This window comes from Anabrus simplex, chromosome 8 (assembly GCF_040414725.1).
Source record: "Anabrus simplex isolate iqAnaSimp1 chromosome 8, ASM4041472v1, whole genome shotgun sequence".
In the NCBI taxonomy this organism is placed as follows: domain Eukaryota; kingdom Metazoa; phylum Arthropoda; class Insecta; order Orthoptera; family Tettigoniidae; genus Anabrus; species Anabrus simplex.
The window spans coordinates 63904433-63976521 of NC_090272.1; positions in this window are offsets into that span (position 1 = coordinate 63904433).

The following is a 72089-nucleotide window of genomic DNA, read 5'->3' on the forward strand; positions in this document are numbered from 1 at the left end:
AAGTATTTTTTGCTCCAATGGAGAAAATGCTTGATTCGAGAAATCCAGAAATTCGTGTAACCGAAATAAATGCACGTGCAGAATAGGAAATTTAAGCTATTTCTAGATACTGAAAATTCGCGTAATGAAGGTTCGGGATATCGAAGGTCGACTGTAATTATTGCATTGTAATTATTTGATCCAACATATCTGTTTCTCATTCTTCCTATTGCCTTTTCCTCTTTCAGTTTCTGACGTCTGCTCAGTGTTTCCTGTATAAGAACCTAGTCAATTATAAATATAGAATTTGTCGTATTTTATCCACACTTTGTTTCCAAGTTCTTCAATACTTATCCTGGTTGTTGTTACACCATAATTTGTGTAACAGATTGCTGTGTCTAGAACATCCATCTTGAAAATATTAGGACAAACAAGAACAGTTTTGGGGATTCTTTCCCGAGTGTGGTAATTAAAACTCTAAAAGGGATTTTTAGTACCCCCATGCAAGCACTTGACTACAAATTTTCATCAATCATCAGTGCCCCAAACCATGAAATCTTCTGCATTGTGAATAAGTGTACCCAGCAGAGCACAGGTGTCTCTCATGAGGTTTAATTTTTAATAGACGATTTAAAGGTACTTACTGACATCGGAATCCAAATATGATGTAAATCTTTGGACTCGAAAACAAGAATTTTATAGGGCCAAAATAAAAAATGTAATATTTTATCATGCAAGAGAATCCAGTGACTGAAGGAGGTTCACCATACTTCTTAAAGTTTTCAAAAGTTCATATGAACTCGTTGGAACCAATAACATTCACCGCTGCATCAAAATAAGTTTCTTGTCCGAATTGGCATTTCTATAAATGACATTAGGTTAATGAATATTTGGTGATAAATTACATGAACTGCGTTAGAATTATCAAATGTCGTTTGCCGGGAAAGAAGGGTTGATTAAGTATTTTAATTGCCTGTTAAGGTCAGTAGGTGAAATGCATAATAATTTGAAGAAACTTTGCTGCCAAATCCTGTCGTACAAAATTTTGTTGTCTAGCTATTGAAGAGCTTCACTTAATATAACGTAAAATATAATATTATATTTTAGCAACCAATAATAATAATAATAATAATAATAATAATAATAATAATAATAATAATAATAATAATAATAATAATAGGGGAAAAGCAGGGTTACAAATTTTTTCAGTGAATGATTTTTTCTCTTCTTTACAGTTGCTTTACGTCGCACCGACACAGATAGGTCTTATGGCGGCGAGGGTATAGGAGTGGAAAGGAAGTGGCCGTGGCCTTAATTAAGGTACAGCCCCACTATTTGCCTGGTGTAAAAATGGGAAACCGGGAAAATGAGCTACCGACAGTGGGGTTCGAGCCCACTATCTCCCGGATGCAGCTCACAGTCGCGCGCTCCTAACCGCAGGGCTAACTCGCCCGGTGGTGAACGATATGATGTTAGAAGAAGAAGAAGAAGAAATAGGTCGTACTACGAGCTCATCTCATGGAAATATTTTGAGCATCCTCTTTAGATCTTCCATATCCCTCTAACTTCCTACAGTTCCATCTACGGCTGGTGTGTTATATAGCCGCCCTGCTTACTAATGACGACGTTCCCGTTGCCCTGAGTAGGGATCGGACCCCACATAATGAGGTAAGAGATAGACATTCTTCCACTAATCCATCCAGGTTTCAACTGGCAATACTCAAATAAACGATACTTAAATGAAAAAGTGTCCATGTGTAATGCTAATATGATACCGTATTCCGAGGAAGTGGAAACATGTCGGGAAAATGGATTGTTCAGATTATGTATTGCCTATTGCTTACAGTCGTCAGCTCTGAAAAAATCGAAAAAATTTAAAGTCTGAAATTCACAAGCGGTGGCTCTATGTTAAAAATAATAATATTAAAAACTAGCAAATGTACCCGTGCATCGCTACGGCATTCTACATTGTATACGGATATTGAAGTAAATTACTGAAAATGCAGTGAATAACATTTTTTCTAAATTGGATGTCTCTAAGTGTTATCCGAGAAACAGCATGGGCAGGTCCTCATACGTTGTTTCCAATGTAAAGTGTGAGTTGCGAAGTTGTGATGATAACGGCAGCCTCACTTGCCTACTGTCATTCACAATCGAGTTGGAAGTTTATTACATTATAATGGCAGGCCCCATTGCCTACTGCGCGGTCACAATCGATTTGGGGAGTTTGTGTTACAATAGCGGGCCCCCTTTCCTACTTGCCGACAGATTACAGTTGAGGAGCTTTTATTATAATGGCAGGCAACTTCCCTACAGCCAGTCAAAATTGAATTCTGCTATTGTCATAATGACAGGCCCCTTTTTCTACTTTCAGTCAGCTTACTGCCAGTCACACAGAGTTGGCGAGTTTCCATTAAAATAGTAGGCTACTATACCTAATGGCTGTAACGTTTTAGATGGGTACATTTGTTTATAATGACAGGCGCCCTTCCCTACAGCCAAACACAATCAGGTAGGGAATTTTTGAACAAAACTGCACGCTCCTTTGCCTCCAGCAAGTCAAATCTAGAAGGGAATTATTCATTACAATGGTAGGCCCTTATTACTAATGTCACTTACAAGGTGTTGGAGAAGGACCCCATTCCTACTGCCACCCAAAGTCGATGTGGGGAGTACTGGTTACAGACACAGCCTTTCTCGATCGCTACAAATCGACATCAGTGAATATATATAAATCGACATACGAAAGTATATGCATGCTTAGAATATTGCAGATCTTCATTTACAGATTAACTGCTGCTAAACGGCACGTCATATCGACAAACGGATTGTACCGTAAGACGCCGTATTTAGCGGTCTAAATGACTGGTTCTATGATATTTTCTTATATCTCATATATTCATGTGTCAGATTGAGTTAGGAACGTTAAATAGGGTGAAATTTGGGTAATATTGTCCAACAGTGCATTACTTTTAGGATAATTATGTGACAACTACAAACATAGCATTTGGATCCCATGGCTACTGGTTGCGCCAATGTCCGTGTAAAATTTGGTGATTCTATTTTTCCTATAAGTGATTCAAAGTATGAATTATGTGCGTAAAATTTGCGAATCTTACCTAAAATCGAGAAATAGAGGGAAAGCTAACTTATAAGGGATAAAGATACGACAAAAGCCATAGGAGCGAATTTGTAGATCACTCCAAATTGAACGGAGATTGCGCCATCCGCTTTGTGATGACTTACACTTTTAGCCGCGAAATTCCTTGAAACGAAGGTCTCCCACTGTCATTAAAATTGCCTCCGTATTTCGATATTCTCCGGCAATAAAAAATGGAAACGTGTAAAGATATTATAAGCTTTCCGAGGGTTACAGGCTAAAACGTACAATTTTGCCAAATTTAAATTTTCTAGCTCGTCTGGCAGATTTTGCCGCAATCTTGATTTTGGGAGAAGGTGGTAAAAATAAGGACTTTCAGGAAACTAAAGCTACAATACATGCAGATGGTCATTATTACCCCTTAAACGGATAGTTGTACGAAAATTTCGCTAAAATAGTCAATGTAGCCTACAGACACAAGGCCGTTACGATTTTATTTATATAGATAGACAAGTAATCTGCTCCATGTACAACGCCTTTTGGGCTATATCCGTTGGACTTAGCCTGTAAAACCGACCGTTCATGATATCTCTCTTATTAATCAGCCTGTAGAAAAAATGCACACGAGAATAAAGTTTTAGAAATGGATTTCCGTCGAGGTTGGTCGATTTCTAGTCAGTTTGGTCTTTTATATACTATATTGTGGGAGAGTAGAATCACTGTTTCGGTTCCCTATAAAAACCCAGTCCATTAAGAGAATTTGCAATAGCATGGAGCTTAAGACCTACCTTTGGACAGGTGGATGCTATATATAAAGTTTGGTTGAAACATCTGCAGTAGTTCTCAAGTTATAAGAAATACGCCTTAGAAGCACCCGCTTTTGAATTAAGTCCGTTGGGACTTGTGATGGAAAACCGTCCGTTACTGATATCTCCCTTATTAATCTTCCTATCGAATTGATGCACATGATGAAAAAGTTTTAGAAATTGATATCCATTCAGGATGGTAGATTTCCATTCATTTTGGATGTGCATATTTTGTGGGAGTACAACATCATGGTTTCGGCTTCGGATAAACCCCCAGTAAATTTAGGTATTCAGAAATAATATTGGCTCTGAAACCTACCCAAGGACAGGTGAATTCTAAATATGAAGTTTGGTTGAAATATATCCAGTACTTTTCAGGACAAACAAACAAACAAACAAACAAACAAACAAACAAACAAACAAACAAACAAACAGACACCAAAGGTAAAAAATATGCGGATTGTCATTATTACACCTGAAACGGATAACTGTACGGAGATTTCGCCAAAATAGTTACTGTACAGAAACACGGTAGTTACGATTTTATTTATATAGATAAATCGTGGAAATTGGAAAAATCACTCGTTTAGTTGAACGTAATTCCGTTAACATTATGAAAGGTACGGTTACTGGAACGTGAACATTACAGTATATGTAATATTATTGATAACAGATAGCACTATCATGGACTAAATTTGTACAAATGGTTGCCCACGAATGATAGTAATACCATATCAAGAACTGAATTAGCCATTTTGCTCCTCCGCTTGTGCCTGGAGCTTGCAGCTGTAAACATTGGCATTATACCTAGAATCTCGCTTTTAACGTAATGAATAAATTAAGTAACATTTGTCTGAAGTCGTCCTTTTAATTGAACAGGTATCATTTCCTGACCCATTAAGTAATTGGTTTCACATAGTTCTCCGTGCCAATTCATATGTCTTTAAGCCATTTGGCTCAGATGAATGTACTCAGACAGGAAACTCGAGAATTATCGAAGTGATACAACATCCTACTCTATGTGAGCTGTAATTGGGGCAGAGCCATTATCTAGAAAGAGTTATTTTAGGACCGGCAGCATTGTCTACTGTATTTAACAGATACGTTGGCATAGTAAATGAGTTTCTTTAACGACCACGATCACTTAAGTTCATATTAAGTCACGTATCAAAACGAACATATACCGTACGGAAACAATTTCAATGAGGATTTGTACTTGAAATTCTGGTTTAAATTATTATTATTATTATTATTATTATTATTATTATTATTATTATTATTATTATTATTATTATTATTATTATTTCTTTATTTACATGGCGCAACTCAGGATATAAAGCTTGCTGTTTTGCCAAACCCTGTCTTATAATGTACATACAGTTTAACATACACTGAGTGGCCATAAGTCACGGGAGGGCGTGTCCCATTAGAAAATGTGCCAATTATGAACCCTGAGCGTTGCGACTAGTAGTCTGTTACAGACACCAGTGTCGTGAAGATGGCTACACGTCACGAGTTAACCGACTTTGAACGTGGGATGATCATCAGCGCACGGCGCATGGGTCATAGCATTGCGGAAATTACACACAAATTCGGTTTTCCGACGTCAATAGTGTCGAGGGTGGATCTTCAGTATCGCAGAGAGAATGTTACTGCCGCATGGGAAGACCACAGGTGTTTAACGAACGGATATCACGTCGTGACCGAAGATCCATACTGGGCGGTCGACGGACTACTCTGAGTCAGATCACCGCCCAGTTGACTGTTGGAAGTCAGGAACCCATTTCTACCAGGACTGTAAGGAAGCAACTGCACCGCAAAGGCTTCACCAGCCGACGACTAATTCATGTCCCTTTGCCGACACCTCGACACACAATGGACCATGAAAATGAAATGAAATGGCGTATGGCTTTTAGTGCCGTGAGTGTCTGAGGACATGTTCGTCTCGCCAGGTGCAGGTCTTTTGATTTGACACTCGTACGCGACCTGCGCGTCATGATGAGGATGAAATGATGGAAACAGTGGCAGCGTATGGTATGGTCCGATGGATCCCGGTTCCAGCTGTATCGAGTTGATGGGCGGGTGAGAGTGTGCTTATGCCCCATGAAACTATGGATCCTGCGTGTCAACAAGGTTATGTCCAGGCGAGAGGTAGCTCAGTTCTGGTCTGGGTGGCATTCTCATGGTCGCAGCTGGGCCTCATTGTCCGGCTGCAGGGAGCGCTGACAGGTGCACGTTATGGGGAGATTCTTTCATATTATCTGCCTCTCTTTCTGGCCCTAAAGTACCCTGGTGGAGATGCTATGGTTCAGCAGGACAATGCGCCATGTCACCGCTCTCTGGTGGCACGCAGGTGGTTGGAGGATCACTCCAGTGAAGTTACGACCATGGATTGGCCCTCCCGTTCTCCCGATCTTAATCCAATCGAGCATTTATGGAAAGCTGTCGATGCTGGTGCATGCTCTATGAACTCCACACCAACGACGCAAGACCAGTTGCAGTTAGCAGTGCAAGATGTGTGGATCCAGCTCCCTCCAGAACGATTCCGACACCTCGTAGAGTCGATGCCTCGCCGTATTGGTGCCGTTTTGAGGACTCGTGGAGGAGCAACTCGTTATTAACATCACATTCGGTGTCTTATCATGACTTTTCGCCACTCAGTGTATGTTGTAACACACACACACCATAATACTAAACTGTACTCAGATGGTTATAAAAGCGCATAAAATGAAAGAAAAGTAAACGTATATTAAAAACCCGGAATAAAGAATATTTTTCTAATGCAATAAAAATAGAAAAAGTAACACGTGGAATGAAGAAAACAGGAAAACATAATTCGTGTATTTGCACTCAACTTGATCCGTCCAAATACCGCTGCCAACATTTCTTTCTAAATACCGGTTCAGATAGGGTGTCCCTTAGGTCGTTGTACAACGAATTCCATGTCTGAATTGTACTGAAAACAACAAAAAAGGAGAGTAGTATAATGGGAGAGTTCTGCCGCCTCCTCCTCCTCGCGCGGCGCGGGAAATTTGAATTCTGGAGGGAAATTTGAATTTTGGCGGGAAATTTGAATTTTGGCGGGAGATTTGAATTTGTAAACAAAGCCACGTGCTTTTTGACAGCTGTCATCGACAACAACGCATCGCTAACCTCACTGCTGAAATCTTGACGGGCCTAAACCTCACTAGTGCCAACTTAACCTTACTAGCGTGAGGTAAACAAAGCCACGTGTTTTTTTGACAGCCACGTGCTTTTTGACAGACAACAACGCATCGCTAACCTCAGTACTGCCATCTTGACGGACCTAAACCTCAGTAGTACCAACTTAACCTAACTAGCGCGAGGTAAACAAAGCCACGTGTTTTTTCACAGCCACGTGCTTTTTGATAGACAACAACGCATCGCTAACCTCAGTACTGCCATCTTGACGGGCCTAAACCTTAGTGGTACCAACTTAACCTAACTAGCGTGTGGTAAACAAAGCCACGTGCAGCTGTCATCCGCCATCTTTAAACCACAGAGCACTGTGCTGCCCTCTTTATCGTAGTAGATGTAAATTCATCACCTGTCACCCGCAGTGCTGCCATCTTGACGGGTATAAACCTTAGTGCTACCAACTTAACCTCACTAGCGCGAGGTAAACAAAGCCACGTGCAGCTGTCATCCGCCATCTTTAATCTATAGAGCACAGTGCTGCCCTCTTTAGCTACTTACCTTTGAAATGTAGTACGTCACAGCTGTCATCCGCCATCTTTAATCCAGAGAGAACAGTGCTGCAATCTTTAGTTGAAATGTGGTGGCGGCAAATTCCACGTGCTCTTGTTTGGAAACAAATTCACGTGCTATTTTCTGACAGCTGTCATCCGCCATCTTGCATCACAAACCTCAGTGCTACACTCTTTAGCTAGATACCTTTGAAATGTGGTGGCGGCAAATTCTACATGCTCTTGTTTGGAAACCAACCTATGCGCTTTTTGACAGCTATCATCCGCCATCTTTAATCCAGAGAGCACCGTGCTGCCATCTTTAGCTAGATACCTTTGAAATGTGGTGGCGGCAAATTCCACGTGCTTTACAAACCCATGTGCTTTTCTGACAGCTGTCATCCACCATCTTTAATCCAGAGAGAACAGTGCTGCACTCTTTATTTGAAATGTGGTGGTGGCAAATTCCACGTGCTCTTGTTTGGAAACAAACCCATGTGCTTTTCTGTCATCCACCATCTTTAATCCAGAGAGAACAGTGCCGCACTCTTTAGTTGAAATGTGGTGGCGGTAAATTCCACGTGCTCTTGTTTGGAAACAAACCCATGTGCTTTTCTGACAGCTGTCATCCACCATCTTTAATCCAGAGAGAACAGTGCTGCACTCTTTAGTTGAAATGTGGTGGTGGCAAATTCCACGTGCTCTTGTTTGGAAACAAACCTATGCGCTTTTCTGTCATCCACCATCTTTAATCCAGAGAGAACAGTGCCGCACTCTTTAGCTGAAATGTGGTGGTGGCAAATTCTACGTGCTCTTGTTTGGAAACAAATTCTACGCGCTCTTCAGCTGTCATCCACCATCTTTAATCAAGAGAGCACCGTGCTGCCCTCTTTGTGGTGGCGAATAATTTGAAAAATTCTTTTCGACAAGCAGCCATCTTTAATCCAGAGAGAACAGTGCTGCCCTCTTTAGCTACTTACCTTTGAGGCGGTTAATTTGAAAAATTCTTTTCGACAAGCAGCCATCTTTAATCCAGAGAGAACAGTGGTGCCCTCTTTAGCTAGTTACCTTTGAGGCGGCTAATTTGAAAAATTCTTTTCGACAAGCAGCCATCTTTAATCCAGAGAGAACAGTGCTGCCCTCTTTAGCTACTTACCTTCGAGGCGGTTAATTTGAAAAATTCTATTTAACAAGCTGCCATCTTTAATGAAAAGAGCATCGTGGTGCTATCTTGCGAGTAATATTTTACGTCACAGCTGTCATCCACCATCTTGCAATGCTAACCTTAGTGCTGCCCTCTTTAGCTACTTACCTTTGAAAAAAAATCTATTTGACAAGCTGTCACCCGCCATCTTGCATCGCAAACCTCAGTGCTGCACTCTATGTAGTGGCGGATAATTTGAAAAAATCTTTTTGACAGGCAGCCATCTTTAATCCAGAGAGAACAGTGCTGCCATCTTTAGCTACTGCCATCTTACATCGCTTACCTCGCTGTTGCACTCTTTAGTTGAAATGTGGTGGCGGTTAATTCGAACAAGTTTAATCACGCATCGGGCAAGCTAGAGTAAGGACGTGCTGCAGTGATGACGTCATTGTGCATGTTTAAACCCGTTCGTTGACTAAGAGCTTTAGTCTTCGAGAAACAGTGATAGAGTGTGGAGTGCAAACATGACGAAAACATTAATAGTTGATGTGCAAGGCTTTAAAGTAAACGGAAACAAATTTGTGTTTAAAGAGGTGGCTGTGTTAGATTGCAGTGTGTTGTGGGCTCCAAAACTTGTTAGTTTAGTATTTAGTCCACCGTTCCCTCTCTCTCTTTTGACACTAACAAGATAAGTCATTTCGTCATAATACTGAAGAAATAGCAAAAGTTTACTTCCAGATTATTCAAGAATACAAAACAGTCAGCGGTAAGAACCATATTATTTATTTATTTATTTATTTATTTATTTATTTATTTATTTATTTATTTATTTATTTATTTATTTATCTATTTATTTATTTATTTATTTATTTATTTATTTATTTATTTATTTATTTACTATCCTAACAGTTTGAACCCTATTGTACCTGCGCATATTAGAGTTATAGTTTTGATCAGTTTTTTAATTATTGGTCCTTGACACAAAATTAGGAAACTAAATTATTGAAGATATGGTGAATGATGAACTTAAGAAACTGTTTGTAGCAGAAGTATTTCCTAACGTATGGTATAATGGCTTTGAAAGTTACATATTATAACTTAATTGTTTAGATGACGCTCATGTTCGAATCTTGTCCTTCCAAACTTGGTACAGTCCAACAGTAAATGGTCTACTGTTTGTGAAGATCCACAAAAGCACAAGTAATCGTCTGCAGTGTTCATTTTGAAGCGTTAAAGTAGCACTAAAACACTCCATGGCCAGGCACTGATGTTCTACACTGGACTCAGCTATATACGTCGGGGAAAAAGTAATCTTGTGACTGACCGATAAGAGTTCAGTTATCTTGTTAATATTCCGAATACTGATAATAAAAGTGGCTTCAACCAGATGAGTCAGTTTGTCTTGTGTGTAGTATGTTTTCTGTTGTTATTGCTGATGTGGACATTATTTACTTGTAAATGAATTGTTGGTAGTGAATTTACACAGCTGCCTTTGTTAAAGAAAGTTGCTAATTCTTACTAGCTAACAATACACAAGTAGGACTTACATCACTTTGGTTTTGACTGGTCCAAATCAGAAAATAATGCATGGTCATTACAGGAGAATTCCCTTTCTTTCAAGATCCTAAGGAGATTATTCATTAATATGTTGAATTAAACAAAATCAAACGAAAACTGTTATTTTAAAAACTTTTTCATATAACGCAGAATGGTTTGATAACATTTGGTGAATCGGTGATATCGTATTGTTTAAAAACAAAAAAAGATGCTTCGCCTGAAAACTTCTTGAGTTATCTTGTTATATTCTAAGACGAGTGATATTACATTTACAATATATTAATCATGAAACAAAAATATTTGGTCTGTAGCTGGATGTCAAAGTGCCCAACTATCGTCCAACGTTGAATTTTCTCCTTGGAACATACTTGTGGACATTATCTGCAGTGATTTAAAGTTTAATCATAATAATTAATTAATTAATTATACGTAAAGCAGCATTTTTAGGGCATAACTATATTTTATCAGCCTCAGTGTCCGACTCGTTGGCTGAATGGTCAGAGTACTGGCCTTCGGTTCAGAGGGTCCCGGGTTCGATTCCCGGCCGGGTCGGGGATTTTAACCTTCATTGGTTAATTCCAATGGTCCGGGGACTGGGTGTTTGTGCTGTCCCCAACATCACTGCAACTCACACACCACACATAACACTATCCTCCACCACAATAACACGCAGTTACCTACACATGGCAGATGACGCCCACCCTCATCGGAGAGTCTGCCTTACAAGGACTGCACTCGGCTAGAAATAGCCACACGAAATTATTATATTATCAGCCTCAGTACGAATATAATTCTTTCATAGAATACAGATTTATCTTACTAGTCACTTTTGTTGGGGAATCGATTTTTACACTTGATATTACAAAGTTTATTCTGCAGTACGTCCTCACTCTTTGGTCAGGTCCGAAAGTTTCCTTTTCTACACGTACAACTGACCTTTGCTCCACTCACGCATTAAGGTAAATCCGGGACAGATGCCGCCCCGGTAGAGATGCCGCATACACTGTAGCTAAAGGTTCCCATCGTTACAGCTAGATGGCAATATGTGTGGTTTTTCAGTTTCTAAGGAAGAACTACTGTCTGCGGTTGTGACGAAATTTCCTCGTATATTACGCCAATTATAGCCGATATCATGAGGCGAGTACATGTTTCCTCCTGACAAAGTTTTTGCGTGTGTTAATTTATTGTATATTAAGTTGGCTTCAAATGCTTAAATCAGACGTTTTTAGTACAGTAGACGTCAGAAACATAACTGTAGTTGAGAATAAGCTAATTTTGGACCATGATAGCCTTGAGGTATGAAAACAGGAGGGTGCGGCGTCTCTCCCTGATAGTTGGCCTTCGGGCTGAGCAGCAGTCGCTGTGCAGGCCAGAGCCATTTCAAGGGTGTTAAGTGCCGTGGGGTTTTATATAACACTGTGAAGAATCCATTGCACATGCACATTTATAGTAAATCGAAATTGAAATATGATTTTAATGTTGTAAATTATCAGATAGATTTTTTCCATTGAATGATTATATTATGTGGATATAACTGTCTTGTAGTACGTTCTAGTGTTCGGTTATATTAAAGTTGAAGAAATTGGCTTAAATTTGATTTTGTCATTAATTATTGTACTCGCGGTATCTCTCCCGAGCAAAGTCGGCATCTATACCGGGATCCAGGGAGAGACGCCGCAGATGCAACAATTCCTTTGTTCACTCCTTTCTCCCATTTACTTTCAATTGCCAATATTTTGTTCATCGCTGATCAAATGTACATGTTTTCAAATTATGCTCGATGAATTTGCAACAATTTTTAGAGTAAATATACCGAGATATAACAAAAGACATAAAAAGTGCGGCAACTCTCCCGGAATTACCCTATCGACAGTCACTTTTTGTGTGTGTGTGTGTGTGTGTGTGTGAATATTTAATATCTACGAAGGAAGTATTGGTATGATCTCCATCTTGTGATTCTTAAATATCAGAACCTATAGGTAGTATACTGTACAATTGACCGTTGCCTCAACTTTTCTCCTGTCCTTTATTTAGACTATTTCCGCTTCAATGACCTGAAATTGAAACTAGAGATCACAACCGGATGGCTGGAAGAGGCAGGATGGTATCTACAAAGACTGAAGATCGCAGATGGCGTCATAACTAACAGGGTGACTTCAGGCGACAGATCACTTCTGCAGATTTTACGCTCTTGCAAATTCAACGTCAACCTCGGAGAGTGTTCTCGGTGGAACAGAGGTAGGCGATCAGCCAACGTACGAAGAAGTTCTGGAAAGGCAAAAAAAAAAATATACTGACCATAGTAACTTACCAAGGGGCCTATAATTGGCCAAACTCTTCAATAATAATAATAATAATAATAATAATAATAATAATAATAATAATAATAATAATAATAATAATAATAATAATAATAATAATAATAATAATAATAATTGTACCGGGCGGTACACCTCCACGCCACGAATTCAAATAATGCGCCAGTTGAAATCCCTCTACAGGAGGAAGCCTGAACTTTAACAAGCTGTATTAACTCAACGGTTTCTCGGAAGATGTCACTACAGTAAATTTGGTAATCTTGAAGTGTTCTGAACTGTGTCTATTTTGATTTGTGTTTGTTTGCTCCGTATCAAGAAGTTTGAACATTCTCTAACAGATATCGCTACCCAAAACTATGGTAACCCACTCTGGTGCAATGGAATGAACTTTCCTGAAGAAATATTGTATTCCTAAGTTTTGTTTTTACTAAATTTTGTTCTGTGGTTTGTGGGTTGGCAATATAATCCTTTACTTCCGCCAGTTTTGAAATTAGCCAATCATAAATTTCTGTAATTAATTTTCCACTAATTAGGTGTTTCTTCATCCTCTTGTGTATTAGTTTTTGCTGTCGGCCAATAAAAGTTTGTGGGTGGGTTGTTATCATTCATGAAAGGTCTCGAATGTTCCACGAGGGTATATAAACTGCTGATTTTCTTGTCTCGGGGCCACTTCAGTAACATCTTTCGCAGTGTGTGAAAATATATAGCAGGGGGGGGGGGAAGCGCCTCTTTCTCCAAGCAGCAGTTCTTCTACAAGGTAATGGCCTGTTAACATTTTCATCCCTTGCTAGCTCAGCAGTTTAACTCTCGGAGAAGGTTCGAAACCTTTAGTATGTAAACTACCCTTTTTAAAATGTAAATTCTTTTCTATCTATCTATAAATTACAAATCTTTAAAGCGGGGATAGAGAGTGCTTCACCCTCTCGAACTCCCCTTCATTTTGAATTTGAGGTGACTATGTTTTCGTAACCGTTTTTCTCTTCCTTCTTAAAGTCTTAAACTTATTTGCCAACTAGTCACCTCCCTAGTATGGGATTAGCCCCTGTATAACTGGCCGAGTGCCACCTAGGTTTTAAGAAGTTTCATGTAGGAGTGCAAACTACGCCTCCAGTCAATTTGGTTTTTGGGGCCATTTAATTAACCCAAAGTTTGTTTTCTTCATGTGAAGGTCCTGTAGGTTGGGTACAAGATACCCCTGTTTCACTGTATGTGTGCCTTAAGGGCAGTTAGGAATGAAGGTTGTTGTAGCCTTGGATAGGCTTGTAAAATTGAGAGCGGGTCTGCTCTTTTTCTCTTAACATTGTAAGTAGGAGCAAGTGCTCCTCGTACTTAGGGGTTTTCTGCCCTTCAGTTATTGTGGTGGTGAGCTGAGAGCTCAGAACTTAATCTTGGGGCTCCAAGCCCAAATCTTGTAATAATTGTAATTTCTTAACTTGTTTTCCTGCTACTTGGTACCTGTTACTCTGTTGTTGTTATCTGTTGATTTTGAAAAGAAAATATAACCTTTGTTAAAGTTTTAAATTAACTTTAATTTTGTAAGTTGAGACCTATTCCCGCCCGCACCTTCTTTCACCTCTAACTACCACGGATAACTCCGTAACAATAATAATAATAATAATAATAATAATAATAATCATAATAATAATAATAATAATAATAATAATAATAATAATAATAATAATAATAATGCGTGTCATACACCTGCTGGATCTCTGAATGTTCGGTCCTGATTATAATGGACTTCACTGAACATGAATTTTGACGTTGACTGGTTCTCTCCACACACCGATTTTAGGGGCAATTTTATTTTTATTTTTTTTTTGCTAGTGGCTTTACGTCGCACCGACACAGATAGGTCTTATGGCCACGATGGGATAGGAAAGGCCTAGGAATTGGAAGGAAGCGGCCGTGGCCTGGTGTGAAAATGGGAAACCACGGAAAACCATTTTCAGGGCTGCCGATAGTGGAATTCGAACCTGCTATCTCCCGGATGCAAGCTCACAGCCGCGCGCCTCTACGCGCACGGCCAACTCGCCCGGTAGGGGGCAAATTTAACCCCATCTGAGGGCAATGGCCTCCGGGATATTTAAATGCGCCCACTGCGTGTAGTTCACTTCCGGAACAAAATACCGACTCACCGGCGTCTCTTCAAAATATACAGCAATTGAAGGTATGACAAATAACATTAATTAAAACTTATTCAGAGAGATAAAGCACACATGAGTAGCGAGCCAGTGTTCTCGGGTACTTGGACTGTAAATGCTGCAGTATGATTGTGTAAAGCAAAATTGAATTGGTAGATGACGCTTTTCTCACCTTTAGCACCTTAATGAGCAAAATCAGTATTTTATAGTGTCAGATATTCAGTGTTGAAATCCGTAATACTGCCTTCATTAAGAATGATTTCATACCTCGTTAGTGATTGAAATCATCGTAGTGCTGCATACTAATTCACTGGCCTTGTTTCATACTTTACATAAACCTTTCCACCGGATGTCTATTATTAATGACACCGATAATATTTATTGGAATGTCTGATACACATAGAACGATTTTACGATCCGTAGAAATCGCACAAAACTGAAAGACAGCAGGTAAAGTGGACTTACACTATTTAACAGGTGACATAAATCACAATATCACTTGGAAAGTGCATCTGCAACAAATAACGTAGCTAGTAACAGCTTAGATTTAAAGTTGCGTGATCTGGCATACGAAACGCAGCACTGTTTACAGGCCCTCAAGATCACATATATTAACAGATTCTCCAATAATGGCAACGACCTTCCAAATCCAAGAAAAATCCACCAAGATCTAAGAAGTCGTTAAATGAAAATTTGGTTCTCTTTGCCACAGAAGGGGATTAAGGTCTTTCTTATAGCGAATAATGGGAGGCAATCAAGATGACATCAAACGTTTCTGCAGTACGAACTGTTCCAGGCAGAGATCAGGACGGACCAAGGACCAAGGGGAATGTTTTCATTCCCCTTCACGAAGGGAAGGGTCGGGCCACCTAGAAGGTTACGCCTTCTCCCTGGCCGGGAAATTTGGCTGGGTTTGGAGATTTGTAGGAGTTGGATGCGGGGGGGGGGGGGGGCGGTGATGTATGGATTGGAGATTTTCAGGGTTGGCCTCTTGGCTAAGGTGTGCATCTGTTCCGTGCTTTATTTACAGTTTGTAGGATACAATTTGCAGTGAAATAGTTTTGCAGTAAATACATTTGGGTTACACAGTTATATGGCAATTACATTGGGTTTTACATTACAGATATATATGTGATTGTTACCAGAGATACATGAGCGATTTTACAACCATGTTGCGTATGGTGGTGTGGTGAAATGAGGGGTCTTGTGAGGTTGAGGAAGAATGTGAAGTGCTAGGATAAGATATAAGGATGAGAAATTTACCAGGGAAGTGAGTAGGAGATTTAATAGGTTAAATGGGGGAGTGGGTAGTGGGAAGATTGCTGGTGGGGGTGGTGGAAGGTTTGTGAGTGGGGGTGGTGGATAGTTGCTAGGTGGAAATGATGGAAGGCGGGAGTGTGGACTGGGAGGTTGCTGAGGAGGTGCGGGCCAGGGGCGAGTGCGGTGGCGGGGTGATTTATGTTGGTTAGGAGATTGGGGTGGGGAGCGAGACGGTTCAATCTTATGGTGACGGCCGTTGAGGTATAACCTTGGGCGATGAGCCGCTGAACGTCTTCGGACGTAGGTAGGTACAGACGTACTAAGTAGGTTGGTCCATCATCGTTGCGGATCCTAATAGCTTTCTTCACCGGGAGTCCTGTTTGTTGGAGTTCTTCTAGGATTGCTGTGGTTGGCAGGTTGGGTTCCACACCACAGGCTACAAAAATCTCTGTCGCAGATGCGCCAGAGAGAAAGAAACACTGGCTCATGCTCTGGAGTCTTGTCCCTACGGCGAAGTACTGACAAACTCACTTCATCACAAGATAAGATCATTGCTAGCAGTAAAACTTTCGTGTACATGAAGAAGTCCACGGTTTGACTATGACATGGAGTACGACACAAAGTGACATAGCAGAGATAACGACAATAAAGGTTCATTATCGATCCGAGCATCCGATTCAAGCACTATGTCGGCCAGCCTACTGAAGTCAACCTTGAGAAGCAGAACATTTATGCGTGGCACAATACCTGCCTTACCGAGCTCGATAGCTGCAGTCGCTTAAGTGCGGCCAGTATCCGGTATACGGGAGATAGTGGGTTGGAACCCCACTGCCGGCAGCCCTGAAGATGGTTTTCCGTGGTTTCTCATTTTCACACCAGGAAAATGCTGGGACTGTACCTTAACTAAGGCCACGGACGATTCCTTCCCATTCCTAGGCCTTTCCTGTCCCATCGTCGCCTTAAGACATATCTGTGTCGGTGCGACGCAAAACAAAAAAATACCTGCTCTGTTCATCAAATTCTGCATAAAGTTCTAGCTGCCTATGTACAGCATTGAAACTATACTTACCACCACCATACATGGATCTGTAAACATCCTGAGATCCCACTTGTTTGGACCTCCATAATTTGAAAGCCATACTACCGCTATATTTATGTAAGGTAAAAATTTCCGTACCGGTATCCTTTTACGCTATACTTTGTCAATTGTGCAACACGTAATTTCGGTAAGTCGTTGATTATTCCATACATATCTATGCGTAACAATAATAATAGTTATCATTATTAGCTTATGTCTCTCAAGTTATTAGCCCTGAGCCTGTTTGGATCCTTATAGACTAATGTTCATAAAAACCAGAACACCTTGAAAGACTAGAGATAGGAAGTTCATATTCACAGGACATGTGCATTAGTATGTTTTGAAGAAATGATTAGCATTTGAACCATGTTGGCCCTCAGGTTCAAGGTCCACATCGATATCTCTGCGCACCACCACCGACTGGTAAAATTTACCTGCGGCTCTCGTAGTCGCTATAAACCGAAGGTCGGATCAGTGTGACTTGAGCAGACGTGCAGGATGCCTCGGAGACGTATGCGAGAACCGTACAGTGAAATGACTGAGTTTGAAAGAGGGTGCATTATTGGCATGAGAGAAAGTGATGCATTCATCCCGGAAATTGCTGCTCGTGTGGGACGAAGTGTGTCGGCAGTGCAACGGGTGTGTGCAGAATGGTTCACAGAAGGCCGTAGAACACGACGAGAAGGGTCTGGTCGCACCACCCAGAACCCCTCCTCCCCCCCCCCCCCCCCCCGAGAAGATCGACACCTCATCCGCATGGCATTGCAGGAGGGATCTGCGTCCTCCTTGCTCTGGCTCAACAGTGAAACAGTGTAACACATCGTACACTATCAGTAGTGACAGTCCGTCGCCGATTATTACGGTCTGCGTTACTGGTGCATTGTCCACTTCTCCGCCTACCTTTGACTAATGTGCATAAACACGCTAGACTGCAATGGTGTATGGAACGACGTTACTGGGGACGGGAATGGCGTCAGATAGTGTTTTCGGATGAATCCAGGTTCTGTTTGTTTGAAAATGATGGCCGCATTTTGGTTCGCCGCAGACAGGGTGAGAGGCATTCGCACAAGACATACCGTGCCATCTCAAGGCCTCATGGTGTAGGGTGCTATTGGGTACAACCATAAACCACAGGTGGTGCGTGTCCAGGGTACTGTGACCAGTCTGACTGCGACCCGTAGCCATACCCTTTCTGCGCGACACCCCAGACGCCATATTTCAGCAGGACAACGCGCGACCACATGTTGCTGCATGAACAAGTGCCTTCTTGTTGCCACAGGATGTCAGACTGTTGCCCTGGCCCATCCGATCACCGGAATTATCGCCAATCGGGAATGTGTGGAATATGGTGAAACGACGGGTGCTGCGCTGTGACACAATGCCAACCACCAAAGATGAACTGTGGAACCAGGTGAATGCAACATGGATGGCTATACTCCAGTACGCCACTCGCGCCTCATACGCGTCGATGCCATCACGCATGGAACAATTTATCAGTGCTCATGCGGGACTCACTGCCTACTAGGCAACAGGACACATGCTGAACTTAGGTGACTGAAATGCTAATCGTTTCTGTAGAACATACTAACGAACATGTCCTGTGAATATGAACTTCGTATCTCTAGTCTTTCAAGGTGTTCTGTTTTTTATGTATAAGGGTGTATATTTCCACTGAAGGTCGTACTGTTATAGGGAAAGAGAGACCACTTTTCCTTTACGAAAATCAAATTATTTTAACTATTTCTGTCGGTCATGGCCATCATCAGTGGCTGCTTATTTCAGAAGACCACCAGCCATAAGACCGAGCCTGCACGGTTGCTAGGTTACACTTCAGTCACACTCTGACGCTAACTTCCGTAACGCAAATTTTCCGATGACCTCCAGTCATACGACATACTTATGTAAAAAAAAAAACGATGACAGTACAATGCGGCGTACTAGACAACATGAGGGGTGATGTGGTTTGTCAGTTCTTTCTTCCCCGAGGCAGAAAGTACTATTGCAAGACGACATGGCCTGTGTTTTCTCATCAGTCAACACAGTATCCATCAAGAAACAGCCGTATTAATACAGTACGGATAGAAATACATACATAACATTTTAGGTACATGGAAGTATTGTAACCTTAAGATAGCGATAGCCTGCTGTGTTGTGAAGGTTGAGACAGTATTAAGTAGTTTGTGACCCCCCCCCCCATAACCTTTTCGAACTGGCATGTGTGTTGCCATTTGGAAATTCTATGTCAATCGGCTTTCGCCAATATCTCCTTTGTTATGATATGCCGCGCGCTGTTGAACGGAGTTTGGTCTGCGCCTACTGCGCGTGCGCGAGTGGTGAGGCGAGTCTACTGTTCACCCCTAGCAACGACTTCCGAGGGAGTCGGCGTGCTGTAGCCGCCATGGATAGACGTGTATGTGAGTGTTCCGCTATGCGGCGGGTGGTGGTGCTGAAACCCCCATGAAACCAACTTAAGAGGGATTATCCCTTATTCTATTAGTTGCTGGCCTCCTACTGTTTCATTGGATTATGTTTTTGCTACGATAATCCTCCAGGATCCCTGGTGAACAACTTTAGTTCACGGCCTCGTGGTTGCCGGTCTTCAATAACTATGGCCAAGGTTTGAACTTCTCAATTTTTCTGGACTCAAAGGTATGTAACTGTTTTGGATTAAAGTAATTCTGGGGAAGCAAGAAGATTTATGTGTTTCGGCGTACTTCAAGATAACTGTAATGATAATAATAATAATATTTGGATTAAGACTTCCTCTTCGAAAATTGTGCTGGATATCGTGTGCGTCTGTGAACCTTAGGAAACGGTTTCGGCAATTAATCATTTTAGAATGCAGTTCGCACGGTGGAAAAAATTAGTATGTTTATCGTAAAATTCTGTAAAAGTTTTTTTTGCACTTGATTGTACAATAAGGTGTGAACCAAGGCGCAGTTTCCAAGGTAGCGGGGTTAGCTTTCCTTCGGGTTCCTTGCCTTTTGGGATTTATTTCTCCTTTTTGTTCTTTTTGCATTGTTTATGGGATCTCCGTTTTATTTTTTGATTTAAAACCGTTGGTTTTACTTCTCATTTGTAGACCGTGCTTTGCTTGTCCGTTACTATGGCAACGTGTGTTTGGGTTATTGTGGTGGCTTTTGTTTTTTTACCGCGATTGTTGTTGGTTGGTGTGTTCTTGTGGGATGAATATATTTTTGTTGCCTGGTATCGTTGGCATTTCTTTCATATAAAGTGATTTATTTCGGCCTACCTTTTGTCGTTTCGTCTCGTTCTTTGGCTGGGCGAAATGTGTAACTTCTTCCTTTAATTTCGTGTGCCCTTGGAAATTGCCCTTGGTAGAAATTGGAACGAATTGTGGTAAAGTTAAAAGGCAACCGGCCTGAAGGTCATGGAACTACGGTTTGTTTCTAAACATGGTATTTGTTTTTTTTTCTCTTAAACGCGTGATCGATCACATTTAAATCAATATTTAATTATCTTGTTTGACGGTATGGAGGTCACTGTTGTTTCTTTTTTCTTGTTGATTTTTACGATTTAGTTCCTTTATTTTGTTAAATGAAGTCTGCATTTTCTTATTTAAAGCTGCCTCATTGGGTATTTATTTATTAATCATATTAATTTCTTGCAGGTTAATCCAATTATTGTTAGTCGAGTATTTACATTCTTTTAAACAATATGGTTCAAAGTATTATCTGAATTAATAATGAACCTAGGTCCACTCCTGATATTATCTTGAAATGTTACCTCTCATTTAAATGTCTATTAAAGTTTTCTTTCATATCACTTAAAAGTTGGTTTTCATTTACCACATTTGGTGCAGCGCTGCAACTATTTCTTTGTTTGGTTGTCCACGGACCTTAAGTCGCTTTCCCTCCACGTTTTGGGTAAGTGTCTCTCTTTTCTTCCTTTTGGGTAATTTTAGTATCATGTTGTTGGCTGGTGCCGTTTTTATCCTTGAATTTTTTTGATGTACTGTGACTTGTTGCTTCATTTTCGCCCTTGTTCTCTCTTGTGTTCGCTTAATCTACCCTTTTGGGGCGGACACAATAGCAACCTTCACACCAGTCTCTCTCTCTCTCTCTCTTTCTCCCTCTCTCTCTCTCCTTTTCCTATCTCCTTCTTTTCCCTCTACTGGTGGGTAAGGTTATTAACCTCATCACCGCTAGGATGTTACCGGGGTCCTAGAGGGTGGTGATCGGTTAGAGTGGTAGCAGAGCGTGGTTGTTTGTTGTTGTTGTTGTTGTTGCTCTGCTGCCTAATCTCTGTTGTTTCTGCCTTGTGCAGCCTAACTTTCCTCCCCTCCTACCCTTGCGCGGTGCAGTGCTGTGGCGAATGTTGGTGGATGGAAATCAAAAATTAAGAAGCTAAAAGTGTTATTGTCAATAACTATTGTAAAAGGGAGTGCAAGGATCTTGTGTAATTTTTTTTGATTATTTTTGTTCCATGTTTGCTACCATGGCGCGTGCCGTTACGAACCCCTCCTTCCTGCGTCGTGCCGAATTGTAGTACGAGTTATCCATTCGTGGCCTTGTACCTGTCCGTACTGTCGCTGAGTGCGCTGCCTTGCTATCAGCCAACTCCCAGGTCCCCATTAATGTATTTTCTATTGACAGGAGTCGAGTGGGTGAGTACCTTAACCTAATCTGTGACAATCTGAACGAAATTAATATTATTCGTGAAGAATTTATTGAATTGTCTCCGTCCAAAGCCCAAGTAAACCGGCTGAGGGCCAGAGCTGACCACTACTCGGGCCGAATTCAGGATATATTATCCATTAAGCCTGATTCTGTTTTTGTGTCAGAATGTGCTAGATTGTTAACGGTGGTTTCTGGCATCACCTCTGCTTTAGTTTTGCTGTTGATTAAGAGAGATATGGAGAATTGTTCTATTTCTACTGGACTTAACCCTACTGTACCTACCCCGAGTGTCCCTTCCCCCCAAATTGTGTTCCCGACCCATGCCCAAGGTCAGTGTTGTGTGACTGCTCCTTTACTGGAAACCTTAGTCTCTAAACTAAATTCGGCGTCATCGCCTAACTGTTTAAAGGAAGTTTTTCGGGGAGTGAAGTCCTTTTCTGTAAATTCTATCGATGAGTGTATTCGATTCCTACGGTTTCTGGTGGAGTTAACCGAGACTGGTAATGTGTACTCAGTCGATGATTTGGGGATTTTCCGCGCCCTCTTCCCTCATTGTGAAGGGATTCTAAAGAGAGAAATTTCTGAAGCTATCTCTAAAAATTTATCGATTAGTACCTTTCATGAACTTGTCCTTTCCAAATTCATTCCCTCTCTTGCTCTCCAAAGTCTTGTGCCCCAACACTGTTTCCGGACCCAGTTCCTGCATGAGAACTTGCTAACTTATGTGCTGGATCTGCGGTTCTTTTGCAAGGTTTTTAGAATTTCTGTGCCAGAATGTGAAATGGTCTCTAGAATTTTAAAAGGAATATCTCCTGCGTACCGCTCCTATCTTTCCTTAACCCGTTGCCCTACTACCTTTCAAGAATTGGAAGAGGCCTGTTCCTTTGCTGAAGATGTCAAACATGGGGATGCCTCCAGACCTGTGAATTTCCCTCCCCCTACTACTACCAATTGTCCCGTCCTTCCGTCAACACCTAAAGTTGTGAATGCCCATAAATGTTACAACTGTGGGTCCCGAAGTCATCTAAGAAATTCCTGCCCTGACGTTAGACGTGGTCCAGGCGCTTGCTATTCCTGTGGCTCTAGACAGCATGTTAAAAGAAATTGCCCCTTGGTAGACAGAAATGGTACTCAATGACTAGAAAGGGAAAGGGCAAAGTCTGCCAATACTAAGTTTGTAAACTCTGAATCTCGTAAAAGACCCGTGTGTCCCCCAAGGTGCAATAGTATTTCTGCTCATGCCCCCTCCTCTGGCACGTGCACATTTGTCGAGGTCAACAATGAACCCGTAGATGCCCTTCTTGATACTGGAAGCGTAGTATGCTTGATGAATTATGCCTGGTATTGTCAAAAGAAATCCTCGTGTAAACTTCCGGAAATAAAACCCACTAATCTAAGATGCGTTTCGGCTAATTGTCAGTTTTTAAATATTTTGGGGACTGTGAAGGTCAAGTTGAGGATTGGGAATTTCACTTGGAAGATCAAGTGCTTGGTGACATCCAATTTATCATGTAACATTATTTTGGGTACCAATTTTCTATCTTGGGCCGGTGTCGTTTTGGATCCTCAGTGTCGAAATTTCTTTTTTAAATTTTCTCCTGACCTGAAATTTGAATTGATTAACGTTCCCTTGAAAATGCCTAAAGTTTTGTGTGCCGGTTACCCTGAGTCAGATGAGTCTAGTGACATCGAGCGGCTTGACCTGAATCATTTAGGAGATGCCGAAGCACGGCAAGTTCGTGATCTTTGCAAGGAATTTCCCGATGTGTTCACTAGCAAGTTAGGCTTGACCGACGTACTCGAGTATGACATTGAGTTGTCTGACCTGCAGCCTGTTCGATCCCCTCCTTATCGCCTTTCCCCACCCCGTATGTTGGAATTAAAGAAAATCATTGAGCAAATGGAGAGAGACGGAGTGATCAGACCTTCGACTTCCCCGTATGCGTCCCCTGTGTTCTTGGTACCCAAACCTTCTGGTGGTTATCGTGCTGTGATTGACTGTAGGGCCCTAAATAGTAAGATTGTACTCCAATCTATTCCTCTACCCGACCTTCATACCTGTTTTGGATGGTTCTCAGGTGCGAAATTTTTCACTGTCCTGGATTTGAACCAGGCTTATTACCAAGTGCCTTTATCGAAGAGATCAATTCCCCTCACTGCCTTCATCACCGACTGGAACTTGTATGAGTTCCTCAGACTTCCGTTCGGACTCAGCTGTGGAGCAGCTGTGTTGTCGAGGTTGTTAAATTCCATTCTCTCTGACATTAAATTCAGCTATGTCTTTAATTACCTGGACGATTTATTAATTTATTCGAATACCTTCGAGGAACATATGGTGCACGTTAGGGAAGTATTGCTACGGTTAAGGAAAGCCGGCCTTACAGTGAAGTTATCAAAGGTAGCTTTCGCCAGACCCAGCATGTCTTTCTTGGGACATGTAGTTTCTTCTGAAGGCGTTTCCATAGATCATTCCAGAACTCAAGCCATTAGGGATTTTCCACCTCCCAAAGATGTCAAGGGCGTTGCTCGATTCATTGGTATGGTCAATTTCTTTAGAAAATTCATCCCTAACTTTGCTGAAGTGGCTGCCCCGTTGAACGACCTTAGGAAAAAGAATGTAAAATTTACTTGGGGAAAAGCCCAGGAGGAAGCTTTCAATTCATTGAAGGTCGCACTGATTAATGCACTTTTGTTAGCTATTCCTGATTTCGAGAAACGTTTCATTGTCCAAACTGATGCCTCCGGGCGTGCTATTGCTGGCGTTCTGTTACAAGAACATGAAGATGGGCGTAGGCCCGTGGCCTACGTATCCAGGGTCCTCAATGATCTGGAGTGTAAGTACTCCATTTATGAACTAGAGTGTCTAGCTGTGCTGTTTGCTCTGGAGAAATTTCGATCTTTTATTGAACACGTCAACTTTGATCTGGAAACCGATAATCAGGCTCTTTCTTGGGTGTTGAACCGACCCAAAAGGACCGGTAGGATAACTAGATGGGCATTACGGATCTCATCCTTTAATTTCAATGTTCGCCACATTCGTGGGTCTGAGAACGTCATTGCCGATGGCTTGAGCAGGATGTTTGAAGGTAATCCTTGTGCGGAAGCCGACCCATGTGTCGATGAGCTTGCTGTCAATACGGTTGGAGTTAGTGCCATCCTCACCGATTCCCCATTGCTGTACCAAGAAATTGGAGATCATCAAAAAACTGATCCGGATCTGAAAAGGATCATTGATACAATCAGTAGCGGGATCGAAGTAAAACCTTACTCCTTATCTAAGGGTGTTCTCTGTTGTAAGGGTCGCAAGGACCATAATTCCAAAATTGTCATTCCTAAAGTTCTGGTACCTGTCATTTTCAAGTATTACCACTGTTCACCCCTTGGCGGTCATCTAGGAAATTTCAAAACTCGTTTGAAAATCAGGCAATTCTTTGTTTGGAAGAAAATGGATAGTGATATCAGGAACATGGTCAAATCTTGTAAATCTTGCGCCATCAGCAAACCTAATTTGAATAACCGGGTGGGATTATTGTCTTCATCACAAGCTTCGCGCCCCATGGAACGACTGTTCATAGATTTCGTAGGACCCCTTCCCCGATCTTCCTTGGGAAACACCCACATTTTTGTATGTATAGATGCCTTCTCCCGGTTCTGTTGGATCTTTCCCACCAGGTCCACTAATTCACGTACCTCTATCTCCTGTCTAAATTCCATCTTTGCATCCTTTGGCCCACCTAAGTTCTTAGTATCTGACAACGCTAGTTCTTTCACCAGTAACTCCTTCAAAAGGTATCTGTTTGAGTTGGGCATTTCACATGTCACCACTATTCCATACTATCCAAATCCTTCTTATGCAGAGAGGTTGAATCGGAACTTAAAATCTGCGTTGATAGCGTATCATCATGACAACCAGTCCAAATGGGACTCCTGTCTGCATTGGTTGGCACATGCTTTCAATTCCGCTACTCATGAGTCCCATGGTAAGACGCCTATGTCTTTAATGTTTGGCTATACTCCGTACTCCCCTATGTCTAACCTGCTAGGTATTGAGGATCTTCTCCCTGACCTATCTAGGCCTAATGATGTTCAAAAGATCTGGAACGAAGCAAAAAGGAATCTAGCTGTGTCATACGAAAAGGTCAAAAGGCAATACGATAAAGGTAGGAAACCGTCAAAATTCAATGTTGGTGATCTCGTGTATGTTAAGTGCTACCCAATGAGTAAGGCCGTGAATAAGTTTTCGGCAAAACTTGCCCCTAGGTACCAAGGCCCGTGCACTGTGTTGGAGTTCTTGTCTCCCGTTTCTATTTTGGTAAGTGACCCTGTAGCAAAGCGTATTAGGCGCGTTCATGTTTCTCAAATTAAACCCGGTTGATCTGGCAAATTGTACCGCATCTTCCGCTGGATGGATGCACCTTTGGTAACTGACCTGTATCGTTAGTGAATTTAGCACACATACTGTGGGATGGCGAGCGAGTCAATCTGGTCCTTTCTGTGTCTCGTGTTGGTGATTCTAATTTAGTACTTCTTGTATGTTACTGTTTCTAGGTGTGGATCCTCGTAGTTAGAAGTTGTCTTTCCTTAATTGTCTCGTGATGGTGGTATTAATACCTTGGAATAGATATCCCCGTTGTATAACCTTATGCTTATGTAGTGCGCTACCGAAGTTCCATTGGGGAAATCTGATGACATCTAACTTAGATTGTGCTTTGTTGTCCCTCTGTTTTCTCTAGGCGTATGTAATTTCAAAGACTTGTTTCTTCTGTGGCTCCGCATAGGATTCCTTCCGCTGAACCCTTCGATCATCTTGTGACTTAATCATTGCTGAGCTATGGTGTGCCTGGGATGGAATGTAAGGGAGTGTGTCTGGTGCCTGAGCGTTTACCATTTTGTCATCCTTTCATTGTGTGCGGGTGTTTGAAGATGTGTGGTGCTTAGTCATGATTGGGTTGCTATTTGTGCCATTTTAGTATTGTACGATTTCTGATTGTGGTGTGTTTCGATCTATTGGTGTCGGTAAGGTTCCCTGCTTGCCTTCTGCATGGACCGCGTGTCTTAAAGGTGTTTCTTTTCCGTATACTGATGTTTGTATTCATCCATGATCGAGTGATCTGACACTCCTCCTTTGGGGCACCCTTCGCGGCTGTTCTAAAAGTGGTTTTCTATGCGTGAACCCTCTATATTATTTTTCCTGTAATGGGTTTTTGGGCTGAATTTATCTTCCTAACCTTTGATTTTGGGGGTCGTTTCGGGGGTTATGTAGAAAATCTGTCTGCGATTTTTTCTGTGGGCGTTCGGTTGGTGCACTCCTGCCAGCATTATGGTTGTATCTCCTGTGTTGTAACTTGGTAATGTTGTTGTGGGTTGTTTGGATCCTTTTGAATTGTGGACGGTTGGTAACGTAGTGTAATTTTCCTTATCTACTGGTTGGCGTGTGGAGTTTTCGGTGGTACTGTCGGACTTCCTTCCTGAGGATATTTCTCCTTTTGTGCTTCTGTGGGATGGACCTAGTCCTTAATCTGTACCTGGTTTGCTGTTGTAATTTCTGCTTTGTATTGTGCTGTTTTGTGTGGTCTGTGAGCACGCGTTGAGGATAGCTATCCTTTATCTCTCTATGAATTACCCGTGCTGCTACCTTGTCATTATTTAGGTAATCGTGTTGTGGATTACGTTGTTTGGCTGTCAAGACACCTTGGTTGGGATGTGATTTGTCCTTTAATTTACCTCTGTGTCGCGGTAGATTTGGTTGTTGGTTTGGTATCCACTACTCCGAGGAAGTGCATCTTCGGGTGGGCAATTCTTAGTTATCTGTTGGCTCTGGGATTTTCGACTTGTTCTTCCTCACGCAGGATTAGGTTTGTGGTTACTATTCTGTACCACGTTGCCCCGTGCATTTATTTTTGGTAGTTGTACCTTGATGTGGCCGTTATGGATGACTGACTGATCGCGATTTTTCCATCTGGTAACCTATAGGAGTCTCCTGATTGCCCGTCGATGCTACTGTTGCGTGTCTTACCTATCTGTAACTCGTGTGGTTTCTGCGTCCCTTCTCTCTGATGGTTTTCCGTTGGTCTGTTCAAAATTAGTTTTCTATGCTTGAGTCCTTACCTGTGTTTTGTTGGTGAACTAGGATGAGTTGCCGATCCCAGTGTGGTTTGTATCTTGCTCTACCCCTCGTTCTTGACCCTTGGACCGATTGACGAGTTCGCCACTCTGTGGTTGTGTGTGTGTCACTCCAATATCTAAAAGTGTAATTTGATAGGTCATTCATGTGTCCTCTTAGTTTAACTCCTGCTATTCTAAACCATATGTTCCAAGGACGTCTATTCTTTGGAGTGGTCCTGTACCTTTACTTATATATTTTTCTTGTGGATGATTTGTGCTCGAGTAATATTTCTGCTTTCCCTTCCGTTATGTTCATGATCCTTCGGGATATCTGTCTTAGTCCTGGTTGGTATTATGTGTTGGATTGTACCCTATGTTTCTATGTGTTCTTGTTAATTGTTTCTCCACGTATCATGGCTAAGTGTCCTTCGTGGAAGAGTAACATGGTATATTTTATGTAGTTTCCCTTTGATTTCTTAATTGTCGTGGTATGGACCCTTCTTTTCCTTCGGTACTATATTGGACCAAGTGGAAAGCTCTGGGCTTCAGCTAGTTTGTTGGTAACTAGCCTATGTAAAGTTAATTGGCGGATCTGTGGATCCTGTAACTGAATACTCACCTACTTTAAGTTTCCTGGTTTGTTTTTTTTCTCCCTCTTCTTGTGGTTTTGCCCCCATTCGGGTTTTCCGGTGCGTTTCATTTCCCCTGTTGTAACCTTTTGCAACACGAGATCATGCATTTCCTTAATATCAAAGGAGACTTGTAAAGGTATTTATGCATTAAAAATTAATTTACCACCGTGCTTGAGAAAATAACCTGGATGCGTGGACTTATAATTATGTGGTTTTCGTTTAATTTTGGTCAGTATATCTGTGATTAGTGTGAGAGTTGCCGAACCTCAAGGTGAACTGCGTCATTTGTCATAAACTATATCATTGTGTGATGCATTGAAACTATGTGTATTGGGTGAAACTGATTATTTGGGAACTCTGGTCATTGTGCTCTCTATTTGATGACAAACATTACTCTGGTGATTTTCCGAGTGCTCGGTTAACGTTTCTGGACACTGATGTTGATCGCACCCCGCCAATTATTTCTAAAAACTATGTGATATGGAACTGTGTATTGGACTATTAACCTGGTCATGTGAACTCCTAACTAAAATTAGTTAATCTTGGTGGTCGTTTCCTGTTGGACTACTTCGCCCAAATTTAGTATACATGTGACCACCACATCATCATCGTGTTATGCTCCAGATTTGTCGTCTTTCGGGGCGGGAGGACTGAGACAGTATTAAGTAGTTTGTGACCCCCCCCCCCATAACCTTTTCGAACTGGCATGTGTGTTGCCATTTGGAAATTCTATGTCAATCGGCTTTCGCCAATATCTCCTTTGTTATGATATGCCGCGCGCTGTTGAAGGGAGTTTGGTCTGCGCCTACTGCGCGTGCGCGAGTGGTGAGGCGAGTCTACTGTTCACCCCTAGCAACGACTTCCGAGGGAGTCGGCGTGCTGTAGCCGCCATGGATAGACGTGTATGTGAGTGTTCCGCTATGCGGCGGGTGGTGGTGCTGAAACCCCCATGAAACCAACTTAAGAGGGATTATCCCTTATTCTATTAGTTGCTGGCCTCCTACTGTTTCATTGGATTATGTTTTTGCTACGATAATCCTCCAGGATCCCTGGTGAACAACTTTAGTTCACGGCCTCGTGGTTGCCGGTCTTCAATAACTATGGCCAAGGTTTGAACTTCTCAATTTTTCTGGACTCAAAGGTATGTAACTGTTTTGGATTAAAGTAATTCTGGGGAAGCAAGAAGATTTATGTGTTTCGGCGTACTTCAAGATAACTGTAATGATAATAATAATAATATTTGGATTAAGACTTCCTCTTCGAAAATTGTGCTGGATATCGTGTGCGTCTGTGAACCTTAGGAAACGGTTTCGGCAATTAATCATTTTAGAATGCAGTTCGCACGGTGGAAAAAATTAGTATGTTTATCGTAAAATTCTGTAAAAGTTTTTTTTGCACTTGATTGTACAATAAGGTGTGAACCAAGGCGCAGTTTCCAAGGTAGCGGGGTTAGCTTTCCTTCGGGTTCCTTGCCTTTTGGGATTTATTTCTCCTTTTTGTTCTTTTTGCATTGTTTATGGGATCTCCGTTTTATTTTTTGATTTAAAACCGTTGGTTTTACTTCTCATTTGTAGACCGTGCTTTGCTTGTCCGTTACTATGGCAACGTGTGTTTGGGTTATTGTGGTGGCTTTTGTTTTTTTACCGCGATTGTTGTTGGTTGGTGTGTTCTTGTGGGATGAATATATTTTTGTTGCCTGGTATCGTTGGCATTTCTTTCATATAAAGTGATTTATTTCGGCCTACCTTTTGTCGTTTCGTCTCGTTCTTTGGCTGGGCGAAATGTGTAACTTCTTCCTTTAATTTCGTGTGCCCTTGGAAATTGCCCTTGGTAGAAATTGGAACGAATTGTGGTAAAGTTAAAAGGCAACCGGCCTGAAGGTCATGGAACTACGGTTTGTTTCTAAACATGGTATTTGTTTTTTTTTCTCTTAAACGCGTGATCGATCACATTTAAATCAATATTTAATTATCTTGTTTGACGGTATGGAGGTCACTGTTGTTTCTTTTTTCTTGTTGATTTTTACGATTTAGTTCCTTTATTTTGTTAAATGAAGTCTGCATTTTCTTATTTAAAGCTGCCTCATTGGGTATTTATTTATTAATCATATTAATTTCTTGCAGGTTAATCCAATTATTGTTAGTCGAGTATTTACATTCTTTTAAACAATATGGTTCAAAGTATTATCTGAATTAATAATGAACCTAGGTCCACTCCTGATATTATCTTGAAATGTTACCTCTCATTTAAATGTCTATTAAAGTTTTCTTTCATATCACTTAAAAGTTGGTTTTCATTTACCACATTTGGTGCAGCGCTGCAACTATTTCTTTGTTTGGTTGTCCACGGACCTTAAGTCGCTTTTCCTCCACGTTTTGGGTAAGTGTCTCTCTTTTCTTCCTTTTGGGTAATTTTAGTATCATGTTGTTGGCTGGTGCCGTTTTTATCCTTGAATTTTTTTGATGTACTGTGACTTGTTGCTTCATTTTCGCCCTTGTTCTCTCTTGTGTTCGCTTAATCTACCCTTTTGGGGCGGACACAATAGCAACCTTCACACCAGTCTCTCTCTCTCTCTCTCTCTCTCTCTCTCTCTCTTTCTCCCTCTCTCTCTCTCTCTCCTTTTCCTATCTCCTTCTTTTCCCTCTACTGGTGGGTAAGGTTATTAACCTCATCACCGCTAGGATGTTACCGGGGTCCTAGAGGGTGGTGATCGGTTAGAAGGTCAAAGGTATGAAGTGCTGAGAAAAGGTAACCCATTTTGTTAATAGCTCGTTGGTGTTGGAAACAGCGATGTAAAGTGTGGTTCGATGGCATGAACACCCTGTTTCCGGAGGAAATGGAGCATCTCGAGAGTATACCCTGTGTTTGGGAGCATGGCATCAGTTTAATGTGGTATTGTCATCCCTGCCGAGTAAGCTCGTCCCCAGACACGAGACTCGATATCTGTATGAGGGCGTTACGTGTTCCCGCGATGCTAACAGAAAATCTGGCAAAAATTACACTGAACCTGAGGTAAGGTAAGGGTTATTCTGCCCGAAGGCAGGTCCGAACCTCCGCAGAAATGCTCCTGAGCCGGAGTTTACATACGGTAGAGTGGCCCGTTCCTTTCCGCTCCTCTATTCCCTTATCCCCCACCAACAGCGCGTGGCAACCCATCCAACTCCTGACCACGCCCAATGTTGCTTAACTTCGGAGATCTCACGGGATCCAGTGTTTCAACACGGCTACGGCCGTTGGCTGCTGAACCTGACGTAGCCTATCATTTGTGCTGTTCGGTATAAACACCACGTGTCAGGTTAACGTTCAAAAAGTACAGACGGAAAAGGATATATACAGGTTGGTCGAAAACAACGTGAAGCAGGTATATGAGTGTTAGAGGGTTGGTCATACTGATAAATAAAGATAATCCGATATTTATCGCCTTTGTCATTTTAACAGCTGCTGAAGGTAGCCAATCAGGTCGCTTCGCGGGTGAATTCAAATGGGCTTTGCGAGGCGGTGTTGCTAAATCTGCAGATGACTTGAGAGCACCAAAGGTAGAAACAAAACCTTTGTCATGGAATGGAATTGAACTCGTACATCCGTGCGTATCCAGTATTCGGGAGATAGTAGGTTCGAACCCCACTGTCGACAGCCCTGAAAATGGTTTTCCGTGGTTTCCCATTTTCACACCAGGCAAATGCTGGGGCTGTACCTTAATTAAGACCACGGCCGCTTCCTTCCCACTCCTAGCCCTTCCCTGTCCCATCGTCGCCAAAAGACCTGTCTGTGTCGGTGCGACGTAAAGCAAGTAGTAGTACATCCGTGCTGACAGGATCACGCCATGGCAAGTACGCTACTGTAACGCCGGCTGAAACCCGCGGTGTTTTTGTAATAGATGCTGATTTTTCGGCATAACCCTCAACCTCTTCCATCTTCTGTTCTCATTAGACTTGAGAGAGATGATCATCTCTTTGAATTTTCCTTTAAATCGAATAACCCCATGAAAGTGGAGTGGCAACGATGCGACATTCCTCCTCTTCCCCCCGCCCCCTTCACCGCAGGAACTCCACACATGCGTGCGTGGTTGTTGAACATGGACTTTTGCAGAAGTGAGAGTATCGCTTCTAAATTGTTCGTCTTCTTGGCTGAGTAACAAACACACGTCCTTCCGGAACCAAGCAAAAGCCTTCACCGCGTCGACTCTGCAGCGCTCTTTGAAAGATGAAGGAATCGCAAAATGTGAAGTCAACGAAAGGCGTGGGAATAAAGGATGCCCTAGAACTAACATTTCGGTTAAAAGAGAATAAGAAAGGCCCGACACGAAAGACTAAATTGAAGAGTGTGTCATAGGTAAGTGGTAGCAAGACCTGACTCAGCCAGAAGGCTCGAGATCATCAAAATATGCCCCTAAGTTGAGCTGAAGAGATCATATAGCCAAATGGAATCGACAGAGAAGCAAAGCAGAATGAGAGTCAAAATGTAAAATGGAATTGACATACCAACTGACCAAATATGTTTACAATGAGAAATCTCTATCCATCAACGCAAAAGTGAGACACTACAACAGGGTGGTCAAACCAGAGTGTCTATACGCCGCAGAATGCTTGACGAATAGAAAAAGTGAACTTGAAGATATCAGAGACCGCCTCTGTGGTGTAGTGGAGGCCCGGTTCGATTCCCGGCTCTGCTGCGAAATTCGAAAGCTAGTACGAGGGCTAAAACGGGGTCTACTCAGCCTCGGGAGGTCAACTGAGTACATGGGGTCAATTTCCACTTCAGGCATCCTTGAAGTGTTTTTCCGTGGTTTCCCATTTCTCCTCCAGGCAAATGCCGGAATGGTACCTAACGCAAGGACACGTACGTACCCTTCCCTCTTGTCTATTTCTTCCAATCCTGTCTTCCCCCCCCCCCACAAGGCCCCTGCTCAGTGTAGCACTTAAGGCAATCTGGGCGAGGTACTGGTCCTTCTTCCCAGTTTCATACACCAGACCCAATATCTCACGCTCTAGAACACTGCCCTTGAGGCAGTAGAAGTGGGATCCCTTGCTGAGTCCTAAGGAAAAACCAACCCTGGGGGATAAACAGACTAAGAAAGAACCGAAAAATGTTCAGAAAATTCTTAGGTGCACGTAAGAAAGATGATATGTAGTCTACATTAAGAGAACGGATGAAATAAAAAAGGAGACTGATGTTTTACGGACACTTAATAAGAATTAATGACAATAGGCTGGTCCGCCTCTGTGGTGTAGTGGTCAGCGTGATTAGCTGCCACCCCCGGAGGTCCGGGTTCGATTCCCGGCTCTGCCACGAAATTTGAAAAGTGGTACGAGGGCTGGAACGGGGTCCACTCAGCCTCGGGAGGTCAACTGAGTAGAGGTGGGTTCGATTCCCACCTCAGCCATCCTGGAAGTGGTTTTCCGTGGTTTCCCACTTCACCTCCAGGCGAATGCCGGGATGGTACCTAACTTAAGGCCACGGCTGCTTCCTTCCCTCATCCTTGCCTATCCCTTCCAATTTCCCCATCCCCCTACAAGGCCCCTGTTCACCATAGCAGGTGAGGCCGCCTGGGCGAGGTACTGGTCATACTCCCCAGTTGTATCCCCCGACCAAGAGTCTGAAGCTCCAGGACACTGCCCTTGAGGCGGTAGAGGTGGGATCCCTCGCTGAGTCCGAGGGAAAAGCCGAACCTGGAGGGTAAACAGATGATGATGATGATGATGATGATGATGATGACAATAGGCTAACCAAGAGGCTATTCAAACACTTCAACAACAACCCAAAGACAAAACGCACCTGCCGACCAGTTCATGTGTCTCGCTCTCACTCTTTCTCTCACGCATACACATTACGGCCCCACTTCTACCTGCTGCCCGCCGCTCACTCCTGTCTATGCGGTGATTAAATGATCGAAACCTCAAAACCGGTACTAAATACACCACTGGGCATCTAATTTTGATATGGCTGAATAAAACATTCCTATTGATGTCGTTGTACCAGATCTCGATCAGATCGAAGAGTTTCCTTGTAACTTTTGCATGTGATTCGGGCCAATATTTCTCGCCTCAGTACTCACATAGGGCCTAACTGTATTTCGAGGCGCAACGACGTCATATTATTGTAATTATAACGTTTGAAAATGTTCCCGTAGTTTTTTGTTTTCTCGCTCTCCTTGTTCAAACTGTCATCCCGATTTAGGCGGCATACGTCAAAATAACGTGATCAGAGCAACATTCCGGAACTTTGGCGTTTCTAATATCTGCATTACTTGGAAGATATTGTACACATTCCGAAAACTTCTAAAACAGGACAGTCAATGCCAGGGTTGTTAAACTTGGAGCGGAAACACGTGCGAATGTATCCTTTCACCTTAAGTTCCATGACTAACTGCATCCACCACCAATTGAGCTGTACAATTATCTCTTATCTTATCCATATGTACTTCTTAGATTCTCATTACAAATACTGTCAGGTACCAAGTGCCCGCCTACTCCCTGGCGATGACACACTGTATATTGTTAGAAGAAGGTGTCTTCCGGCCCAAACACAGACGACGACGAACATCCAGCTGAAAGAAGAATGGACTGGCCACACACACTGCGGGCGACCAAGACTGCAGACAATAAGCTATGAAGGCTCCATTCTTCTTCACAGATTAGCGTCGCTAAATGAATTGGTGAAGTGAGTGAGTGAGTGAGTTACTTACATGGTAATGGGTCCTGGAGCCCTAACCTTACATTTTGGAAGAGGTGGATTCGAACTTCACCGTCGGCAAGCGTAAAATTGTTTTTATTTATTTATTTATTTATTTATTTATTTATTTATTTATTTATTTATTTATTTATTTATTTATTTATTTATTTATTTATTTGTCTTTGATCGTGCCAAAGTTAGGACTCATGGTCCTCTCTTCCACTTAACCACATAATTGTATGGAAAAAGTGTCGAGAATATTAAATATTTAAAAGAAACTCATTTATAATCTAAATTCAAAATAAATTCAACATAATAATTACAGTATACTAATATGTACATATCATTAGTCAAACTACTAAACGAAAATTACGTTTAAATTAAGTTAATAAAAATTAATTAAATTACACACACGCCATCATTCAGTCATCATGATTCACGCCGTCGGTTTATGCATCTAAGAGGTACTTTCTGTACGAAAACTTGAATTATTCTAAAGAGTTCAATGCTGACGGGTGTTACTTGGAACAGAGTTCCATAATCTAGTTCCCGTCGCAATAAATGAGCGGTTATAGGCAGCTGTCCTGCTACAGGGAATGGCAAGGGTTGTAACGCAGCGTGTATTATGCTGATGAAAAGAGGAAAGGCATGTAAAGTTTGACTACAGGTAGTGGGGAGTTCTCTCAGTTAGTGAACTGAACACCAACACGGCTACATGAAGATTTCTCAGTTCTTCAGATTTCAGAAGGGACTGTTTATTTTTCGTGCTTCTCCGTTTTCACACCAATAAATTTCTTGGACGGTACAATTCCTCAAACAAAAATTCAGCGACCTCTTGTACAGAAGAATCAGCTTCAAATTAGGTATATTGGAAAGCGATAGACGAGTGGTATTTTTTGTTTTATTCATTTAATTAGTTTTGCTTGGCATATTTCAGGCTGCGAAGCCTTCTCTCACAACATAATAATATGGCATTTTCATTTCCCACTGATCTGCATTTAGGGCTGTCGATCAGGTAGCAGATCCCCTAGCAATTGTATACCTAGTTTTTCCTTGAACTATTTCAAAGAGTTGGAAATTTGTCTAGGACTCCCCTTGGTAAATTATTGTAATCCCAAATTGCTCTTCCTAAAAACGAATGTTTGCCTCAATTTTCTCCTTGAATTCCAACTTTATCTTCATATTAGGATCTTTCCTAATTGTAAAGATTTCACTCAAGCTTATTGCTTTACGCCATCTCGGAACATATCGCTTAGTCGAGTAGCTCTTCTCCTTATTCTCAAGTCTTCAAAGATCAAAGATTGCAAAATATCAGTGGCTACTCACTTAGTCCCGTGTTCACCAACGGCAGTTACTTTTGCTGTTACCGAGCGAGTTAGCCGTGTGGTTAGTGCGCGCAGCTGTGAGCTTGCATTCAGGAGGTAGTGGATTCGAACCCCACTGTCGGCAGCCCTGAAGATGATTTTCCGTGGTTTCCCATCTTCACACCAGGGCAATGTTGGGGCTGTATCTTAACCAACGCCACGTTCGCTTATTTCCCACTCCTAGCCTTTTCCCTTCACACTGTCACCGTAAGACCTGCCCGTGTTGGTGCAACGTAAAGTTAGACTTCCGCCGGGTGACGATGTCGCGATAAAGGGACACTTCCTCACCTGTCCTCATGTATAATTCCTTGCAGAAGATCTGAAGAAATTGCTCGATGGTATGGACACAGTCTTGGAGAAGCAGCACAAAATGAAAATAAATAAATCTAGAAAGAATGTAATGCAATGCAGTCGAATGAAGCCAGGTGATTGAGGAGATTAGGAAATGAAGTCCTAAAGGAAGTAGATGAATATTATTAGTTGTTTAGTAGAATAATGAACGAGGGGAGAAGTAAGGACATAAAATGCAGACTAGCGCAAGCAAAGAAGGTCTTTCTTAAGAAAATAAACGTGCTCACTTCAAACGTTGATGGAGGAATTAGAAAGACGTTTATGAAGACTTTCATCTGGAACGTGGCATTGCATGGAAGTGAAAAATAGACGATAAACATCTCAGAAAGAAAGAAAATAGACGGTTTTCCAAATGTGGTGTTACAGAAGAACGCTGAAGTTGAGAGGGGTAAGTAGATCGAATCACGAATGAAAATATATTGAATGGAATTGGTGAGAGGAGATCTATTTGACGAAAATTGACCAGAAAAAGAGAGAGAATGATAGGACACATCTTAAGACACCCAGGACTTGTTTAATTATTTTTTTAGGGAAGTGTAGTGCCAGAAATGGAAGGGGTAGACTAATGTATGAACATGACAAACAGATTAACGCAGATGTAGAATGCAGGAGTTATGTCGAAATGAAAAGGTTAGCCTAGGATAAAGTGGCATGGAAAGTTGCATCAGACTAGTTTACGGACTTATGACTCTAACAACAACAACAACAACAACAACAACAACAACATTTCTACCCAATGTTTACACTCTTATACGGATTCAGTTGAACAGAAATTTCTGAAATCTCTAAATTTCTCTCGTCTCTCAGAATCACTCTGTTCACAATTAACAACGAAATAGTAATATGATTACTAAGCAGGAAGTACTGAGATCAGTTCCCTCTTGTGTTCCTCAAGGTGGCCAGAGTCTGATTAGTAACGCAGCCAGTGTTTCGTAAATGGTTACACGTATTCAGGGTTTTCTCTGCACTTAGTCACGGTATGTTACAACATCTGCAGATGTTTCTTTGAGACCAGCGTGTGCTTTAGTCATGCTATAACACGCATCATTGTGCTGCTGCTTGGTCCCAGAAGACTTCTTCTCCCTCAGCGAGGTATATTGCAAAGTCCATCCGCAGTGGAGAGGGTGCTACAACATCACAAACGGACGTACTGCTTTGGAAACAGAATGAGCTGGACACACGTGCTGTGGTACACTTCGTTTCATAAAAAACTGATAACTGCCATCCTACCACTTAGAAGACGGCTGAGGTGGGACTCGAATCCACTCTACTCAGGGGATCTCCCGAGGCTGACTGGACCCCGTTCCAGTCCTCGTACCACATTTCAAATTTCGTAGCAGAGCCGAGAATCGAACCCGGCCCTCCGGGCCGGCAGCTTATCACGCTAATTACTGCACCACAGAGGAGGATATAATAATAATAATAATAATAATAATAATAATAATAATAATAATAATAATAATAATAATACGCGTTTATTTACATGGCGTGAGTCAGGCCATGAAACCTGGTGTTCTGCAAAACCATGTCTTTTAATGTACATACAGTTTAACAACATATTACACACACAAAACGCACAAACACACTATAATATTAAAGTGTACGCATAGTTATAAAACACTTTAAATGAAAGAAATCTTTTTGCAAGTTGTTTTACGTCGCACCGACACCGATAGGTCTTATGGCAACGATGGGATAGGAAAGGCCTAGGAGTAGGAATGAAGCGGCCGTGGCCTTAAGGTGCCATCTCAGCATTTGCCTGGTGTGAAAAATTGAAAGAAAAAGAAATAATCCAGAATAAAGAAAATTGACCTAATGCATGAATAAAAAGAAATTTAGTAAAACTCAATGACACACGGAGTGAAATAACAAAACAAGAAAACAGGATTCATGATTCGTCCAAGTACCGCTGCCAACATTTATTTTTAAGTACCGGTTGAGATAGGGAGTCCTTTAGGTCATTGTGCAACGAATTCCATGTTCGAATTGTACTGACAACAAAAACGTTTTTGTAGACGGTGGATCTGTGACTTGGTATTTTGAGGTTAGCTGCAGCCCTGATCGATATGTTTCTTTGAATGGTTGAGAGCGATTGGAAAGAATCTGTTAGATAGGAGGTTGTCTGCTTGTGTGTTAATTTGTTGAGTAGAAGCAACGAATGGTGAGCACAACGCTGGTTTAGTTTAAGCCAGTTTAGCTCATGGAATGCAGGAGTTGTATGATGAATTTCGGAATATTCATTATTAAGCCCAAGTGTCGCCCAGCCCGCCCTTCCATAATGTAGTAAGAGTAACATAAATTCTAGGGGTTCTGATAAATGAACCCCTAATGTTTATGCAATTCTCTCAGCACTACCGTTGTGCAGGCTAGCGTATTCTTGTCACTCACTTCAATAAATCTGCATTCTAAACTATTGCTGCCTAAACATTGGAGCTCTTGTGATAAGGAAGTACTAACCACCTGTCTGGCTCCATGGCTGAATGGTTAGCGTGCTACCCTTTGCTGACAGGGGTCCCGGGTTCGATTCCCGGCAGAGTCGGGAATTTAACCATAATTGGTTAATTCCGCTGGCGTGGGGCAGGGTGTACGTATCGTCTTCATCATCATTTCATGCTCATCACGACGCGCAGGCCCCCTACGGGCGCCATTTCAATAGACCTGCACCTGGCGAGCCGAACTTGTCCTCGGACACTCCCGGCACTAAAAACCATACGCCATTTCATTTACTAATCACCTGAAAGGAAAAGTATTCAAGACAATGGCTCTCCCAGTAGTTCTATACAGCTCAGTATGCTGGCCGTCATCAGACATGCACGAACAAGTCATGTTGCGGAGATGAAGATGTTGCGTTAATCCTAGGGTGTTAAAATGTTAGATTGCATACAGAATGACGTTGTAAGGACACCGATGGGAGTCTGTTAAGTGATCAGCTCGGAGGCTGTTTGGATCCTCGCATAGGACAACCGAACGTTATGCAGTTACAAGGAAACAGCAAAAAATAAATGGTGGTAATGTAATGAGGCGTTATAGGCATGCTAAGGGGTGAGAGGTAGTTTACCATTGATTTCCGCACTGGCCCAGAAAGTGCTATTGCACCACAATTTACCCTATGAGCATATCATTGGTATTAATATAATGTAATGATGTAAAATCAAAGTTACACACTGTAAGTATGGTAAATAAACTATGCAGTGTGCAATAAATAAATAAATAAATAAATAAATAAATAAATAAATAAATAAATAAATAAATAAATAAATAAATAAATAAATAAATAAATAAATAAATAAATAAATAAATAAATAAATAAATAAATAAATAAATAAATAAATAATATTTTTGCAAGTGGCCTTACGTCTCACCGACACCGATAGGTCTTATTGTGCCGATGGAATAGGAATAGGAAGGAACCAGCCGTGACCTTAGTTAAGATACAGCCCCAGCATTTGTCTGGTGTGAAAATGGGAAACTACGGAAAATCATCTCCAGGGCTTCCAGCAGTGGGTTTCGAACCCAATATCTCCCGAATGCAAGCTGATACCTACGTGAAAATACATAAATATACGAATAAATGAATGAATGAATAAATAAATAAATAAATAAATAAATAAATAAATAAATAAATAAATAAATAAATAAATAAATAATATTTGTACAGTGGCTTAACGTCTCACCGACACCGACAGGTCTTATGGTGGCGATGCAATAGGAATGGGAAGGAACCAACCGTGACCTTAGTTAAGATGCCCCAGCATTTGTCTGGGAAACTACGGAAAATCATCTCCAGGTCTTCCAGCAGTTGGTTTCGAACCCACTATCTCCCGAATGCAAGCTGATACCTACATAAAAATAAATAAATAAATAAATAAATAAATACATATATAAATAGATAAATTGGTGGTAGTCTTTTACTATTGTAACGGCCGTAGGGTTTTGAGTGTTTCGTAGACTTACTTATTATTATTTTTTAAATATTATGTGGATGTTATTGAATAGAACATGGTACAGTTGGAATATGGTTAGTATGGGTCTGTGATTTGAGCAATCGTTTATTTTCTTTTATTCCTTCATTATTCACATTTCTCGCTCCAGCTCTTACTTTTGCATGTTTCTACCGAATCCTAATCAAATCTTTATTTTCCATTATTAAATTTGTTATTCTGTAGCCTACAACTGACCACGATGTATTCACAACGACAGCTAACCTCCAACTGAGTGCGGACTCAACACAGCGCCATGTTATAACAGAGTATGAATGTGACGTCACATATTTAGCACAAATTTTGCCTTAATATGAAGCACTATTTCATTACGTTTCAGATATTCTTTTCTTTTAATAGGTAACCTACTCTTTTATCTGTCAATTGAGACATTAAACATTATTGTAAGTTCCAACAGATACTAAACACTAAAGCGTCTTAAAATATTTTTCCATGTAACAGTGTCGAGGAGCGTAAGTCTACGTTATAATAAATAAATAAATAAATAAATAAATAAATAAATAAATAAATAAATAAATAAATAAATAAATAAATAAATAAATAAATAAATAAATAAATAAATAAATATCACCTTTCACAGCATCCATGCGCGATAGTAGTGTACTGCTTATCACAGTAGCTTCTATACTGTAACTTTGCCGTAAATGAGACTGGTATTTCATTGGAAACAACTCCATAATATTCGAGCAGGCGCCAAAATGAAATTTAAAAAAAAACTGCATTCACCAAGAAATAGCAGGAAGTGGTAGGAGTGATATCCATAACAAATATCAATGGGGGAAACATCGCTCAGGTTGTAAGGAGACGTCTCTACAGGTGATACCCTCCAGTATGACCCAGGAGGAACCTGACATCGTGATTGCCCAAAGAAACGGCGGCGAGATGAAATCAAGGAGAATATGAAAGTGACTAGCCTGAGACTTGAAGGTGCCCCCATCGAGCCCGATAGCTGCAGTCGGTTAAGTGCGGCCAGTATCCAGTAATCGGGAGATAGTGGGTTCAACCCCCATTGTCGGCAGCCCTGAAGATGGTTTTCCGTGGTTTCCCATTTTCACACCAGGCAAATGCCGGGGCTGTACCTTAATTAAGGCCACGGCCGCTTTCTTCTTCCTAGGCCTTTCCTATCCCATCGTCGCCATAAGACCTATCTGTGTCGGTGCGACGTACAGCAAATAGAAGTTGCCCCCGACAGAAGGACGTGGTGGAAGACGATCAAACAAGCGGACCCTAGACATTTGCGGGAAACAGCATAGAAAGAAAGAATGGCCTGATTAGAAACTCGTGCACGACGGTAGCTAAGGAGCACCAACGGCTGTTGAGTCAAGCTTCCTTGTAGGGAGGGTCACCTGAAGCCAGACCGCAGTAACTGCATGCCAACACCGTGACTTCTCTGGCAGTATCGCACGTGCATTCAGCTGAGCTTTCATAACACTGTTATTTCACAAATGGTGCACCATGAAGGCCAGTAGTTTATAATGCCTTATTTACATACCGTAGCTTTCAACACACCCATGAGGTCACCATTCCACACTGTGACATCGTATAGTTTTTCCTGGTAGACAGGGAGGTCAAAGCAATCCATTTACTATTCATTCAATGAGTGCTAGCTTCATCCGTGGAGTAGAGGAGGAATCCGATACATCACATGTTCAAACCCAAGAGTGTAAGTCGAAAATTCGCACAGTGGAATAGGTCCATTCGGAACTGCATATTAGACGATGGTAGGATGCATTTAGCTTTTACGCGATACAGTTAATTAAAACTAACATAGCAATATATTACCCATTGGAATATCAGTTTCTTTTCCTTAAAATATGCTTTACGTCGCACCGACACAGATAGATCTTTTGGCGACTATGGGATAGGAAAGAGCTAGGAGTGGGAAGACCTCAATTAAAGTACAGACCCAGCATTTGCTTGGTGTGAAAATAGGAAACCTCGGAAAACCATCTCTAGGTCTGCCGACAGTGGGGCTCGAAATCACTATCTCCCGAATGGAAGCTCACAGTAGCGCGACCATAACCGCACGGCCAACTCGCTCGGTTTTCATTTCCTCTAACAACATTTGGAGTAAAATAAAACTGACAAGCAGGCAGCCTAAATGGTGACAAATTATACTGACTGCAGATCATACGATTATTATTAAATAATAATAATAATAATATGATGATGATGCTTGTTGTTTAAAGGGGCATAACATCGAAGGTCATCGGCCCATAATAATAATAATAATAATAATAATAATAATAATAATAATAATGATATTTTAAAGGGACAAACATCGAGGTCATCGATTGCTTATTATTACTATTATTGTGTAATATGATTGGTTTTACATCCCACTAAATATTTTTATGGTTTTCGAAGACGCCGATGTGCTGAAATTTTGTCCTACAGGGGATCTTCTACGTGTCGATAAATCTATCGATTCCATGACGCCGTATCTGAACAATTTGAGTCATCACCCACCAAGCCGAACTCGAAATCACCAACTTTTGCTCAGAAAGCCAGCTTTCGCAACCTGTGCACACAGCCCAGATATATTATTATTATTATTATTATTATTATTATTATTATTATTATTATTATTATTATTATTATTATTATTTCTCCGTTATGATCTTATAGAGACTACGTGAAAATTTCAAAGCTTCATCCTTTGTTGTTCCTTCTTTTTCCTTCAATACTCCTTCATCTGTTCACAATACCTCCTTTTACCTTCCTCGGACCATTTTCAGCCTGTTTCTTTCCCTCTCGACCTTAGAATCCTTCCATATTTAACACTTTCTTCCTAAAAATCTCTCTCTGTGTTGCTTCTTCTTCCATTATGTTGTTTCTTTCCAAACCTATCTCAACTTCATGAATCCATTTTGCTGTTGACTTCTTGTTCCAAAGATATTTAAAGACCTGTTTGGTTAACCTGTTATAATCCATTCTGTGTAAATGTCCAAAAAACTGTCAATCGCCTCTTCCGCATTGCATATGTTATGTTTTATATGTTCCAGTATATCATCCAGAATATCTCATCATTATTTCTTGATTTCCAGAGTTATGTAGTTCTTAGTGGACCGAGTATTTTTCGTATAAATTTTCTTTCCAGTACTTCTAATTTATTTAGCTTGTAATTCAGTAGTAGACATTCACTCGCATATAGGCATTCCGGTTTGACCGTGTTGTAGTGTTGTATTTTGAGGCTTCTTAGATAACAACTTTTTGTTGTAGATATTCCTAGTTACACCGTATGCTCGTTCCATCTTGCGTATCCTTTATTCCACAGCGGATTTTTCCAAAATATTTTGTTGTAATATTTCTTCCAAATATTTGCATTTTTTACTTTAATATTCGACCAATTTCTGTTATTAGAAATTCTGGAGCATTTTTATATTTGTCGTAAGTTTGGTTGTTTCTACAGATATTCTTAAACCTGTTATGTGGCTATTTCTTCCAAGAAATTGACTTGTATTGCTGCATATTTCTGGTTTTCTGAAAGTACGGAAAATTAATCAGCAAATACTAGACAGTTTATTTCAACACCTCTGTTCTTTCTATTTATCATTATTATTATTATTAGTATTATCTGTACGATTATTTTACAAGCGAGTCGACCACTTAGGATCAGGCTATAACTTTATTTTATTTTCTTTGTTTGGAGCTTCCTCTCTTCTTTGTTCACACACTCATTCGTCATAGTGTCGGAGTTCTTTTATCCCTTCTCATTGTTGTTAAGAAAACAGTAATCGCCGGCCTGAGTGGCTCAGACGGTAGAGCGCTGGCCTTCTGAGCTCGGCTTGGCAGGTTCAATCCTGGCTCAGTCCGGTGGTATTTGAATGCTCTCAAATTCGTCAGCCTCGTATCGGTAAATTTACTGGCGAGTAAAAAATTCCTTCACCTCGGCGTCTCCGAACACCGTCAAAATTAGTTAGTGGGACATAAAACAAATAACGTTATTATTATTAAAACAGTAATCACCACTAACACAGCACCCCGATATCTACTGATTATTTGTGGAGATATTGGCAACGATCAGCGCACTACTTCGGAATTCTCCATACCACATCGTGAAATACCCATAGGGCTGTGGATATAGCCGAAGTATTGCAATTTAAGTGTATTAGTAGTATAATACAGGGATTCGGCGGCCACCTCCACCTCAGGCTCCCAGTGGCCACCTCCACCTCCACCTCAGCCAGAGGCCTCCCAGTGGCCACCTCCACCTCCACCTCAGCCAGAGGCCTCCCAGTGGCCACCTCCACCTCCACCTCAGCCAGAGGCCTCCCAGATGCCTCCTCCACCTCCCGCGGGAAATTTGAATTTGTAAACAAAGCCACGTGCTTTTTGACAGCTGTCATCGACAACAACGCATCGCTAACCTCAGTACTGCCATCTTGACGGGCCTAAACCTCAGTAGTGCCAACTTAACCTAACTAGCTCGAGATAAACAAAGCCACGTGTTTTTTGACAGCCACGTGCTTTTTGACAGATTTGTAAACAAAGCCACGTGCTTTTTGACAGACAACAACGCATCGCAAACCTCAGTACTACCATCTTGACGGGCCTAAACCTCAGTAGTGCCAACTTAACCTAACTAGCATGAGGTAAACAAAGCCACGTGTTTTTTGACAGCCACGTGCTTTTTGACAGATTTGTAAACAAAGCCACGTGCTTTTGGACAGACAACAACGCATCGCTAACCTCAGTACTACCATCTTGACGGGAATAAACCTCAGTAGTACCAACTTAACCTAACTAGCGCGAGATAAACAAAGCCACGTGCTTTTTGACAGCCACGTGCTTTTTTGACAGCTGTCATCCGCCATCTTTAAACTACAGAGCACCGTGCTGCCCTCTTTCGTCACCTGTCATCGGCAGTGCTGCCATCTTGACGGGCCTAAACCTTAGTGCTACCAACTTAACCTCACTAGCTCGAGATAAACAAATCCACGTGCTTTTTGACAGCTACGTGCTTTTTTGATAGCTGTCATCCGCCATCTTTAATCTATAGAGTACAGTGCTGCCCTCTTTAGCTACTTACCTTTGAAATGTGGTGGCGGATAATTTGAAAAATGCTTTTCGACAAGCAGCCATCTTTAATCCAGAGAGAACAGTGCTGCCCTCTATGTGGTGGCGGCAAATTGAAAAATTCCACATGCTCTTGTTTGAAAACAAACTCACGTGCTTTTTTGACAGCTGTCATCTGCCATCTTTAATCTATAGAGCACAGTGCTGCCCTCTTTAGTTTGAAATGTGGTGGTGGTAAATTCCACGTGCTCTTGTTTGGAAACAAAGCCACGTGAAGCTGTCATCCGCCATCTTTAATCAACAGAGCACTGTGCTACTATCATGCGGGCAATTTCATCACCTGTCATCCGCCATCTTTAATCCACAGAACACCGTGCTGCCCTCTTTATGGCTACTACCTTAAGCACGTAGTAGCGGACAATTTGAAAAGTTCTGTTAGCTATCATCCGCCATCTTTAATCAAGAGAGCACCGTGCTGCCATCTTTAGCTAGATACCTTTGAAATGTGGTGGCGGCAAATTGAAAAATTCCACGTGCTCTTGTTTGGAAACAAACTCACGTGCTTTTTCGACAGCTACCATCCGCCATCTTTAATCAACAGAGCATAGTGCTGCCCTCTTTAGTTTGAAATGTGATGGCGGCAAATTCCACGTGCTCTTGTTTGGTAAACATAGCCATGTGCTTTTTTGACAGCTGTCATCCGCCATCTTTGAGCACCGTGCTGCCCTCTTTATCGTAGTAGATGTAAATTCGTCACCTGTCATCCGCAGTGCTGCCATCTTTAGCTAGATACCTTTGAAATGTGGTGGCGGATAATTTAAAAAGAAAAATTCTACAGCAGCCCTCTCTCGACGCTAATTGCATAAGATGGCGGCTATACATGACTCCTTAAGGGTGCTTACGCAAGATGGCTGCTATACACAGGTTCTTATGAGACGCCCTTGGGATGCTTGCGCAAGATGGCAGTTATACATGGCTCCTTATGAGATACCCTAGGGATGCTTGCGCAAGATAGCGGCTGATCTTATGGGACGGCTTAAGGGTCCTTGGACAAGATGGCTTGAGACGCCCTAAGGATGCTTGCGCAAGATGGCGGACACAAGATGGCAGCTATACATAACTCCTTATGAGACGCTTTAAGGGTGCTTGCGCAAGATAGTTGCTACTCTTAGCTTAGAGGCTAACGTGTCATGCTAGTTCGATTCATTAAATTTGGGGCTTAAATGCAAAATGTTATATATATCGAAAACGGTGCACCGTAGAGCAAAACGGACAAAATTTTTCTGCCTAATACCTCGGTTCGCAGTATGAGGAACAAGAAAAACATAGTCTAATGATGAGATCAACGGTTCGGTTCCTACTTACGCCCTTTGGCATTCACTCTGTTTTAGCTTGTATTGAAGCGAGTCTTCGTAACATGATCAGGTTTAGCTATGGTAGAGAGTATAACGTGCCGTGCAGGTTCGATTCATTAAATTTTGGGCTTAAATGCAAAATGTTAAATATCTCGAAAACGATGCATCGTAGAGCAAAACGGACAAAATTTTTCCGCCTAATACGTAGGTTCGTAGTATCAGGAACAAGAAAAAACATAGTCTAATGATGAGATCAACGGTTCGATTCCTACTTAAGCCCTTTGGCATTCGCAGCTATCTATTTCCACAAGATGGTGGCTGCTCTTATGAGAAACAAGATGCCTTGAGACGTCCTAGGGATGCTTACGCAAGATGGCAGACACAAAATGGTGACTATACATAGCTCCTTATGAGACGGCCTAGGGGTGCTCGCACAAGATGGCGGCTACTCTTATGAAGAAAGCTAGCTTAGAGGCTACTGCGCAAGATAACAGCTGCTGTTATGCATGTGGTGGAGGGCAATTTGAAATTCTATGTGCTTAATCAACAGAGCACCCTGCTGCCCTCTTTAGCTGAAATGTGGTGGTGGATAATTTGAAAAATTCTTTTGACAGCTATCATCTTTAAAAACAATGGCGACTATACATAGGCTGTTAAGGCCTCCTCCTCCTCCTCCTCCTCCTCCTCCTCCTCCTCCTCCCCCTTCTCTACCTCCTCCTCCGCCTCTTATGTCAAGGCATAGCTTTATATCGAACAAGTTTAAACCTGCATCGCGAAGGCAAGCGTGTGCAGCGATAACATTATTGTGCATGTTTAGACTTTCGAAACATAAGAAGAGTAGAATCAAACGCTGTACTCGATACGACATGTGATCAGAACATTGATTGATGCGTTCAGAAAACAAAATAAGTGATCAAGACTAGAATCGAACGATGTACTCAATACATCATGTGTTTAGAATATGTCAGGGGATACGCTTGTTCTAAGAAGATCAGATTGAAACATAACAAGACTAGAATAGAACACTGTAATCGATGTTGTTAACTTCAACATGTGATCAGAACATTGATTGATGTGTTCAGAACACAAAATAAGTGATCATGACTAGAATCGAACACTGTACTCGATACAACATGTGATCAGAACATTGATCGACGTGTTCAGAACACGAAATAAGTGATCAAGACTAGAATCGAACACTGTACTCAATACAACATGTGTTTAGAACATGTTAGGGGGTACCCTTGTTATAAGAAGATCAGAATGAAACATAACAAGACTAGAATCGAACACTGTAATCGATGTTGTTAACCTCAACATATGATCAGAACATTGTTTGATGTGTTCAGAGCAAAAGTACAATTTTGATGATTTGCTTAGTGTAAAATCAAAAACTATGGAAACACACTGTGCACATAACGCGTAGCTAACTCGCTCAGTAAGCAATATCGCAAAACTACAACTTCAATGATTTGCATAGTGTAAAAATCAAAAACACACTGTACCCATACTGCGCAGCTAACTCGCTCGGTAAACGATATAGCCAAAGTATAACTTCAAATTATTTACCTTCCATCATTCGTCTTGTGTGTAAAAATCAGTCGAACAAGTTATCGCATAAACATGGCTGAAAAAAATCGTGATAGGGTATGGAACCCAGGGGTTACATCTTATCAGAAGGGCAAAAAGGATGAAAGGACTCTTCCTCCTCCTTACCGCACATTCCTTGAAGGGCTAATTGGCTGAAGGGCTAATGGGCAAAAGGGCTAAAGGGCTAAAGGGCTAATGGGCTAAAGGGCTAATAGGCTAAAGGGCTAAAGGAGCAACAACCTCGTCGATCGCTATCAACAAGAACGCTTGTACTTTGTTAAGTGTAGAAAATTAATCTTTATTTGTAAATGGATTCATGTTCAGAACAAGGAATGGAAAATCCCCGAGGTGCGATGAGTTACGTTTTTCGAGCTAGTGTTTGGAACACTGAACTTTTCAAGATGATAGCAGAGAGTTTAGCAATGTTCTGTTGTTGGATTTTAAATTCCGCGCTACAACATGCATAAGGTGGTAGCCTTGAGGTTTACCGCCGTAAAGATGGCAAGAGTGAGGTTAACAATGTTCGGTTGTTGGATTTTAAATTCCGCGCTACAACATGCATAAGGTGGCAGCCTTGAGGTTTACCGCCGTAAAGATGGCAAGAGTGACGTTAACAATGTTCTGTTGTTGGATTTTAAATTCCGCGCTATAACATGCATAAGGTGGCAGCCTTGAGGTTTACCGCCGTAAAGATGGCAGAAGTGAGGTTAGCGACGCTCTATTGTCCTTCAAAGTGAGGTTAGGGTTCGTCAAGAAGACAGCTGTCAAAAAAGCACGTGGCTATGTTTACCAAACAAGAGCACGTGGTCGTGACGTCACGGTCACGTAATCAATCCTTAGCTCGACGTCGTTAAGAGCAGTATTAGGGTTAGCTATGCTTAAAAGTCTTGGGAACAGAGCAGCAGTATGAATTGCTATGTTTCAAAGCGTGTACACATGACCTATCGATTTTAGATGCATCGACCATCGAACTAAACTTCATCCGCTAGATCGCAAGCATAACTAAGACGCATGAACTTAAAGTACAAAGAATAGCCTTGTTTCAAAGCGTGTACACATTACCTATCGACTTTGCATGTATCGACTCTCGTACAAAACTTCTTCCGCTAGGTTGTGCTGCTATCTTAGCATAACTCATACACATGAACTTAAAGTACAAAGAATAGCTATGTTTCAAAGTGTGTACACATCACCTATCGATTTTGCATGCATCGAATCTCGCACTAAACTTCTTCCGCTAGATTGTGCTGGTATCTTGGCATAACTTATACCCATGAACTTAAAGTACAAAGAATAGCCATGCTTCAAAGCGTGTACACGTCACCTATCGATTTTGCATGTCTCGTACTAAACTTCTTGCGCTAGATTGTGCTGCTATCTTAGCATAACCTGTACGCATGAACTTAAAGTACAAAGAATAGCCTTGTTTCAAAGCGTTTACACATTACCTAATGATTTTGCACGAAACGACTATCATACTAAACTTTTTCCAATAGATTGTGCTAAAATCATGTAAGTGTGCTGCTATCTTAGCATAACCTATCGATTTTACATGCATCGACTATCGTACTAGACTTCTTCCGCTAGAGCATGTAGCAATCGCTTTTGTGTATCCCAAACCCATGTGCACGAACTTAAAGCATAAAGATGAGCTGTGTTCTAAAGCGTGTACACATCACCTATCGATAATGTATGTATCGAATATCGTACTAAACTTCTCCTGCTAGAGCGTACGAGTATCGCTTGTGCGTGCACGAACTTAAAGCATAAAGAATAGCAATGTATAAAAATCTTGTAAACAAAGCTGCAGCATTACGTATAGTCAAGATTAAATGCGTGCACACATCATGTATCCATGATGCACACAGTACTAAACTTATTCCATTAGAATGTACAAAGTTCGCATGTGTTTGTACTGCTATCTTAGCATAGCCTATGTGCATGAACTTAAAGCATAATGAATAGTTATGTGTAAAAAATCTTGTGAACATAGCAGAGTGTTAACTACGTAGGTGTAGACATTGAACTTTACATGCTGAGGCAACATACTACGTGACCGTGACGTCACGACCACGTGCTCTTGTTTGGTAAACATAGCCACGTGCTTTTTTGACAGCTGTCTTCTTGACGAACCCTAACCTCACTTTGAAGGACAATAGAGCGTCGCTAACCTCACTTCTGCCATCTTTACGGCGGTAAACCTCAAGGCTGCCACCTTATGCATGTTATAGCGCGGAATTTAAAATCCAACAACAGAACATTGTTAACGTCACTCTTGCCATCTTTACGGCGGTAAACCTCAAGGCTGCCACCTTATGCATGTTGTAGCGCGGAATTTAAAATCCAACAACCGAACATTGTTAACCTCACTCTTGCCATCTTTACGGCGGTAAACCTCAAGGCTACCACCTTATGCATGTTGTAGCGCGGAATTTAAAATCCAACAACAGAACATTGCTAAACTCTCTGCTATCATCTTGAAAAGTTCAGTGTTCCAAACACTAGCTCGAAAAACGTAACTCATCGCACCTCGGGGATTTTCCATTCCTTGTTCTGAACATGAATCCATTTACAAATAAAGATTAATTTTCTACACTTAACAAAGTACAAGCGTTCTTGTTGATAGCGATCGACGAGGTTGTTGCTCCTTTAGCCCTTTAGCCTATTAGCCCTTTAGCCCATTAGCCCTTTAGCCCTTTAGCCCTTTTGCCCATTAGCCCTTCAGCCAATTAGCCCTTCAAGGAATGTGCGGTAAGGAGGAGGAAGAGTCCTTTCATCCTTTTTGCCCTTCTGATAAGATGTAACCCCTGGGTTCCATACCCTATCACGATTTTTTTTCAGCCATGTTTATGCGATAACTTGTTCGACTGATTTTTACACACAAGACGAATGATGGAAGGTAAATAATTTGAAGTTATACTTTGGCTATATCGTTTACCGAGCGAGTTAGCTGCGCAGTATGGGTACAGTGTGTTTTTGATTTTTACACTATGCAAATCATTGAAGTTGTAGTTTTGCGATATTGCTTACTGAGCGAGTTAGCTACGCGTTATGTGCACAGTGTGTTTCCATAGTTTTTGATTTTACACTAAGCAAATCATCAAAATTGTACTTTTGCTCTGAACACATCAAACAATGTTCTGATCATATGTTGAGGTTAACAACATCGATTACAGTGTTCGATTCTAGTCTTGTTATGTTTCATTCTGATCTTCTTATAACAAGGGTACCCCCTAACATGTTCTAAACACATGTTGTATTGAGTACAGTGTTCGATTCTAGTCTTGATCACTTATTTCGTGTTCTGAACACGTCGATCAATGTTCTGATCACATGTTGTATCGAGTACAGTGTTCGATTCTAGTCATGATCACTTATTTTGTGTTCTGAACACATCAATCAATGTTCTGATCACATGTTGAAGTTAACAACATCGATTACAGTGTTCTATTCTAGTCTTGTTATGTTTCAATCTGATCTTCTTAGAACAAGCGTATCCCCTGACATATTCTAAACACATGATGTATTGAGTACATCGTTCGATTCTAGTCTTGATCACTTATTTTGTTTTCTGAACGCATCAATCAATGTTCTGATCACATGTCGTATCGAGTACAGCGTTTGATTCTACTCTTCTTATGTTTCGAAAGTCTGAACATGCACAATAATGTTATCGCTGCACACGCTTGCCTTCGCGATGCAGGTTTAAACTTGTTCGATATAAAGCTATGCCTTGACATAAGAGGCGGAGGAGGAGGTAGAGAAGGGGGAGGAGGAGGAGGAGGAGGAGGAGGAGGAGGAGGAGGCCTTAACAGCCTATGTATAGTCGCCATTGTTTTTAAAGATGATAGCTGTCAAAAGAATTTTTCAAATTATCCACCACCACATTTCAGCTAAAGAGGGCAGCAGGGTGCTCTGTTGATTAAGCACATAGAATTTCAAATTGCCCTCCACCACATGCATAACAGCAGCTGTTATCTTGCGCAGTAGCCTCTAAGCTAGCTTTCTTCATAAGAGTAGCCGCCATCTTGTGCGAGCACCCCTAGGCCGTCTCATAAGGAGCTATGTATAGTCACCATTTTGTGTCTGCCATCTTGCGTAAGCATCCCTAGGACGTCTCAAGGCATCTTGTTTCTCATAAGAGCAGCCACCATCTTGTGGAAATAGATAGCTGCGAATGCCAAAGGGCTTAAGTAGGAATCGAACCGTTGATCTCATCATTAGACTATGTTTTTTCTTGTTCCTGATACTACGAACCTACGTATTAGGCGGAAACATTTTGTCCGTTTTGCTCTACGATGCATCGTTTTCGAGATATTTAACATTTTGCATTTAAGCCCAAAATTTAATGAATCGAACCTGCACGGCACGTTATACTCTCTACCATAGCTAAACCTGATCATGTTACGAAGACTCGCTTCAATACAAGCTAAAACAGAGTGAATGCCAAAGGGCGTAAGTAGGAACCGAACCGTTGATCTCATCATTAGACTATGTTTTTCTTGTTCCTCATACTGCGAACCGAGGTATTAGGCAGAAAACTTTTGTCCGTTTTGCTCTACGGTGCACCGTTTTCGATATATTTAACATTTTGCATTTAAGCCCCAAATTTAATGAATCGAACTAGCATGACACGTTAGCCTCTAAGCTAAGAGTAGCAACTATCTTGCGCAAGCACCCTTAAAGCGTCTCATAAGGAGTTATGTATAGCTGCCATCTTGTGTCCGCCATCTTGCGCAAGCATCCTTAGGGCGTCTCAAGCCATCTTGTCCAAGGACCCTTAAGCCGTCCCATAAGATCAGCCGCTATCTTGCGCAAGCATCCCTAGGGTATCTCATAAGGAGCCATGTATAACTGCCATCTTGCGCAAGCATCCCAAGGGCGTCTCATAAGAACCTGTGTATAGCAGCCATCTTGCGTAAGCACCCTTAAGGAGTCATGTATAGCCGCCATCTTATGCAATTAGCGTCGAGAGAGGGCTGCTGTAGAATTTTTCTTTTTAAATTATCCGCCACCACATTTCAAAGGTATCTAGCTAAAGATGGCAGCACTGCGGATGACAGGTGACGAATTTACATCTACTACAATAAAGAGGGCAGCACGGTGCTCAAAGATGGCGGATGACAGCTGTCAAAAAAGCACATGGCTATGTTTACCAAACAAGAGCACGTGGAATTTGCCGCCATCACATTTCAAACTAAAGAGGGCAGCACTATGCTCTGTTGATTAAAGATGGCGGATGGTAGCTGTCGAAAAAGCACGTGAGTTTGTTTCCAAACAAGAGCACGTGGAATTTTTCAATTTGCCGCCACCACATTTCAAAGGTATCTAGCTAAAGATGGCAGCACGGTGCTCTCTTGATTAAAGATGGCGGATGATAGCTAACAGAACTTTTCAAATTGTCCGCTACTACGTGCTTAAGGTAGTAGCCATAAAGAGGGCAGCACGGTGTTCTGTGGATTAAAGATGGCGGATGACAGGTGATGAAATTGCCCGCATGATAGTAGCACAGTGCTCTGTTGATTAAAGATGGCGGATGACAGCTGCACGTGGCTTTGTTTCCAAACAAGAGCACGTGGAATTTACCACCACCACATTTCAAACTAAAGAGGGCAGCACTGTGCTCTATAGATTAAAGATGGCAGATGACAGCTGTCAAAAAAGCACGTGAGTTTGTTTTCAAACAAGAGCATGTGGAATTTTTCAATTTGCCGCCACCACATAGAGGGCAGCACTGTTCTCTCTGGATTAAAGATGGCTGCTTGTCGAAAAGCATTTTTCAAATTATCCGCCACCACATTTCAAAGGTAAGTAGCTAAAGAGGGCAGCACTGTACTCTATAGATTAAAGATGGCGGATGACAGCTATCAAAAAAGCACGTAGCTGTCAAAAAGCACGTGGATTTGTTTATCTCGAGCTAGTGAGGTTAAGTTGGTAGCACTAAGGTTTAGGCCCGTCAAGATGGCAGCACTGCCGATGACAGGTGACGAAAGAGGGCAGCACGGTGCTCTGTAGTTTAAAGATGGCGGATGACAGCTGTCAAAAAAGCACGTGGCTGTCAAAAAGCACGTGGCTTTGTTTATCTCGCGCTAGTTAGGTTAAGTTGGTACTACTGAGGTTTATTCCCGTCAAGATGGTAGTACTGAGGTTAGCGATGCGTTGTTGTCTGTCAAAAAGCACGTGGCTTTGTTTACAAATCTGTCAAAAAGCACGTGGCTGTCAAAAAACACGTGGCTTTGTTTACCTCATGCTAGTTAGGTTAAGTTGGCACTACTGAGGTTTAGGCCCGTCAAGATGGTAGTACTGAGGTTTGCGATGCGTTGTTGTCTGTCAAAAAGCACGTGGCTTTGTTTACAAATCTGTCAAAAAGCACGTGGCTGTCAAAAAACACGTGGCTTTGTTTATCTCGAGCTAGTTAGGTTAAGTTGGCACTACTGAGGTTTAGGCCCGTCAAGATGGCAGTACTGAGGTTAGCGATGCGTTGTTGTCGATGACAGCTGTCAAAAAGCACGTGGCTTTGTTTACAAATTCAAATTTCCCGCGGGAGGTGGAGGAGGCATCTGGGAGGCCTCTGGCTGAGGTGGAGGTGGAGGTGGCCACTGGGAGGCCTCTGGCTGAGGTGGAGGTGGAGGTGGCCACTGGGAGGCCTCTGGCTGAGGTGGAGGTGGAGGTGGCCACTGGGAGCCTGAGGTGGAGGTGGTCGCCGAATCCCTGTATTATACTACTTGTATTAATACATACATTTTCATTATAGACAGATATGCCTTTCAGCGTTCAGTCTGCAAGCCTTTACGAATATACTAGACGCCACCACAACTTCTCCCCGCTTTCATATCCGTTACTTTTAACTTATGAATAAGATACTCGAAATCCACCCAGCTTTTTCTCCGATAAAGCAAAGTTGGTCTGGAAACAGACTGGTGTAAGAAGAGGTTGTTTTTTTTTTTAACAGAATACTGTTGTTCGCAAATTCGAGCTCACTGCATTGGTTGTGCTGCATCTTGATTCAGTCTCACTTACTAGACTACCATCGTGGGAGAATACACATTCTAAATACTCGAAACTGTCTACGTGTTCCAGCTTTGACATGCACGTTTCTTACCGGCGGGCATCACTTTAGTCTTGGTAAGGCTAATTTTCATATCATACTCTTTGCACTTATTTTCATGTTCCAAGATATTTGACTACAGGCTTTCAGTATAATCTGCCATTAAAACCAAGACGTCGGCATAGGAATTTATTACACTATTACATTTCCACCTAACTGAATCCCACCCTTCCACTTAATACCTTTCAGTAGATACCAATATATACTATAAACAAGAAAGGTTAATGATTGCAGCCTCGTCTAACCCCTATAAATACATTGAACCAAGTACTCATTATATCATCAATTGTCACCAACCCCCAATTGTCAATATAAAAGCTTTGTTTTTAATAATCTGCCCTTATCCCATTGTATCTATATATATATAATTGGATGTTGGTATGTTTGAAGCTAATAGACTCAAAAACTACTGGACCGTTTTCGCTGAAATTTTCACAGTTTTTCTTATTACATCTGAGAGGGATTATAAAGTGGTTTGAACGAAATCTGATTGGGAGTTCGGCACTAAGGGGTGAAAAATAAATATGGGGAAGATAAGCAAACCGCAAGACAAGTCCGATCAGCGGGTTGCCTACCCAACAGTATGTGAAGATTATGATGTGTTCCTTAAAATTTATTTCTGCTTTTATCAAATAGTGTGGGGGCAGGACACCCCTCCCAGCCCAAGGGGAGAGGATTAGGTATAAAAATAATCAAAAACGACCGATATTAGTGTCGTATCCATAGTTTTCGGGATCACTGAGATGAACTATGACACTCACAATGCTGTTTAAATCAAGTTCATCCCGAATAGCCCCTCTAGGGGTGGGGTTGAAAGGGGGGTGAAATATTAATGTAGAATCTATAGTTTTCGGGGTCGCTGAGATTAATAACGTGAGCGCAAAAATGGCTCCCTGATCACTTATGAAACTCTATTCTAAGAGTATTGAACGTTTGAATACAGGCATGTAACTTCCCCTAAATTCACTAAGGAATCGTGAAATCGATTAACAATTCCCGTGCGAAGAACGGGTACATATGCTCTTAGGAAATATGAGAGCTAGGGCTTGGAGGATAGAAGCTGTGACCTTAATTAAGATATAGTTACGACATGAAGATGTGAAACCACGGAGAACAACTTCAGGGATGCGTATGATGAATTAATCCACAACCTCCGAACATAAGTGTATAGCCGTAGTCTCACAGACTGTACCGCGCAGCTTACTCATTGAGTACTTTGGAGATCAGATAACGCAATTACCTGCCTTCGTGATGTTGCCTTCAAGGTATTTTCCATATTCTGAACTGACCATGCAAGGAATTTCACGTTTTATGTTTGGATTGTTCGGTCATTTTGTACGTTCTGGTATAGAAGTGACCAGGAAGTTCAGAGAGAGAGAGAGAGAGAGAGAGAGAGAGAGAGAGAGAGAGAGAACAGGTTATTCAATCTGTAACTTTCTAATGTGCTGCTCATGAGCTGCAATATTGTAATGATAAAACTTCTATCAAGCGGAGGAATGCTTCGGTCGGCTGTACTGGTCCAGTTCCCACCTCAATCACGCCTCATTACAGTACACTCGGTTCTCATCACAATTGGATCATGAGCAGTACCTAACAGCCATGTAGCGAAGAAACATACAGCTTCACGGTTCTTTTGCTATATTTTTAATTTCAATGATTTACTTTGATTGTATAGGTACAGTTTCTACCTTATGAATGTGTTCTTAGAATTGGGCGGTGTATTATCTGTTGCTGCACTGGCCAACTTATTTTTTTTCAGTTCAGCTTAACCGCGAGCTGCTAGCTAAGAGTCGTCAAAATCCGCAGTATTAAAATTGGAAAATGACACGTTTTAATAATGATTATCAGAATAATATTTGTGTACGGTAATAACCCGGTCAGAAATGGAATGAATTAAGTCTCCATCTAGCAGCGACGATAGAAACTGTGCCGGCTGTCAAAGCCTGTCGCACTCCTCTGGGGCAATGATTAATGACTGACAGATGAAATGATATTGGAGAGTGTTGCTAGAATGAAAGATGACAGGGAAAACCGGAGTACCCGGGAAAAATCCTCTCCCGCCTCCGCTTTGTCCAGCACAAATATCACATGGAATAACCGGGATTTCAGCCACGGAACCCAGCGGTGCCGCCTGAGTCACGGAGGCAACACTTACGGTTTACTGTATTTATTTAGTTATTCTAAGCAATATTGTAATTTAAATTTTCAATTAATTTACTTTTATATATTGTACTAGCAGGACCCGCGGCTTCGCTCGCGTGAATTTCGTAAAATAATAAAAGTAATTGTTCCTCGGTACTGTACTAAGACATTATCTGAAAATTCCTAAAGTATAAACATTCACCGATAAATTGAGTTTCATTTACCCCGGAAACTCTTTGTAAACCACGTTTGTGTTATGGCCATGCAACATAGAACGGTACATATGAGAAACAGTCTTCTCTCAAATCGAAAAAGTTTATTTTTAAAGTAGATTCCAAATATCTATCTCCACGTCGTAACATTTTTAGTTTTTGAGATAGGCTATAAGAATCCCCATAAAAAGAATTTGACCCCTTTGTCAGTCCTTCCCATTTTCCGAAAACAAAAGAAAATAGCCTACATGTTCCATTACTTTAAAAGGAGATTCCAAATGCTAATTTTCACGTGTGAGATATAAGCATCCTCATTAAAAATTATTCACTTCCTTTATCACTTCTTTTCACCCCCGTTAAGTGCCTTTTCCGAAAACAAAAAGTACGTGTTCCTGTATTTTTAAAGGGCTTTTCAAACACCAAGTTTTTTTTTTTTTTTTTTTTTTTTTTTTTGCTATTTTGCTATTATGTCGCACCGACAGAGACAGGTTTTATGGCGACGATGGGAAAGGAAAGGCCTAGGAATCGGCCCTAGTAACAACATATCTCGCACCCACTTTCCTACATACTCATTCCATAATCTCGTTTTAGTTCTCAATTATCATCCAGTCAGTATACAGATTTTTATTGCAACTACTTGCCGACAGAAAAAGCAAGCAAGATATTGTCTAAAAAGAATAGTTATGCTACAGTTATAAACTGCAGTTAAACTTATCAAACACTTGATTCTACTTACGGTGTTAATACTACATTCAATTGCTCACACACATCGACCCGTACACAACAATACGTTCTACAAGGAGTGCAAGATGGCCCTACCTACTATCTCCCGGATGCAAGCTAGTAGGTTCGAATCCCACTATCGGCAGCCCTGAAAATGGTTTTCCGTGGTTTCCCATTTTCACACCAGGCAAATGCTGGGGCTGTACCTTAATTAAGGCCACGCCCGCCTCCTTCCAACTCCTAGGCCTTTCCTATCCCATCGTCGCCATAAGACCTATCTGTGTCGGTGCGACGTAAAGTCACTAACAAAAACAAAAATAGAATTATCATAAGTGACACACTAGATTGGAGTGACCACATAACAAGCATCTGTAGGAAAATTCACTCGTCACTTCACCCTCTCAAAATTCGCCAATCACTTCTTCCACTAAGCTTGAAAATTAAACTTATCCAGACCCTCATATTTCCCATAGTTAATTATTGTGATATTGTAATGATAGATGCCACCATGGAACAGACATTAAAATTACAGAGGGCAATGAACTCATGCATTAGGTTTATATTTTCAATTAAATTTTCAACTCATATCTCCCCCTATTATGAAATTCTCTCCTTGTTGAATGAATCTAAACCCCAGTATTTATCCTCAAAGTTCAATTTACTCTCCTCCTCTCATGAACACAACACACGATCGACTACTACACTCTCAATTCCTGTGCATCGCTCATCTTCATTTAACCGGTCCTTTGAAGTGTCTGGTGCAAGGCTATGGAATTCCCTTCCAGTTAGTGTTAGGAATTGCACTTCCTTAGCTTCTTTCAAGCGGTCTTGCCGAGATTACCTATTAAATATATAACCAGCTTGTATGAATGGAAGAATGAATGAGGTTAGGATTTATATTTTGTTATATTATTTCACTATTCTGTTTTATGAAGTTTATTAGATATGTGGTTAAGTGTAAGAGAGGGCCGTGAGCCTTAACTTCGCCACAAATGAAGGCATGAAATAAATAAATCTATATAAATAAAATTGTAGGGGGTCCGCTGTCTGTAATTTCTTTTGTTTTGCCAATTTTTCAGATATTTATTTGTTTTAGGTCAACTCAAGACCGAATCGGTGGTTTTTACGTTTCGTGTCTGTTTGTTTGTCTGTTTGTCTGTCTGTCTGTTTGTCTGTTCCACCATTACGTCGAAACGGCTGGATAGATCTCAACCAAACTTCATATTTAGAGTATACTCATCCCGGGGAAGGTTTCGATATGCATATAATTTTAAAATATTTTAATACTCGGGGGTTTATAGGAAAACCAGAATGGTTTTTCCACCATCACGTCGAAACGGCTGGATAGATCTCAACCAAACTTCATATTTAGAGTATACTCATCCCGGGAAAGGTTTCGATATGCATATTATTTTAAAATCCTTGAATAGACTGGGGGTTTATACGAAAACCAGAATGTTTTTTTCACCATCACTTCGAAACGGCTAGTTAGATCTCAACCAAACTTCATATTTAGAGTATACTCATCCAGGGGAAGGTTTCGATATGCATATCATTTTAAAATCTTTGAATAGACGGGGGGTTTATAGGAAAACCAGAATGGTTTTCCTCCATTTTCTCTTACACTATTGATTTTCTATAAACTTCGTTTACCGTACGTGAAACGTCTCTTCATTATAAACAACTTTCGTTATGTTCATAATTTACCTTACTCTTCACATAACGGAGAAATTTACAATTTTCCGCTGGTATCATGCTCTGCATTGAGTGACCGACAGACCGACAACGAACCTACAGGTTACCATGGCAACGTCTTTGACTGCATGCCAGCAGGGAAGTAACGTATTGCCATATTCCTCATCATGCTTTTAAATTCGTGGTTGTTCCTTGGGTAGAAGGCAATAGAGGCGTCAATCGGCCTATCTGCGGGATATTGGCGGAATATCGTTGGAGGTTATAACCGCCCTCGAATAGATTAAGTAATAACACCATTAGTCGTCTCCTTATTTGTTTGCCTAAGAATCGCTGCACCTAAATCTCTCCTCTGTTACCGCTTTATTATATCCATAACTCACACCAGCATAATTTATTGAGGGGCATTTGATTTTCCAATACATTCACTTGACATTTACATATTTGTGGTTATCCGGCTGTTCTCAGTTATAATCCATTTTCTATTACTTTCAACTTTCTTAACTGTATTTTTTCTACCTTAATTACGCCGTATGTACGCGAGTGCTACAAACTACTGGTTGTATTTCCACCAAGACTCATATTTAGAATACACCTGTCCTTGATAGGTTTTAGGGCAAATAGTGTTTCTAAATCCCTGAACTGACTATACGAAACCGAAACAGTGATTTTGCACTTCCACAAAATATACACAACCAAACTTAATGGAAATCTACCTACGTTGGTAGAAATTAATTTCTAAACCTTTTTTCTCATGTGCATCATTTCGATACGAGGATTAATAAGGGAGATATCAATAACGGACCGTTTTTCTGTACAAGTCCCATCGGACTTGACTCACGAGCGGGTGCGTGTAAAGCGTATTCCTTACAACTTGAAAACTACTGAAGACATTCGAACCAAAATTTATATTTAGCATCCACCTGTCCAAAGGTAGGTTTTAAACGTAAATAACATTTCATGTTCCGGAATGGACTGGCGGTTTATAGGGAACCGAAATGGTGATTTTACTCTTCCATAATATATACAGAACAAGACCAACCTGACTGGAAATCGACCAAACGTGATGGAATTCCACCTCTAAACCTTTTTTGATGTGCATTTTTTCGTCAGGAGGATTAATAAGGGAGATATCATGAATGGTCACTTTTGCAGGTTAAGTCCAGCGGACATAGACCAAAAGGTGTTTTACATGGAGCAGATTCTTTATCTATATAAATCAAATCGTAACGACTGTGTGCCTCTATACTGACTATTTTGGCGAAATTTTCGTACAGCTTTCCGTTTAAGGGGTAATAATGACCATCTCCATAATTTTTGGTTTAGTTTCCTGAAAGTCCTAATTTTTACCCGCCTCGCCCAAAATCCAGATTGCGGCATAATTTGCCAGAAGAAAAAGAAGATAATTGAAATTTGACAAAATTATACGTTTTAGCCTGTAACGAACGGAAAACATTCAAGATCATTAAATTTTTCACTTTTTATCCGCGAAGAATATCGAAATATGCAGGCAATTTTAATGATGGTGCAGACCTTCGGAAATTCCTATCACATAACGGATTGCACAATCTCCGTTCAATTTGGAATGATCTACAACCTTCGTCTTATGACTTTTGCCGTATCTGTATCCCCTTTTACGTTTGATTTTTCTCTATTAATCGATGTTAAGTCAATTTGGAATTTTCACATGCATAATTCATACTTTCAATTACTTATATCAAATACAGAATCATCAAACTCTTCACGAAAATTGGCCCACCCAGTAGCCATATGTGAGCCAAATGCTATGTATGTAGCTGTCACATAATTATCCGAAAAGTAATGTAATGTGAGATAATCTTACAAAACCTTTACCCTGTTCCACGTTTCTAACTCAATCTGACCCAAGAATAGATGAGATATCATAGGACCAGCCATTTAGGCCACTAAATCCGGGGTATCTTATATTATAATCCTTTGTCGATATGACGTACGTTTAGTAGCAGTTAATCTGTAAATGAAGGTCTTCAATATTGTAAACACGCATATACTTTCGTATGTCGATCTATATATATTCACTGATGTCGATTTGTAGCGATCGAGAAAGGGTGGGTCTGCTATTGTAATCAGTACTCCCCACACCGACTTTGACTAGCAGTAGGAAAGGGTTCCTTCTCCAACTCCTGTGTAACTGTCATTAGTAAGGAAGGCCTACAATTGTAATGAATAGTTCACTTCTCGATTTGACTTGCAGAAGGCAAGTGAGCATGCAGTTTTGTTTAAAACTCCCCTACCCGATTGTGTTTGGCAGTAGGCAAGGGTGCCCGCCATTATAAAGAAATGTACTCATCTAAAATGTGACTGGCATTAGGCATAGTGGCCTGCTATTTTGATGGAAACTCACCAACTTGGTGTGACTGGCAGTACGCTGGCTGGCAGTAGGATAAGGGGCCTGTCATTATAATGATAACTGCACAACTCAATTTCGAGTGATAGTAGGGTAATTGCCTGCCATTATAATAGAAACTCCTCAACTGTAATCTGTCTGGAAGTAGGAAAGGGTCTGCCATTTTAACGAAAACTCCCCAAATCGATTCTGTCCGCGTAGTAGGCAATGGGGCCTGCAATTATAATGTAAACTTCCCAACTCAATTGTGAAGGGCAGTAGGCAAGTGAGCCTGTCGTTATATCACAAATCCATAACAAACACTTTACATTGGAAACAACGTACGGGGACCTCCCCATGCTCTTTCTCGGATAACGCTAAGAGACATGCAATTTTAAAACAATCTTATTTACTGCATGTACACTATTTACTTCGATATTCGAATACAATGTAGAATACCGTAGCGAAGCACGGGTACATTCGCTAGTAATAAATAAATATGAAGAGGAAAGTGTTACAAAGTGTTGGGAAAAATCCAAATGCCCAATCCCCGAGCCAAAGGTATTAATAAGATGCGTTGAAGTCTTCGACCCGGCCGGGAATCGAACCGAAAACTCTCTGAACCGAAGGCCGCAACGCTGAAAGATTAACCAATGAGAGCGACAATCTCAGTATTTTAGTGGTGCCACAAATAATATGAATATTTTCTCTTTCTTTTTAAATCCGTTTACCCTCCAGGGTTTGTTTTCCCCTCGGAGACAGCGAGGGATCCCACCCCTTCTGCCTCAAGGGCAATGTCCTGGAGCGTCACACTTTGCGACGCGGGGATACAACTCGGCAGAAGGATTAGTACCTCGCCCAGGTAGCCTCACCTGCTATGCCGAACAGGAGCCTTGTGGGGGGAGCGCATGGATGGAAAGACTGGTATGATGGACAAGGATGAGGGAAGGAAGCGGCCGTGGCCTTAAGGGGGGACCTACACCTATAACAACAAAAATCATGTATATTTCACTTTTTTATTCCTCAGCAACAGAAAGTACTAAAGAATTTTAATTTGGTCTGCCAATCACACTTTGCTTTGCCAATATGTTTGTGTATTTACAAGTCATATGGCGAATGCATTTCATGAAATTATGCACTTAAAATGGCGGCTGCAAATTGTACACTGTTCCACCGTTTCCCTAATATTTTACACAAATGTCATTGTTTTTCTAAAATTCTTTTTTCATTGTATTTACTAATGCAGTAGCTAGATTGACCTATAATCATTGGAATCTATAAAGAAAAATATTTTTTTTAAAGCTTATATTAAAGTGTAACTTTTTTGCAAGTTTTTTTTTCACAGATTAATCTTAAAAAAACCGAAACTATGAAATGTACAGCTACAGTTCTGGGTCATATTGTTCTTCCCTATAAGATACACATGTATACTAAATTTCACTTCATTATCTTGAAAACTCTGGCAGTTACTAAGGAAACGGATTTGAAAATCCAAAGTTTCGGGAAACAAGCAACAAAGTTACCAATGTGTAGGAAAACGTCGCGTCGTGGACAGTCCTGCACGTTTTTGGTCATAACTTCAAAAGTATGATACATATCAAAGAAATTGTTGCAGGGATTTGAAGAGGAAGGATCAATAAACGTAGAAAAAAATAAATTGAAAATTGACAAATTTTTATCCTTATAGGTGTAGGTCAACCCTTAAGTTAGGTAGACCCTACCATTCCGGAGAAGTGGGGAACCACGGAAAACTACTTCGAGGATGGCTGATATGAGAATCGAACCCTATTTTAATCAGCTGACCTCCGGAGGCTGAGTGGACCCCATTTCAGCCCGCATACCACTTATTTTAAAATCTGCATTATAATTCAAACGAGTTTCTTTAATATTTGAAGAGAGGTTTTTTTTTTTTTTTTTTTTTTTTTTTTTTTTTTTTTTTTTTTTGTACAGTAATGTAGTTAAGTCTAAGAGAGGGCCATGAATCCAAACTTCGCCACTTCTTAGGACAAATAAGTAATCATAAAAACCCCTGGAGGCATTGAAAAACCATATGCAATGACCATCATTAAGGAGCTTGGTTACATATTTGTTTTTTCTAGTGGATTAACGTCGCTCTAACAAATCCAAGATTTTCAGTGACTCCAGGATGGGAAAGAGAGCAAGAATTGGAACGGTATGCCCATGGCTTTATTTAAGGCACAGTCCCAGCATTTTCTTGGTGTGAAAATATGACACTACTGAATTTCTCCCGAATAAAACCTCACAGTCAAACGACTCGTCATTGCGCACTCAGCCTGCTCGATTGTTTCAGTCAACTAAACAAGCAAACATGTTTCAATATTATTTCAGAACGTCCATCTCCACGCAATCTCTGCAGAGTTACTCATCAGCGACGAATTCCGTTTTTTGAAGGAATACAGTATTTTCTCCAGTTTTTCCTCCCTGCAACAACTGGTGTTTGAGGTCCAAGTTTCTTGTATAGTTTTAATAAAGTTTTATAGAATTCATCCGTCCGCCTCTGTGGTGTAGTGGTCAGTGTGATTAGCTGCCACCCCAGGAGGCCCGCAAGGCAGCTGTTCAGCACAATAGGAGAAGCCGCCTGGGTGAGGTACTGGTCATTCTCCCCAGTTGTATCCCCCGACCCAGAGTCTGAAGTTCCAGGGCACTGCCCTTGAGGCGGTAGAGGTGGGATCCCTCGCTGAGTCCGAGGGGAAAACCGACCCTTGAGGATAAATAGATAAAGAAGAAGAAGAATTCATCCTTCGCATTCCTGTTCAACTACATTCCACGTGAAGTATTGCACCAGAAGCGGAATTCGCCAAAGCAACGTTCCCATGCTATGGTCCACGCACCACGAGGTATGCTTTTGTGGTACTCTGAAGTTGAACACACACACACACACACACACACACACACACACTACCCTTTATAACTGAGAACCACAAAGTAACCAGGTTTCAGTTGCAAAATATTCTCTCGCAAAGTCAGGTGTTCAACACTGTTTTGTGGAGTTCGAAAATTCGATGCAGCTTGCATCTATCTCTCTTCCTCGCACGATTGACATTTTCTGAAATTTTTTATATTACGTACTGTACTGACAGCAACAAGAAAAGTTAATGTAAACATGTGTTGGGAACAATTTAATTTAATTGCTATCTCTCTTCTGTCAGCCCTGCGGTGTAGGGGTAACGTGTTCGATTCCCGGCCAGGTCAGGGAATTTTACCTGGATCTAAGGGCTGGTTCGAGGTCCACTCAGCCTACGTGTTTACAATTGAGGAGCTATGTAACGGTGAGATAGCGGCCCGATCTAGAAAGCCAAGAATAACGACCTAGAGGTTTCGTCGTGCTCACCACTCGACATCTCATGATCTGCAGGCCTTCGGGTTAAGCAGTGGTCGCTTGGTAGGCTACGGCCCTTCGGGGGCTGTTGTGCCACGGAGTTTGGTTTTGTATCCCTCTCCTCGACACACCGACATGGGAAGGGGATTTATTTATTTCTGAATCCATTTGCCTTCCAGGTTTGGTTTTTCTCTCGGACTCGGGGAGGGATCACACCCCTACCGCCTTAAAAATAGTGTCCTGGAGCGTGAGACTTTGGGTTGGGGGATGGAAGTGGGGAGGAGGACCAATACCTCGTACAGGCGGCCTCACCTGCTATGCAAATAGGGACGTTGTCGGGGATGGGAGGATCGTACGGGATAGCCAAGGAAGTGGGAAGGAAGAGGCCATGGCCTTAAGTTAGGTACCATCGCGGCATTTGCCTGGAGAAGAAGAGAGAAACCACGGAAAACCTCTTCGAGGATGGCTGGGGCAAGAATCGAACCCTCTCTACTTAGTTGACCTGCCGGACTGAGAGTACCCCGTTTCAGTCCTCGTACCACTTTCGAAATTTGGTGGCACAGCCGAGTATCGAACCCGCGCCTCTGGGGATGGCAACTAATTACACTAGCCACTGTATCACAGAGGCGGACGGAAGGGGATTGCTACCATTTTTTTACATGTGCTGTACAGCTGGGCTGAGTATCTCAGAGCGTTAAGCCATTAGCCTTCTGACCCGAATGTGGCAGGTTCGATCCTGGCTCAGTCCGATGGTTTTTGAAGGTGCTCAAATACGTCAGCCTCTTGTTGGTAGATTTACTGGCACGTTAAATAACTCTAGTGGGACAAAATTCTAGCACCTGGGCGTCTCCAAATGTCGTAAAAGTAGTTTGGAAGACATAAAAATCAATACTATTATTTGTGCTGTACACACTTAGGAAATAAAATATTGTTATCGTGTCTCTTCTCGACTGGGTTTCAGTTGATGGACAATGTTGTGCGCGTTAATCTGTTGTTGGCTCTGAGCTGTGTTTTATAGGATGTATTAAAACTTCACTGCAAAATTTCAGGAAGGAATTCTTCGTATAAAAAGAAGAAGAAAAGGGTATGGCAACGTGGGTCTGGAAATGTATAAACTATATAATAAGAGTTTTGTCTGTACATTGCTCAGAATTTAAAAAGGATAGTATTATTTTATCGGTTGTGTCCACCGTAACAAGCAAATGCACTTTTAAATTTTCCGTAATGTCTGTCTGTCTGTCTGTCTGTCTGTCTGTCTGTCTGTCTGTCTGTCTGTCTGTATGTATGTATGTGTGTATGTATGTACGCGCATCACGAGAAAACGGCTGAAGAGAATTTAATGAAAATCAGTATACGAAGCCGGGGAATAAGTCGCTACAATCTAGGCCATAAATAATTTTATTCACGCAGAGAGAAATGGTAGTATAGGCGAAGGCCTAATATTTAATTCTAAAATATTTATGTTATTAGTGGTCATATCTTAATGAAAATCGGTATGCGAAGCCGGGAAATAAGTTGCTACAATCTAGGCCATAAATAATTTTATTCACGCTGAGTGAAATGGTAGTTTAGGAGTAAGGTAAGGGTTACTCTGCCCGAAGGCAGGTCCGAACCTCCGCAGAGGTGTTCCTGAGCCGGAGTTTACGTGCGGTAGGGTGGCCTGTTCCTTTCCGCTCCTCCATTCCCTTACCCCCACCTCCAACAGCGCGTGGCAACCCATCCAACTCCTGACCACGCCCAATGTTGCTTAACTTCGGAGATCTCCCGGGATCCGATGTTTCAACATGGCTACGGCCGTTGGCTGGTTTAGGGGAAGGCTTAAAATTTAATTCTCAAATATTACTTATATTAGTGGTTCTATCGATAAATACTACGAAACTAAAGTTATATAGTATTAAATTGCCGATCACTTATGTCTTAGTATACATTTTTACCGTACCGGCTATGATAACAGAGATATTCATGGATTTGAATTTTTGTTCCTAAGTTTATATCAGCGCCGAGTCACGAGAAAATGTGTAAACAGAATGTAATGAAAATCGTTATGTAAAGTCGGGGAATAAGGAACTACATTCTACGCTATGACTGATTTTATAAGACGCCCTAATATCACAGAGTCGAAAGAAAACTAAATGTGAAGGCCTACAATATAGAAAGCTCATCAGATTGATCAACAATAACATTCCACTGATCATTGTTTGTTGTGATGTGCTTTGTGTCTTATGTTGCCATTCATGTCCGATAGATAGAATTACTGCTGCATACTGAGTATAACAGCATGCCTGAATATTGGTGGGAAGTAGCTGGGGAGTTAGATAACATTCTTCTTTTGCATGCTATTCCTCTGGATCATAAATTTTCTGATACTACTGGTTCATCATAGCATTCGGCCTATTCAATCCCTACTCTGAGGCACTGACTGGAATGAGCAGTGTGCATATTGAACGGAATAATGGCAGAGGAGTGTTCACGGCTGTCTGTTGCCTGGTCATTACAGCTCTGGAACTTTGGACCGTTAGATCGGCAACGTCGTACTGTTCGTTAACTGTGAAAAAAATGTGTGGTTTTACATTTGACCGAGTATTTTATATGATAACATTGCTTTTAATTGCTACATTCATGCCGACGTTTTTGTAATGACCTATGTTGACTTCAGTTAGGAAAACCGCAAAGACAGTCTTTCTGAGAATACCATAGCGAAGCGTCCGGCTCCATGTCTAAATGGTTAGCGTGCTGGCCTTTGGTCATAGGGGTGCCGGGTTTGATTCTCGGCAGGGTTGGGAATTTTAACCATAATTGGTTAATTTCTCTGGCACGGGGGCCGGGTGTATGTGTCGTCTTCATCACCATTTCATCCTCATCACGATGCGCAGGTCGCCTACGGGAGTCAAATGAAAAGACCTACATCTGGCAAGCCGAAATTTTCCTCGGACACTCCCAGCACTAAAAGCCATACGCCATTTCATTACTTTTTTGTTTCCATAGCGAAGCACGGATACATCAGCCAGTTGCAAACTATGTTTAACTTATAAAAATGGTTACCAACTTAAAAAGGTTTCAGAAACGCTGCCTCGTAGCATTATAATACATCCCTCATGATAACTTTTGTTTCCTCATCAACGTTGCCCACCATTTCGCATTTCACAATCACAAGCAACACAGACCAGTAGCCTAAACAGCAACATGCATATCGTCCTCCATATAGGATGATAAACAAGCATCTACACCAGGGCCTCTCAAAGGACCAAAATCTCACGCGTGCAAATTGAGGCGCAGAGTTCCTTTGCACAGTGCATCGGTCCCACTCAGCTCGGCTCGGACCAATGCTTCGTCTCTGGGTTACTCTGCTGAGCTCGGCTCAACTCGGCTCGACTCGGCTCGGATTTGGAGCGCTACGGAGCAAGTGAGAAAGAGGGAGACAGGCGTGGGGAAAGAAGGAGACAGCGCTATTGCGAAGTCGTACTTTGCACCGTTCACAGTGCATCCCGAGAGGCACTGTTCTACACTATAGTCGGAATATTGAAAGATACATTCTGACAGTTCTTAGAGGAAGGTCCGTTCATTGCCTGCCTGAGTGAGGAGAAGGATGTAGGGGGTATGGTTGCCAGGGAAACGTGGGCGGACCCAGTTCGGTTGCCATGGAGATAAGCCTGTTGGCCAGCTCGTGTTGCTTGGAGTTGCCAAACCTCTCACTTATGAGCCGTGTACAACAGAACACAGCGGTATGAACAAAAAAAAAAAGAAGGGGCTAGGATTGGGAAGGAAGCGGCCATGGCCTTAATAAAGCTACAGCCCCAGCATTTGCCTGGTGTGAAAATAGGAAATCACGGACAGGTACACGATTCTAATCGCACGGCCAACTCGCTCGGTGGACTTCCTCATCCTGTCTGTATCCCTGTTCTGGCATCTTTCGGACCGTTGAAGAATGCACTCCATAGTCGCCAATACACTGATAACGAAGAACTGAAAGACAACGTTCGCCCTGATCTTCGAAACTAAAGTAAGAAATTTTACCAAGTCGAGATACAGCGTCTTGCGGAAACGCATAAAAACTGTTGGTGACTATGTGGAAATTTGGAATTAGGTGCATGCAAATTGTAATAATATGTCAGATAATGCCTTTGTTGGCGAGATGTAGTGTTTACAGTGCACTATATCTTCTGGTATGGGCTATATCAAATTTGTTACTTTCATTGACCTGTCTCAGTCTCATCCTTGGCTTTGACAAAATGAAAGTGACTGAGGTATGAGTGATGCTAGTAATACTATTGCTTATGCAGCCAGTCCTGTTATGAATGGTGTGAAAATATCGTTCATAGGGTCGGTTGGTGCATGCATTTCAGTGCATTTCAGCAACACAGAACAAAATAAAGAAGAAGGAAACAGTGAAAGCAGGTATGTGTCACATGTTGACAATGCTTGAGGGTAATCAATGCTCCGCAAACGCCACCTAGCACGTGACGATGGTGGGAACGCCCACTTAGTAGGCACGTTACCTGTACAGACCAGTAGCCTAAACAGCAACATGCAAACCAGTGCAACGGCTGGCTCGGTGAGGAAAGCAACGGGAAACTACCTCACTCCTCATTTCCCTAGTACGCCTCTTCAGTGACGCCCAGACTATTTATTACAGCTGTTGGTGGAGCTGCAGAGGATCAAGCCAGCCTTCAGGCTGAATACCCAACATACATACATATCAGATAGACGTCGTATGATCAGTCATTACATTTCTTGACAAAATGAATAAGAAATTACCTAATACATTTTTTTACAATATGCATTATATCACACCGACACAGATAGGTCTTATGGCGGTGATGAGATAGGAAAGGGCTAGGAGTGGGAAGGAAGTAACCGTGGCATTAATTAAGGTCCAGCCCCAGCATTTGCCTGGTGTGAAAAATGCCAACAGTGGGACTCGAGCCCACTATCTCTCTTATGTTCGTACCGCTCCTAGAAGATTCCGCTTCAGGCATATTATCATCGCTGATCACCTCTTCTATGCTATTATGCTATTAGTTTGTTTACGACCTGCGACGGTAGTGCAGAGCAACGTTGCCGAGTGCCACTCGTGCAGTGCTACCAGGAACACCGCGCTAGGACTGCACTGACGTCAGGCACGTTTCTCCAGGGAACAGGACATTTCCCCACTTCCGACTAAATAACAAACTTGTTTCCGGTAAAGGCACCGGATGTAATAACAAACGTATGACGGAGTGCAGTCGCGCGCATAAATTACTACCCTTCCCCTTCTCTCCGGAAGAGCCTGACAGAGCAGTGCACTTTACTGCATGTGCTGTACGCTCTCTCCACGTGCTCTGAAGAACACGCGAATTTTTTACTAATACTCACTTAAAATTCATGTACAACAAAGGAAAGGGATAGCCCAGAGGTAATGTCACTGCTTCTCACCACGGCGATCACTCTTCGAAGTCCGGGCAATGTATGTGGGATTTTTGAAATGAAAAATCACGTCCTTGTGGTTCGGATTCAACGCAAAACTGGTGGTCGCCTCTCTATGATCACGCCATCAACAGTCACTTAACGCTACCAGCTTGCTTGTTTTTCTTTGTTTTATTTTTTAGGTGGTGGTGGTGGTGTTAATGACTTTGGTTTCAAGATTTTAACACTAATCTTCTTCTTATTATTATTCTACCGTTTTGCGGGTGCGAATTGTGTCGTACA